We start from the raw sequence: 69,425 nt of genomic DNA, 5'->3' as shown, positions 1-69,425 counted from the left end.
TCCATCCCACGAGTGGTAGCAGAAGTCCCCAGAGCCCAAGAGTAAATGTGCTCAGGTTCAGGTGGGGATGTCCAGCACCTCCCCCAGGGCGGGGAGTTTCCCAATGGATGATTTAACTCTGTGAGTCCCGGGGTATTTTTGGAGCGTGTGATGGTCTGGGTGTGCAGCTGCCTGTTCTGCCAGTCCAAGGCGGCCCATTGGCAGAGATGACCCCTCAGGCTGGGGGTGAAGGTGCTAATGCCTCCCCGAGGGGAGTTCTCCCAGCTGAGTCCTGGGTGTGAAGACAAAGGAACACTCCTTGCACAGTTCTTTCCCAGCCAGCTGGTAGGCTGAGGTGTCAGGTGGTCCCTGGGCAGCTGCTGCAACAGATCCATTGTTAAGAGTCCATCAGAAATGCCACAGAGGGTGTAGAATACACAGTTTTGGTTGTAGCCACCCAGTGATAAACAGGTCCCGGTTCTTGCAACTAGGAGAGATTGCTAGGGTCGGTTACCATGGCAACCATCATACACTCCCATTGCAATAATCAGTTACCATGGCAACCATCAGACATTCCCATTGCTATGGTAAGTTACCATGGGAACCAGCATACATTCTCACTGCCGCGGTCAGTTACCATGGCAACCATCACACATTGCCATTGCTACAAACAGTTACCATGGCAACCATCATACATTCCCGGTGCTATGGTTGGTTACCATGGCAACCCCCATACAGTGCCATTCCTACAGTCAGTTGCCATGGCAAACAGCATAGATTTTCATTGCTATGTCAGTTACCATGCAAACTATCACACATTCCCATTGTTACAGTCTGTTACCATGGCAACCACCATACATTCCCATTGTTACCGTCAATTACCATGCAAACCATCACACATTCTTCTTTGCCACAGTCAGCTACCATGGCAACTATCATGCATTCCCATTGCTACGGTTGGTTACCATGGTAACCAGAATACATTCCCATTGTGTCGGTCAGTTACCATGGCAACCATCAAACATTCCCACTGCTACGGTCAGTTACCACAGCAACCATAACACATGCCAATTGCTACCGTTGATTACCATGGCAACCATCAAACATTCCCATTGCTACAGTTGGTTACCATGGCAACTATTCTACTTCCAACTGCTACAGTCAGTTACCATGGCAAATTATCATCCACTCCCATTGCTACGGTCAATTACCATGGCAACCATCATACATTCTCATTGCTACAGTCAGTTACCATGGCAACCAGCATACATTCTCATTGCTATGGTCAGTTACCATGGCAACTATCATACATTCCCATTGCTATGGTCGGTTACTATGGCAACCACCAGACATTCCTGTCGCTATGGTCAGTTACCATGGCAACCATCAGGCATTCCCATTGCTACGGTCAGTTACCATGGCAACCATCATACATTCCACTCCTACAGTCAGTTACCATGGCAACCATCATACATTCCACTCCTACAGTCAGTTACCACGGCAAACATCATCCACTCCCATTGCTACGGTCAGTTACCATGGCAACCATCAGACATTCCCATTTCTATGGTCGGTTACCATGGCAACCATCAAACATTCCCATTGCTACAGTTGGTTACCATGGCAACTATTCTACTTCCAACTGCTACAGTCAGTTACCATGGCAAATTATCATCCACTCCCATTGCTACGGTCAATTACCATGGCAACCATCATACATTCCCATTGTTACAGTCTGTTACCATGGCAACCACCATACATTCCCATTGTTACCGTCAATTACCATGCAAACCATCACACATTCTTCTTTGCCACAGTCAGCTACCATGGCAACCATCACGCATTCCCATTGCTACGGTTGGTTACCATGGCAACCAGAATACATTCCCATTGTGTCGGTCAGTTACCATGGCAACCATCAAACGTTCCCATTGCTACGGTCAGTTACCATGGCAACCATCAGACAGTCCCATTGCTAGAGGTCAGTTATCATGACAACCATCATACTTCCCACCGGCACAATCGGTTACCATGGCAACCATCAGACAGTCTCATTGCTACGGTCAGTTACCATGGCAACCATCAGACATTCCTGTCACTCCAGTTGTTACCATGGCAACTATCACACTTCCCACTGCTATGGTCAGTTCCATGGCAAACATCAAACAGTCCCATTGCTACCGTCAGTTACCATGGCAACCATCAGACATTCCCATTGCTATGGTCGGTTACCATGGCAACCATCAGACATTCCCATTGCTACGGTCAGTCACCACAGTGTCCTGGTTAGGGAGCAGAGGGGGCAGTTTAGCGCTTTGTGGGTGTCACCAAGTTATTTATCCTGTACCATCCATGCCATCCCTAGGGCTGTGCTTCCAGCAGGAAAAGCCGGGGCTCTGCACCGCAACTGCTCCATCCTACCCCGCTCTCTGCAGGGCAGGGACTGTCAGCATCACTCCTGTGCTCCCCGTCCTCCGTCTCGCTGCTCCCCCTCATGTTTTCCCCGGATTGGGACGATGGACCTTTGGTGCTGAAAGGGGAAACCACGACGGGCCGTGGTGCTGAACCACAGCTCTGAGCAGGACGGGGCGGTTGGGGGGCAGCCTCAGCCCCCTCAACCCTTGGGTTGGGAGGAGAAGAGAGGAGCCAGCGTGGGACTGAGCCCAGGGAGCGGCTGCGCCACACGGCCGGGATGACCCAGCTCCCGGGGCTTGGCTTGTCCTTGGTTCTCCTTGTTGTCGGGCTGAGGGGTTGGACACGTTACCCTTGGGAGCTCCCCCACCGCATTGCCTTTGTCCGGGGGTGCCGCGCGGACACGTCACTCGGGGAGCACCCAACATCTTGTCTGTGTGCCCCATGGTGACCCCCTTTTGGGAGTGAAACACCTTCTCTTTCTGGATACTTTTGCTGGTGATATTGCTGTTGTGACTGTGCGTGTCTTATTCCATTGCTCTGTGCTTTTAGTGAATTGTTATCTCCACCCAGAGTCTCTCATTTTTTGTCCCTCCCTCACCGGAAGGGGCGTGAGAAAGGGAGTGACTTATGTGAATTTTAATTTCCTGATGGTGCTAAAACCACCACACCTGCCATGCACCAGGAAAGATGGAATGATGCAGTGGGTGCTGGGACCTGCCAACATTGGGATGCACATTTAGCAAAGGCCCCCTGGTCACTCAGCACCGGGGGATGTGCCAATCAGGCTGGCCCTGTCCAGTCCAAGTTTTTACGTGCCATGGAAAGGGATAAAGTTCCTGTAGTGCACATTAAAAACATGCTGAGAAGACAGTCTGGGTTATTCCTGCTTCAGGCAAAGGGAAGTGCACCCGTGGGATTCACGTTGCTCAAGGACACGGATGCGCTTGGTGGGGAAGGAGGGAAAGATGGGAAATCCAGTGTGTGCCTCGAAGGGACTGGATTTTGGGTGAGAACAGCCAAGGAATTCAGGTGTATTACGGTGGTAACTCTCTAACACTGCATTCTCACTGCTGTGGCGACTCTTTGCCGTGTCAGGGGTATTACAGTGAAAATCACTGAGAGAAATGAACAATGAGCTTGGAGGAGACCAGACAAGCACAGTGGTGATGGAACAAGAACTGGCTGCAACAGGCAACAATCCCACAGTAGACAGCATTTTTCCTGCCCTGAAAGAGTATTTTGGCAGATGGAGCCTAAAATCCTGGACTAAATGAACTCAACAGACTTTCACAGACTAAGCAATGAGATCTGTGGGTTTATATCAAATGATAGGAAAGGTGATGGTGGAATGTATTGGAAAGTGTGGGATCTGACATGGTGTAAATGGTGTGGAACAAGGGGTGGACACCAGCCTTGTCTTGGCTGTTCTTCCTAGGAGATAGAGTTAATCTTCCTATAGATTAACTACAGATTAATGCTGAGATAGAGTTAATTTTCTTCCTAGTAGCTGGTGCAGGGTTGTGGTTTGGATTCCATGAGAGAACAACGTTGATCACACACTGATGGTTTGGTTGTGCTTACCCTAATCAAGGACTTTCCAGCTTCCTGTGCTCTGCCAGGTGCACAAGAAGCTGGGAGGGAGCAGGGCCAAGACAGCCAACCTGGACATTCCAAAGGGATATTCCACACCACAGAACATCATTCCCAGTGGATACATGAGGAGGGGTTGTGCAGGAGGGGCAGATCACTGCTTGGGGTGTGGGGTACTGGGCAGTGTGTGTGAGCAATCATGCTGAGCATCAGTTGTTCCTCTGGGGTTTTATTCTTCTCTCTCTTTCTTTTGTCTCCCTTTTCAATACAGTTATTATTACAGTTACTACACATACTATTATTTTCATACTTTACTTTGTTTCAGTTATTACATTTTTCTTATCTCAACCCACAGGTTTTGCCTTTTCTTGATTCTCCTCCCCCTGTCAGTGCAGGGGGAGGTCGGGGGACTGAGGGAGCAGTTCTGTGGCACTTGGTTGCTCACTGGGGTTAAACCACACAAAAAGGGAATGCACAGGAGTGGAGACCCTGCTGGGATGTGCTTTTGATATGGTTTGAAGTTGGCTCCCTGTCAAGTCTCCAAACCTTACCACCAGAAGTGTCCCCCCCCCCAAACCTCAGGGAGAAGAGGGAGAAAAAAAAACTAAGAAACGAGAGAGAGACAACCAAAGTGAGATATATAAATATATTTACACTTATACACAATTAAAATATACAATTTTACAAGGGAAAGGGAAGGGGGAAGGGAAAAAAGGAACAAAACTAAAATAAAATATATAGATATCCCAATTAGTGACCCAATATCTAACAACTAAAAGAGTTAGCAAAGAAAATAGCTCACTACTCTCCTGGGACAACCGAGAGTTGCTCCAGAACAATCGCCGGCAACCTCCGTCTCCCAAGGTCGGCAAGGCCTAACCAGGCCTCGCTCCCAACACGGCAGATCAACAGCAGGGAACCTGCACCTCCAAGCCGCCGGAAGGAAAGAGAGCGAAGGTCTCTCCTCCTTTCTTCTTATAGTCTGGCTTACGTAAAAATCGTAGGGAATACTGGGTAAATCTGGACCCTTCCTTGGTTACAAACTGGTCACCAAGGAAGGCCTCGCCCAAACCACCACAGCTTTGTATTCAGGAACTGCCCAGCACCAGCTGGATAGAGAAGGGCCAGACCTTATGTCCCTGCAGGGCTGGGATTCACTCCCTGCCCCAAAGGCACCCAATGTGTCTGAGGAGCCCTGGGTGGTGCCTGTCACACAACTGCTGGGAATGGGGATGGGGTCCCTGCACAGGCCCTGTGCTGTCCATGGCAGCTGCTGCACTTGTGCTGCAGAGCCCTGGCACCTCCCCTGGCACTACAGGTCCCTGTTTGGGTACGAAATTCAGGTTCAGCTGTCCTGAATTATGTTCAGCAATGAAGGGATGTCCATGAGACAACTGCCATTGTACCCTAAGGATGTGTAGAAAATACCCTGATAAAGAACAGGAGAGAGACCTCCCTCCCTGCATTTGGTCAGCTGAGCACCTCTGTGGGCTGCCCTGGACAGAAGGAACAGTGACAGGTTCCCCTGTCATACATGTGGGCACCTTCTGCCACTGAAGTTGGCCAAAGCAATGTCCCAGCAGCCTCCAAGAAGATCCCACAGCTGCTGCCCTGTCCCTAGGAACTGCTCCATTGGAGCCTGCAGTTCCCAGCAGGAATCTCGGTCACCTCTGGCCCCTCAGAAGTGACCAGGGCTTTGTGTCCCAGCAGGTGACTCCTGGCTTTGGTCTTCATTCATTCCCACGGGAGGTGGGACAAGGAGTCTAAGACAGTTTAAATAATTGCACGATCCACTTTGTGGGTACAAAGCTGAATTTGACACAACTCTAGCTATATATAGGGTTCAGGGAAGGGGGGACATACATTGTATTCACATTTGAGGTTGAGGGTCCAGGAAGCACAGGGAGATATTTTTCTTCAAACAGATAAACAGATATTTCTTTATCACAATTACAACAGGAGATGGGGTAAACAAGGTGGTAAAAGGATTTTCGTGGAGACAGCAAGTCTGCTTAATTAAAAGATAGTATAAAAATATCAGGTGGTATATGTAAACAAGCTTTCCTTGTCTGTGTTTCAATTCCATGGTTTCTGGCTAAGATAATTTCTTATCTCTGCAGTGTCATCTGCCCCAACAGGAGTCACCTGCAGGTGCCTGTTTTGGGCCCACTGAACTGGGGCAGGAGGAATCCCACCCCATGGGGGCTGTGGAGGGAGCTGAGTGTCCTTCTGGCCCCAGGTCTGCAGAGCCACAATGAGACACCTCTGTTGACTCAGCTGAGTCCCTTCCCTCAGTGCAGGTGAAGGAGATCCCTCCTGGGCACTGTCTGGGTTTCCTGTCTAATGATGGGACAGGAAAAGAGGAATCTTGAATTTAACTCAGTGTCTGTTTAGAGAAATGACCCTGCTGAAAGAAGTGTCTGTGCCCAGCTGAGAGAAGGATCATCATTATTTCCTTTAGCTGTGTCCCAGCAGAGTCCCCTGGAGCCCCAGGGACACTTGGAGGGATCTCTGAATGGCAGAAGTGCTGCCTGATGAATCCGAAAAATCGGTCCAAGAAACTGCTCAGAGACCTTTTTATCTTTAAGCAGCAAGGTATTTGTTTATTCAACGTTGGGAGCAAGCCAGCTCGCGCTGGACAAACTTGCTCACCGGCTCCTCAGAAAATCAGCACTTTTATACAATTTTCAGATGTGATTAAATGCATATTCAAACGACTACAACATCTATCAATACATATTAATAATAGGTGGAGTATAGGCGGAGCTTGGGGCGGTGCTTCTCTTGGCTCCCCATTTCGAGGGGTCGTTCCTATCTTCATCCATAGGGCAGGGGTCTCTAACTCATCTTCCTCAGCTTGACCCTTCTTCTTTTCCATTGTTCTTGACCCGCTCACTGAAGCTTGGAAAAGGCCCTGGCTCCAAGCCTATTTCTTCTATTCAAATGTCTACCTGATCCTGCTGTATTTCTAATTTATTGCTTCTATTACATGTTCTTGTACTATACTCTTAAGCTTTGGTCCAGTAAGTAGAACAGAACGAGCACAGATCGTTTTGGATGTTGGTAGCTTGTTAGCAGGCCCAAATTTCTTAGTTAACTCTTTTGGGCCTAGCCTCCTGTTTCATTCCCCCCTTTTTGTTTAGAATTTACGAATTCTTTCGTCAAGTTCTAATGGATTTTGATAGGTATTCATCACAGCCCACATTATCTGCATCCTTCTAACCATGATGCTTGATTTGTACCATAGCCAAACAATTAGGACCAGTAGTGGAATCATGCTAGCTCCTAATACCAATATTGGATGTATCAAATAGTGGAACACTTGTGATGCTGTAAGGGAGTATCCTGTAAAGATGTCCCACCAGTCATGCTCTCCCACTTTTTCTACTTTGGTTAAAACGGTTTTTATGTTTTCAGTGTTGTGTTCCACCTGCCAGAGCATTCATTTAGTCGTTCCGTTTACTTCCTGGACCAGTTTTTCTATATCAGGATGTTTAAGCATTGTTTTAAAAGATTAGTGTTCATTCCTATCTGCAATTTCGGCACATCGTGATACGTTGTATAATCAGCTTCAATCAGTTGTCTGGTAGTCACTAGAATGATATAATCAAAGTCACAGCCTATTATTTTAGTAAAACAAAAAAATTAGTACCACTCACTACTTCATGACAAATATCTATGGTAAAATTAAAACAGAAGATTCTAACACATGCATATCCATTTCCTACGTAGTAGACTTGTGATTGGGTTTTAGCATGGGGAAGCATTTCAAAGGTACACACACTATCTTCAGCATCTAAGCATAAATCTTCATTTCTTACGACAGCATTTTCACAGATATATCCTAATTGTCCTTTAGGAATACATGCCTCAGTACTGACTGATTGTCACTTTTTCTTGGTGTGATTATAACTTGCCCAGACATTATGGTCTATGGGTCTGACAATTACATTTTGGTGTATGGCTCCTAATGTCAGGATAGGAAAGATGGTCTTTTCTTTAGCTGCACTGATAGTGAGTACATAAGCTTCAATTTGTTCATGTTGAGGGTTGTAAGTAAAATTTACTAACTGCCACCACGCTTGGTAATCTTTCTCAAATTGTGTAGTGGAACTGTTTCTAGCTATTATTTCTCTTACTTCTTGTGGTAATATTCCTGAGGTTCCTTTCCTTAATATTCTTGCAGCTACAGATTGTACCCACTGTTGAGTTTGGAGACATTGTATTGCAAGTGCAAACCTTTTATGGATGGCACCAGCATAGTCAATAATTTTGGCGAAATCTTTTGCAGTGTGGTTAGCTGCTAATGTTAACAATTTAACTGCCAATGACTGTGTTTCTGCCAAAGTGAGCAAAGATGATCTTAAAGGGACTTTGAATTTTCCTAGATCAGATGTGACAGCACTTAGTTTATTCACTAATACCTTTTGATCTATGGTGTTTAATACACTTAATCCTGTGCCAAACTATCCGGTTACATCTCTTTGAATTCTGGTACGAGGGGATCTGGCCATCATCTATGCATGCCAGCCTTTAAGGCTTTGTTGAATACAGGGCTGACAATTTTTTGTATGTTTGATATGTTTACTTGAAGGTTTATTCGAACCCTCTTCAGTGAATATGTGGGATCTAACAACAGCTTCTGCTCATTTGAGTGTCTAATCATGTAAGGTCCAGCGTAAGTTAAATTGTGGACACTCTCACAGGCTAAAGAAGGAGTTGTAAAACTGGTGGTGTTCTTAGTCAATGGGGTGGTAGGAGATTTGCTGGTTGGAAATCTCCTGGTTATTTTTCCTTCCCTGAATGTCCACTGACACATCACAGAAACTGATTTATCTAGAGTGAAGGTGTGCCAACACTGATCAGCCACTAATTACATTTCACAGTAACGTCAGTTCTGGGTGACCATCTAATCTGTGCCTATTAAAACACTTGCATCGTATGGGGTACCAGGATTTTACCAATTATTCAGTACCCTTGTTCCTTGGAGGACTATAACAGATGCATTGTATTGGTTCAGTTCAGATGAATTCAGAATATCTGTATTTATAGCAAATCATAGACTAGAATTCCCATTATAGGCCTGAGACCATAATAATTTTTGGGCAAGAGTTTGATTTAACACCAATGTACTTATCAGTCCAAAGATCAGCATTGAGGAGGCTTGATAGTAGATGATTCCTCTCCCCAGGTCCATGCTTCCTCTGGAACTCTCTTGACTCGAGAGCAGTGGATCCACGTGGGTTTCTCTTTCACCCAGATCGTGTGGAGGTGGTCATCAGCACCTGCTGGGGTCCATCCCACTTCTCCCGTAGTGGATCTCCTGAAAGATTCTTAACATATACCCGATCACCAGGGTTGAATGGATGTAACTTACAGTCAGGCTGCTTGGGTTGCTGTTCTAACACCACTGTAGCATTTTTCTGCAATTGTTTTCCTACAGCCATAACATGATCATACACATATTGATTACCAATTTGATCTACAGCTTCACTATTCACAGTTTGCATCATATAGGGTCTGCCAAATAGAATTTCAAATTATCTCAGTTTCTTTTTTGATCTTGGTTCGACCCTTAGCCTGATTAAAGCAATAGGTAAAGCTTGATACCAATGAAAATTTGTTTCTTGACATATTTTAGATTCATCTTTTCTACTTGCCCATTTGCTTGGGAGTCTATAGGGCATATGCAGTTGCCAATTGATTTTTAGTGCTTTACTTATTGCTTGTACAATTCATGCACAAAAGTGTGAACCTCTATCTGAAGAGATGCTCTTAGGCATTCCAAACCATGGTATAATCTCATTCAATAAGACTTTAACCACTCCTTTTGATTCATTTTTTTTTCTACATGGGAAAGCTTCAGGCCATCCAGAAAATGTGTCAGTCAAAACTAAGAGATAACAGGACCCCCCCCTTTTCTTGGGAGCTCAGAGAAATTAATTTGCCAGATTTCACCTGGGAAATGCCTTTTGTTTATTGCCCCTTGTTGTATTTTTGTTCCAGTATTTCAGACAAAGTCCACATTGAGATGTGACTTGCTCTATTGTGATAAATAAATTTGGTCCTGCTACTCTAGTCCTTAAATGCTAATAGAGTGAGTCTAAGCCCCAATAAGTTTTATCATGTTTTACTTTTACAAATTACCACACTAATTTCTCTAATAGTATTAACTGACCTGTTTTTAGTTAACCTCACCCATTGTCTAACACCTTACCTTCATTTTCATGTATCCACTTATAATCTGTTTCTTGACATTCTACCTGTTGATCTGTGTCTAGTTCTTCTAGCACTAAAGCGGTTACTGATAGTTCTTTACTTCTTGCAGCAGCTAATTCAGCTTCTGCATCAGCTTTTCTGTTTCTTATTTCCAGGACAGTGTTACCTTTCAGGTGTCCTTGGCAGTGCATAATTGCCACCTGAGAGGGGAGTTGTACTGCTTCTAATAATCATAGAGTTTCTTCAGTATATTCCACAACTTTTCCTTGAAGAGTTAAAAGTCCTCTTTTTTCCAAATTGCTCCATGAGGATGAACTATGTCAAAGGTATATTTGGAGTCAGTCCAGGTGTTAATTTGTTTTCCTTCTGCCAATCCTAAAGCTCGAATGAGAGCCATCAGTTCTGCTTTCTGGACTGAGGTTCCTGCGGGCAAAGGATTTGATTTGATTACCTCAGTAGTGGTGGTCGCAGCATACCCAGCCATCCTCACACCTTGTCTTATGAAACTGCTGCCATCGGTAAACCAGTCTTCTGCATCCAGGGGTGGTTCTTCTTTAAGGTCCAGGCAGCTGGAGTGCACTGTTCAATGGTTTCCAGGCAGTCCTGCATGACAGGTGCAGCCGAGATTCTTCCTCCTAGGAATGAAGCTGGGTTAACAGTGTTAGTCACCTGAATGGTTATGTCATCTGATTCAGCCAGAATTACCTGATATTTCAGAAATTGGGAGGGTGACAGTCAATGATTTCCTTTCTGTTCCAGTACTGTAGATACTGTGTGGGACACTAACACAGTCATTTTCTGTCCCATTGTATATTTCCTGGTTTCTTCTAGATTTATGATCATTGTTCTACTGCCCTTAGGCAGGTGGGCCATCATTTGCTTACTTCATCCAACTGCTTGGAGAAGTAGGCTACTGTTCTTTTGTATGGCCCTTGTTGCTGAGCCAGGACCCCAGAGCCATTCCTTGTCGTTCATGCGAGAACAAACAAAAGGGTTTCGTTACGTCAGGCAATCCCAACGCCGGGGTCCTCATGAGTTCTCATCTCAGTTGTTTGAAGGCTCCACTTGCTTCGGGAGTCCAGATGAGGTTGCCCTTAGTCATTTTCAGCAGGTCATATAAAGGCTTTGCAATTAGCCCATACTGATATATCTATAAACAACACCAACCTGTCATTCCTAGAAAGGCTTGAAGGTTTCTCACCATCTGTGGTTTCGGTGTCTGGTAAACAGTTTCCTTTCTTATTGTCCCCAGTGATCATTGTCCTTCAGATACTTTGTAATCCAGGTACACCACTTGTTTCTGCACCGGAAGTGCTTTCTGTTGAGAGACTTGATACTCAATTAGGTCCATAAAGTTTAAGAGGTTTACTGTCCATTGGGCACATTCTTCTTGTTTTTCAGTAACAATCAATAGGTCATTCACATATTATAAAAGTACACCCTTTCCTGGTGGTGACTGCCATTGTCCCAATTCTTTAGCTAATTAATTCCCAAAATTGTGGGAATATTTTCTAACTCTTAAGGTAACACTGTCCAAATGAGATGAGTTTTCTTTCCTGTGGTGGGATTTTCCCACTTGAAGGCAAATATCCTTTGACTTTCCTGTGTTAAGGGAAGGCAGAAAAAGGCATCTCTTAAGTCTAATACTGTGAACCAAATTATACTTTCTTTTAATATTGTTAATAAGGTATATAGGTTTGCAGCAGCTGCATGTATGTTTTAGCTATTTTATTTACTGCTCTTAAATCCTGAGCCAGCCTATGTGTTCCATTTGTCTTTTTGACTGGTAAAATTGGCGTGTTGCAATCTGATTCACACTCTACAAAACCTTAATTCCAAAAAGTTGTCTATTATTAGCTCAATTCCCCTTCTATCTTCCAGCCTCAGTGCATATTGCTTCCTAACTACTGGGTTTGCTCCTGGCCATAATTCTATTTCAATGGGAGCTGCTCTTTTTGACTTTCCTGGTGTTTCAGTAGCCCAAACTCCTGGGTATACCTGATCTAAAATTTGATTGACATTTGCATTACCCTGGCTTGGCTCCACATAGCTCATTGCTAAACTCAGAGCTGCTATTAATTGTTCTTCCTTTACCTTAAGTTCAATTTTACCTTGTTTGAATTCTATTACAGCTCCCAGATTATCTAGTAAGTCTCTGCCCAATACGAGTTTGGATAAATTTGGTAAATACAAAAACTGATGCACTCCCATTTGTTTTCCAATTTTGAACTTTAGGGGTTTCAAAAGAAAGCTTTTCTGATTGGCCAGTGGCACCCACAACTTAAACATATTTATCACTTTTAGGTATTAATTCAAAACAGAAAATGTAGCCCTGGTATCAATTAGAAAATCTAATTCTTCTTTTTCTTCCCCTAGCTTAATTTTTACCAGCAGGTCCCCCTAGCACTGGTCTGCCGGCCCCCCCTTCACTCAATGCTCTGTAAGCAACAACAGCCTCTCCTGTGCCTGTATTTCCACCTGTTAATTCAGGGCATTCTTGCTTCCAGTGTCCCTCTTTTCTGCAATATGCACACTGGTTCTACCCAACCTTGTCTGTCGGGGAGGCAAACCTTACATCTGTTACACAAGGCTCATACATATAACTAACAGTTGCAAAACTGACAAATCTTAATTCTAGGTCTTATCCAAAGTGATGTGCTTATAGTTAACTCTCCAGCACTACCTCTCATACAGCAACTCTTAGCATGATAATACCTTTAACTATGTGCTCCTGGATGTTTCAAGGTAAGCAAGATATATCAGGTACACAATAACAATATTTGGCCAAATACAAACAAAACCAGACTAGAGGGGATATTCCCCTGGGAGAGCGTCCTCTCCCGTGTTCCCTGGGAGACGGCGTCCCGCCTCGACTCACGGGTACCCAGAACCAGAATAACCAGAACCAGAAACCAGATACAAATACCTTTTATCAATAGGCAGTGTTCTTGTCCAGCCCCCGCAAGAAGCCACCAAAGAAGGGAGCCCCTTCGGGTAAAAAGACTTACCCGAGGGCGCCCAAGGGGGTCCCGTCCTCCGGGGGATTCCGCAGCCGGGTGGAGAAGGTGTCCTGCCGCGGTCGCCAAATGAATCACTGAGGCTGTTGCTGTGCTGCTGAGCCGGGCCGGGCTCCTGGCACACAGGGAGCTCCTGGCAAGCTCTGCCCAGGAGCAGCTCCTCTGCACAGCCCAGCAGGGCTGAGGGCACTGCCTGCAGCACCCAGGGCACAGGAGAGAAGGCAGAGAGATGAGAGGCAGCCTGGGCTGGGAAGTGACTGAGCTCTCACTGTGGGAGAAACCTTCACGGGATTTGAATGAATATTTCTCTGGCTGCAGGAAAGTTCAACTTCCCTTCCTGAAGGCATCTCCTAAAGCTGCCACATCCCGCAGCTTCTAGGATCTTTCAGCAGGACTCTCACAGTTGCTGCAGTGCAGAGGAAGTGGCCATATGGCAGAGCAGAGCAGGAGCTGCAGGCAGTAAGGGCAGACAGGAGAAGTGAGCAGGAGGTTCAAGGGACCCTGGGGTGGGAGGACAGGGGAGAGCTGCTCAGGGGAGGAACCTTGCCAGCCCTTTGCCATGATCAGGCTGTGGCTGCAGAGCAGTGCAGGTGAGTTCCTGCAAGTGCCTCTGCCAGCTGCCAAATGGCAGCAGTGGCAGGAGCTGTCAGGATGGCTCTGCTGGATTTGCTGGGGTGCAGCAGGAGAAGCTGCTGCAGAGCAGGACTTGCTGCTGCCCCCTCAGAGGCCCAGGGCAAGAAGGTTCCCTGTGCCAGGGCTGGCTGTGGGGTGGGAAGGTGGGGGTGCAGCCAGGGGTGCCCAGGGCTGTGGTGCAGAGCAGGGTCCTGCCCCCAGGGCTCTGTGTGCTGGGGCAGGGACTCTGCTGCCTGCCAGGGGCAGCTCTCAGCCCGGCCAAGGAGCTGCCACGGGGCTGGGGGAGAAGGGGTGGGTGGAAGGAGTGACCCCTCAGGGCAGAGCAGGGCAGGGCAGGGCCCTTCAGCTGCAGGGTCAGGGCTCCTCACAGCTTCAGCTCCACCTCCTCCATTTCCAGGGGCCCTTCTCAGGAAGCACATCCCCCCAGAACACCTCCCCCTTCCCAGCCACCGCAGGGGTCTGGGATCTGCTCTGCAGCCCCTGCCCAGGCAGAGCTGCCCCTGGGCACTGGGCTGGGGATGGCTCTGGCAGCACTGGCAGGGAGCTGAGCTGGGCACAGGCAGGGGCTGCTGGCAGGAACAGCTCCTCACCCAGAGACAGGCAGGCAGGGACAGGGAGCTGCTGCCACAAGTGCTGGGCAGGGGGATGTGGGCCCCTCCCTGCTGTCCCTGTGGCACAGACCCCTTCCCTGAGCAGCTCCTCCCTGGGCTCCTTTCCCAGCCTAAGCAGAGCCTGTGCCCTCAGGCCATGGCCCCTGGGCTGTGCATTGCCCTGCAGCAGCCAGAGCCCAGGCAAGGACAAGGCCCCCATTTCCATCTCTCTCTGGGTGTCCCTCCTCCCTTGGCAGCCGCATTGTGGCATTTCCCTGCCATCCCCTGTTGTCTGGGCTGTTCTTCTTCTCACCATTGGCTTTTCTCAGGCAGTGCAGGGGCTTTGGGGTGGCAGGTTCCTGTCCAGACACAAACCCTTTGGGTGCTGCTGTGGGGATGTGTCTGTGGGAGCAAAATGCCCAAGTGCCCTCCAGGCAACTTCAGGACATTCAGCTGCTTCCCCGGGTGTCCTGCAGGGTGTCCTCCAGAAAGGCACAGCTCTGCCATAGTATCTCTGTGCTGTCTGGGATCCCCATGGAGAGGACACCTCGGTGGTAGAGCCATAGAAATGCTCTGGGCAGCTACATTGATCCCTCTGTGTAGCAGTCTGGGAGAAGAAAGAGGAGATCCTAATCAGGCACCCTGAGAAAAGACAAGGAGTCTGTCAATCTGCCCTTTGAGCCCAGATTCCTCTGCTCCCAGAAAGGCCCTGTCTCTTTTTAAGGGAGCTCCTTAGTGTGATCCTCCCTCAGCTCCAAGCTGCCAGCGAGGGGTGGCTGAGAACAGGAGTGATGGCCAGCGTAGTTCTTCTCTCTGCACTGAGACCATCCCTTTGCCTCCCAGGACCCACGAGATTTCACTTGGAGAACATCAGAAATGTCAGGGATTTCACCCATCCAAATTAACTCCTAAATGTGCCAAGTGAAACTGTAACAAAACTACAGCAAATCCCCTCAGCTCTGCTCTGCAGTTGGGCAAACTGTGAACAGCAGGGCTGGAAACGCTTTGATGTGTCACAGGCACATTTAATCTCGGATCACCCCGTGTCCCGAGCTGCCTCTCACAGCAAGGAGGATTCCTCGGGAGCCTGTCACAGGGTCCCTGCTCTCAAAGCCCCCATCAGCCAGCAAAACCCAGAGCTCAGGGGAGGGGGATGCAGAGAGGTCTTGCTAAAAAGAGAGACACATTTTGCCAATAGAGTCTGACCTGACTCAGTCCTGCCTTTTCCTCCTCAACAGAAAACCACACCCTGAGGCAGCCCCAGAGCTGGAGGCAGCACTGCAGGGGGGTCTCAGCTGAGCGGAGCAGAGGGGCAGAACCCCCCTGCCCTGCTGCCCACGCTGTGGGATGAGCCCAGGACACGGGGGGTTGTGGGTTTTGAGCTCCCATTGCTGGCTCCCATCCTGCTTTTCATCCCCCACTATCCCCATGGCCTTGGATGCAGGGCTGCTCTCCATCCCTTCAGCCCCGAGCCTGGCCCTTGAGATCTGGGGGCATTTGACACCCGCTGGCTCCTTTGATCCCCTTTCCCATCCCTCCCAGAGCACAGGGGAGGTCCAGGTGCTCCAGGGGCTGCCCCGTGTGCCCCTTGCCTGTCCCAGCCCCCAGCAGGGACGTTCCACGATGCCCCAACCTGCACTGCTCAGGATGCACATGGAGGGGGTGAAGGGGATCTCGTGTGCAGAGACCCCCAGGAGCCCCCTGAGCCTCTCTGCTCATGGCAGGGGAGCGGCCAGAGAGGCACCGGGTGTGCAGGGGCTGGAGAAGGAGGGGACAGGGACATGGGAATGCAGGCACGGAGATGGGAACACACCCATGGAGATGGGAACACACACATGGAGATGGGAACACACCCATGGAGATGGGAACACACACACAAGATCAAGCAGAGTAGCTTTGCTGAAGGGATTTATTGATCATTCAGGGGAAATGCCCCTGGGCTCTGAGGGAAATCAGGGGCTTCTTCCAGGGATGATCATCTCCTCATGCCACTGGAGGGGGACAGGGCACGGGTGTCATCACCAGTCCTGAAAGACAGAGCCCCAAACGTCACCCCCAAAGTCCACTGCAACATGAGAGGGGCCTTGTCCTGACCCCTCTCCCTGCAGGCACTGCTCACCTCAGCCATCCAGGGATGCAGCCACGCCTTTCTCACCAACAAGACCCACCACCTTCTCAGCCACAGGGGCTGGGGACAAAGACAGGCTCAGAGACACACTGGGTGCAATGGGATGTATTGGGAGTCTGGGGGAAGAAATGGGATCCTTGGGGAAGGTGCACTGGGGTATACTGGGGCAGACTGGGATGGCCGGGAGTGTCATGGCCATGTGAGGGGAGGACCCGACCCAGGCAGAACTCCTGGTACCCACCTGAACCATCTTCAGGATCCCAACGTCCACTAAATGCAGGTGGAGAGAGACCAGGAGCCCTGGCTGGTCACTGGGATGTCCCCGGTGCCAGTGAGGGATGGGGGGACCAAAGTGTCCCCCAGTTCCCAGACTGGATGCCCTCCAGTCCCCCCTGGCCCACTCACCTCCTGCAGATCATTTTGGGTTCCTGCCAAGAGTGCCTGGGGAAGGAGAGCAAAGGGTTGCTCAGGATTGGCCCCTGTGGGGCTGGGGGAGGGACACGGGTGTCCCCAGCCCCCCCAGCCCATGGCTGCCCCCATCTGAGGGTGAAAATCCCTTCTGCTCCCCCCAGTCCCACTCCACCCAGTTTCACCTGGGATCCCTGTTCCTGCAGGGCCCAGGGTGGGGATGGAGACAAGGAGAGCCAGGAGAATTCAGGGCCTGCAGGGAGGGTTGGGGGAGGTTGGGGGGGACCCTAAGATGCTGAACTGGGGGGAACTGGGGAGCCCACGGGACTGGGATTGGGGTGTTGAAGGGGCCCTGTGTGGGATGCAGGGGAGGGGAAAGGAATTCAAGTGTAGGGACATGGGGACTGCAAGGGAGAGGCTTGGTGGGGACAGGAGGAGGAGGATGGAGGAGGACAAAAACGAGGGCACTGGGAGATGGTTGGGAGTGGAGAGGGAGGCAAGGAATGGTCTTGGGAGGTACCAGGGCAGTGGCCTGGGTGAAAGGCAAAGGTCTGAGGGGAAGGATGGAAAGAAAAGCTTTAGGAATGATCAATGGGAGGATGTCTGGGGACCCTGGGTAGGACACAGAGCAGATGCTGGGGAGGAGATGCCTGAGGGAAACAAAAAGGATGGGATGGGAGGCCCAAGAGGGGGGATTTGGGAGCACCATTAAAAGAAACAGTTGGGGGCCCTCCCAGCAATTGACAGTGGACCTCCCTTGTCAGGGATGGCTGAATGGCTTCCTGCCGTTGCATCTTTCATTTCTTATCAAAAATCACCCAAATAGTTTTCAAACAGTGCCTGCCAGTGGAGCTTGAAGGCACTCGTTCCATCAAAGCCATATCTGTAATTCAGAGGCATAAATAGAGAATGTAGATTTGTCTCCTAAGGTGCTGTCTCATTTCTACTAGATGTCAATTAGTATCATGTAAAACATGATCATTAAAATTAAAAACTCTTACCCTTCTATTTCCCTTTGAAAAATAATTCCGGTGTTAAAACTCTCACTTCTGTTTGATTGTTTAAAATCAAAATGAATGTGTGTACTAGTGGACACAGACAGGGCTCCCTCACAGAGAAGCCCATGAAGTATGGGCTGGATGAGCAGACAGCAGGCTGGTTGAAATCTGCTGCCAGTGCAACATCCAGCTGGAGGCCAGTGATCAGCAATTCCTGGTGAACATCTCCATTGATGATCTGGATGATGGGATATAGTGCTCAAGTTTAATGGAGTTGATGAGTTTACATTCCGACTGCAAGGAACATGTTTTCACATCTGAAGCAGGGGATGGGAAACCAGAGACTCACTGTGAACACCAAATGATTTCCAGAGCCTTTCCAGAGCATTTCATTCAAATCTGGGAATTTTGGCTTAAAAAATCACGGTGCTCCTCCATTACTCTGGAAAGGGGATCCTGGTCTGTCAGAAGTGAAGACATTGCTGAATCTGAAAGCTGGAGAAGACAACAAGAAATGTGTGACCCTCCAGAGGATGAAAGCCCTGGATGAAGTTGTCAAGAAGTTCAGACCCAAAGCCTTTCGAGTTTTACGGTTGTGTCTTAACATTTCTTGTAGTTTTTCCCTTGTTTGTCCCCTGAAGTTGTTTGATGAAAAATCCCCTTGATGTCTGTATCCTTAGACCCCGTTCCCCCATTGGCCAAAGTTTGCTGCATTGCAGTATTTCCTTTTTGGCCACCCTTTCCCTAAAATGGATAAACCCTACCCCCTTTTTCCCTTATCTAGTTACACTTTGCATGCTGGGGTCCCATCTGGGGTGCCAAGAAGAGCTGTGCTTTGGTACCAATTACCTCTGAAGCTGCTCCTATGCCTTCATAGGCTGCTAAGATTTCCTTCTCCACAGGGGTGGAATTGGCCTCAGAACCTCTGTAGCTTCGGCTCCAGAAACCCAGTGGTCACCCTCACGTCTCACCAGGCACCTTTGGCCAGAGGCTCCAGGAGGGACCTTTATCTCCAGCTGCAGAGTAGAGCACATTCTTTACATCTGGTCCTGTCCTGACTGCTCCAAGAGCCACGGCATGTGCAATCTCTTGCTTGATCTGCCTGAAAGCTTGTTGTTGTTCAGGACCCCACTGGAAATTGTTCTTTTTACGGGTCACAAAGGAAAGAGGGCTCACCATCTGGCTGTACTCTGGGATGTGCATCCTCCAGAAGCCAATGGCTCCCAGAAAAGCTTGGGTTTCTTTCTTGTTTGTGGGTGGAACCATTGCTACAATCTTGTGGATGACGTCTGTTGGTATCTGGTGTCGTCCATTTGCCATTTCAGCCCTAGGAACTGGATCTCATGGGCAGGGCCCTTGACCTTACTCTTCTTGATGGCAAAACCAGCCCTGAGGAGAATCTGGATGATCTTCTGTCCTTTCTCGAAAACTTCTTCTGCTGTGTCCCCCCACACAATGATGTCATGGATGTACTGGATGTATGGATGGGGGTCACAGCATCTCGGTTCCTCCGATACTGTTGCCTGTGTACAGTTGTCGTGGTCCTTGGCACTTCTTGTCCCCAAAGCTCCAGCGATTCCTTTCGTACAACAAGGGGACCAATGCAGCACCACCTCTCCAATTTTAAGTAGCATTTTCGCTGCCTTCACCACTAGGATCATTGTCACTGAGCAATGTAGGGGTGGGTTAGAGCTGATCTTGGAGTCTTTGCTACCAAACCTTGAAGGCCACCATTAAGGAAACTGGCTACTAGGTCGTGGATGTCCAAATTAAGGAAAGGAAGCAATTTGTTCCATCCATCTGAACGGTCCCTTACAGGATGTCCTAGGACAGGCACAAAAACAGCAAGAATCAGGAAAAAAATTAGTAAAAAGACCATTGTTATTATTTTTCTTTCTCCTTGTTCCTAAACAAAGCTATGTTTAGATAAACACAATCCTTCTTGGCAGCTCTCCCAGGAGTGTCCCAAAACAATGGTGGATGTTTACAAACAAACCTGCTCTTGGCAGCTTTCCCAGACAACGTTCCCACAACAAAACCAAAGGAACCAAAACAATCCCACTTCTGACACCAAAACCATCTGTAGCCAGTTGGAGTTGGCTTCCTGCCAAACCCCACAGACTACAGAAGATTACTACGTGTAAATTTAGAGTAGAAGTTAGGTGGGAGGTTCCTGTGCCACAGAGCTCTTGCCCACAGTTTCTCTTGGGAAAGAATGGAGTTCCACAGCTCATTGCTTCCATTTCAATCTTTTTTGACCACTCTGGAAAATCTGGACAAACCTGATGAGCAGAAGTCTTGGACTTTACCACAGGTGTCTGGGTGGTGTTCTGAGAGCCAGACTTCTGCTCAGTCCCAAACTGATGCCAAGATGTCCCAGGCCAGGTGAATCCAGAAGTGGACTTGCAGCCAGAAGTCCGCTGACAGCGCTGCTTGGGACTGCAGATCTGCTTCTCTGGCGCTCCAAAAAGAGCTTGGTGTTGGCCACTGCAAGTCTCTCAGTAGCTCTGAAACATTCACAAGCACACACAGAGTCATCTTTGGCAGGAAGGCTTTCGCAAAGTTACCCTCCACAGCCTTGGCTACTACTCGACTTCTAAAAGCCAAGGGCATGAAGAGCGTCCAAAACCAGCACATCCTTTGATCTGAGCTTGTTCACAGGGTCTGTTTCTAAGAAATCACACCAAGTGCAAGGAGTAGGCAGTGTCACCTCCAGAAGAACTCTGGCCTACCCTGGCCTTCTCAAGGAAAGCTCAACCCTCAGACCCGCTGCCAAAACAGAAGCCAAGAAAGAGCCGCCTTATTTTGGATTCACAGAATCCAACTCACTTCTCCCAGAGGCCTCTCCTTATTCAAACAGGAAAGGGCACAAGATTCATCTTTTCTGTCACCCACGGGATGAGGAGAGTAGAGACTGGCAGAAAGACTGCCTGCTAAAACAACCTCAACTTGAAAAGACACCAATAATGCCATAGTGGTGGTGCTGTGGGTTAATGCTGGAACTCTAAAGAGAAAGGAAGACAGGTCTGAGGAAGGGAAGGGTCTGAAGGAACTTTCCCCACAAAGATGCCACGTTCTGCTTTCACACCTGACGCTGGCCAGATGTAGAAAAGGGATTTCCGAGGAAAATGCAGGAGGAAAAAGGAGTCTGTTCTTACCAGTCCAAAAAAGCACGGACTTACCTTTCCAGTCTCTTGGCGAAGCTTTTTCTTCTTTGGGCTTCCACCAGATACAGCTCTTTGTACTTGTCCACTTCTGCCTGGGTGGATTCCTTTTGAAAAGGTCTTTCTGCTTGGTTGCTTTTTGTCCTTCCCAGTGCACGTTCCAGATCTCTAATTCTGTCTTCCAGCTGCTTTTTCAGTGAGTCCACATGACTGGTTCTGATTTCTTCTAAGGTGTCCTGGTGGGCTGCCTGTGCCTGAAGGAGACAGTGCACCTTCAACCACCACAAGAAAAAGAGAGCTCTGCCCAGCACAAAATTGCACACACCCACTTTCAAGGGCCCAGCCTTACTCAGAGAGGCGGCTCTGCCTCCTCACTCCCAGCAGCAACCAAGGCAGAACCCAGGAGCTGCCAGGGCAAACAATTCTTTTCATTGGGAAAGAAGCCCAAATGAGCACTCTGCTTCAAAGCTACTAATGAAGAGACACTGGGTCTGTAGGGCAGGGCATGTCCAAAGGGATTCTTCAAAGACAAGAAGAGCTTCCACCTCCACCTCCACCCCCTCCCTCCCATCCCTGGAATTTCAGTGACTCCTTTTCTGAGCACTTTCACCCCCTACAAGGACAAAGCAGCACCTGTAGGTCTGGCAATGACAGCTGCAAGTTGCCAAACCCATTCAAGGATGAGCAGTGAGAAGCAGAGCAGTGCACAGAGATCCCCCCAAGCACTGCAAAGTGGGAATCTGCCTTGGGCAGCCTTTGCATTCAGGGACCTGCCGGCACATTCCACACCCATGACAGCACTCCTGCCCAACCAGATTGCCTTCTGCCACTGCCTTCAGCAAAGACAGAAGCTAACCCACAGAATACAGGAGCAAAAGAAAAAGACCAAACACCATGGCCACAAGAGAAGTTTAGGAAGTGCCTGTGGACACTGGGGAGAAATTCACTTACTTGCAAAAACTCATTGACTTCTTGGAGTTTTTGTCTTATTTCCTGGTCTGCTTCTTCTTCCACCTCTCTTTTACACTGTTCGAGTTGGCTGCGATCCACCACGTTGGTCTCCAAATGATGGTGGAGTTTTGCCAGCTCTTCTTGCAGCTGGCATTTGTCCATGGCCAGGTTCTTGCACTCCCCACGCAGGGTAGACAGCTCTTCTTGCAAAGCCTGATTTTTGGCCTCCAGCTGCGTGCACTGTTCACGTTCCCTGTCCAACTGCTGGGAAAGTTCAGCAACCTGCAGACAGAAAATAAAAAAAGGAGCTCAGCGTGGTGTAAAGGCAGTGAATTCTGGGAAAATCCAAAACTGGCTGCCCAGGGAGACTTTATTCAACATCTGCTGGCTCAGGACTAGACACAAAGTGCAACCAGGCTTTTCTTTTCCAGCAAGAACAGCTTTCCCATCATTTGCCATAGGATTCCTCAGCTTCCCAGCCTTTTGGAGTTCCTCATGCAAAAATGCTCCACGCTTCTGGACTCCAAAGGAATCACTGCAAAGGCAGGAAGCCATTCTACAGGGATGCCTTCAAACCCAGGCGTGACTCTGACAGACGCCGCTTTAGCAACGGATCCGAGTGACGAGCGGAGAAGGGATGAGAGGTTCTGTGCCACTGCTGCACAGGCAGAGCAGCCTCAAAAGACCTGCTGGGAACAGCCCTTCTGGCTCCCCACCACAGGATGGGCTGAAACAGCTCCCCGTGAGCAAGAAGAGACAGATTTTCCCCTGGGAGGCCCCTGTCCTCCTTGGGCCCTGGGCAGCAACAACACTGTGGAGAAAAGCAAAGCCTCAAGTGCCTCCTGCTCAGCTCGTGCCTGAGACAGGGCTCAGGGGCTGATGGTGCCCTGCCAGTGACAGTGCTGTTCCTCCCCTCTCTGCCAGGGCAGCAATTCATCTGTCACACCCAGAGGACGCTGTCACAGCCTCCCTCCAGCTGCAGCCAGGCCTCAGCTGGGCCCCACTGCTCTCAGCCCATGGACGTGATGTCCTGCCAGGACGGCAGACCTGCCCATCCCTAGGGCCCAGCCGAGGGATCTGCACTCTTGGCTGACCCCGCTCACTGTCAGGGGGCCTGTTCTGCTCTTCTTGCTCAGGGCCTGTGGGACGGCTCCCTGGCCCGGGAGCTCACGCACCCTGCCAGGCTGGCTGCCACTCCTGGCTTGCCCCTCCTCTGCAGGACAGCCTGGCCTCCATCAGCCCTTACACCTACTGCTTTGCCCTCAACATTTGCATCTTTCCCCAGAAGGAGAACTACCTCTGGATTAGTTCGAGTCATCTCCCACTGGAACAGCAGGAGGAGCATTAAGAAAAGCCCATCACATCCAAAATGCAGCCAAGGGAATAAAAACATCCACATGACAAGAAATAGAGGGAAAGCATCTCCCAGTTTTCAAAAGAAGGAACACCACAACCAAAGAGCCCCACCCAGAGCACAGCTCACCTCTCTTTGGAATCTATCAGCTTCCTTGACCTTTTCAGAATATCTCTTCTTCATTTCTTCCAGCTGGGACTGACTTCCTTTCTCTTCATTAACCCGGAGTTTCCTCCTCTCTATCCTCAGAAGCTTTTCCAGCCTGCACAGCAAATTAGTCAAGAAAACCATGAAACAGAGGAAGAACCAGCCTTTCCCCCACAGTCTCACAGAAACAGCACAGACAGCATCCAAGCCTAGAATGACTTGGCTTGGCAGGAGTCTTAAAGATCATCCAGTTCCAAGCCTCCTGCTGTGGGCAGGGACACCTTCCACCAGACCAGCTTGTTCACAAACCCATCCAACCTGGCCTTGAACACTTCCAGCCATGGGGCATCCACAGCTTCTCTGGGCAACCTGTTGCAGTTCCTCACCACCCCCACAGCAACCAATTTCTTCCGAGGATCAAATCTAAACCTATTCTCTTTCCATTTGAAGCCATTCCCCCTTGTCCTCTCACTACCTGCTCTTTTAAATGCACTCTCTTCATCTTTCTTGTGGGCTCCCTTCACACCCCAAAAGGCCACAATTAGGTCACTCCAAAGCCTTCTCTTTTCCAGGCTGAAGTGTTGCAATTGTCCCAGCCTTTCCTCCTAGCAGAGGTGCTCCATCTTTCCAAGCACCTTGGTGGCCTCCTCTGGACTCTGTCCAACAGCTGGAGGTCCTTGCTGTGCTGAGGAGCCCAGAGCTGGATGCAGCACTCCAGCTGGGCTCTCCCAAGGGCAGAGCAGAGAGGCAGAATGCCCTCCCTCCACCCGCTGGCCACGCTGCCTTGGACACAGCCCAGGACACAATTGGCTTTCTGGGCTGCGAGCGCACATTGCCGGCTCATGTCCGGCCTCTCCTCCAGCCCAAGGGCTTCTCGGCAGGGCTGCTCTGCCCCTCTTCATCCCCCAGCCTGCACTGATACAGGGGCTGCCCTGAGCCACGGCCAGCATCTTGCACTGGCTCTTGGTAAACCATCAGCAGATTGCCATGGGCCCACTTCTCCAGCTTGTCCAGGGCCCTCTGGATGGCATCAGCTGTGTCAACCACACCCCTCAGCTTGGTGTCAGCTGCAAATTTGCTGAGGGTGCACTCCATCCCTTCCTCTGGATCATTAGTGAAGACATTAAAGAACACTGGGCCCAGTCCAGACCCCTGAGGGACACCACTCGGCACTGATGGCCCTCAGCACTCTGAGCCATTGATCACCACCTCTGCATGGCACTGTTCACCCAATTTCTTCTCCATCTAACAGTCCACGCATCCAATCCATCTCTCTCCACTTTGGAGAGAAGGATGTTGTGGGGGACTGTGTCAAAGGCTTCCCAGAATGACAGGGAGATGACATGGGTAGCCCTTGTCCACTGAGGCAGTCGCTCCATCTTAGAAGGCCACCAGGTCGGTCAAGCAGGACTTGCCCTTGGGGAAGCTGTGCTGGTGCTTCCAATCACCTCCCTGCCGTCCATGTGCCTTGACAGAGCTTCTAGAAGGATCTTTTCCATCACCTCCCCAGGCACAGAGGGCAGGCTGACACGTTGGCAGTTCCCAGGGCCCTCTTTTCTACCCCTTTCAAAGATGGGCACAGTGGGTTTCCCTTTTTCCCCTCACCTGGGACTTCCCCTGACTGCCACGACTTTTCAAATATCAAGGAGAGGGTCTTGGCAACTCCATCAGACCCTGTTGGCCAATGGAGGGCAATAATGCTGGCCAGATGTAGAAGATGGATTTCCAAGGAAAATGCAGGAAGAAAAGGACTCTCTTATTACCACTCCAAACAAGCACGGACGTACCTTTCCAGTTTCTTGTCAAGGCATCTTCTGGTTTTCACTTCCTCCAGATACAGCTCTTTGTACCTTTCCATCTCTCCCTGCGTTGTTTCTTTACGAGAAGCACTCTCTTGTTGGGTGTTTTTGATCCTGTCCAATTCACTTTCCAGATTTCTAATCCTTTCTTCCAACTGGATTCTCATGGATTCACAATGAATGTCTCCAGTTTGTCCTAGTGGGGCCTGGTGGGCTGCCTGTGCCTGAAGGAGACAGTGCACCTTCAACCACCACAAGAAAAAGAGAGCTCTGCCCAGCACAAAATTGCACACACCCACTTTCAAGGGCCCAGCCTTACTCAGAGAGGCGGCTCTGCCTCCTCACTCCCAGCAGCAACCAAGGCAGAACCCAGGAGCTGCCAGGGCAAACAATTCTTTTCATTGGGAAAGAAGCCCAAATGAGCACTCTGCTTCCAAGCTCCTAATGAAGAGCCTGTGGACACTGGGGAGAAATTCACTTACTTGCAAAACGAGGCTGACCTCTTGTAGCTTTGCACTTCTTTCCTGGTCAGCTCCTTCTGCCACCTCTCTTGTACACTGTTCTCTTTGGCTGCCATCCAGCACCAAAGTCTCCAAATGATGGTGGTGTTTTGTCACCTCTTCTTGCAGCTGACATTTGCTCTTCTCCAGTTGTTCACACTTCCCAAGCAGAGTGGACAGCTCTTCTTGCAAAGCCTGGTTTAGGGCCTCGAGCTGCATGCCTGTTCCAGGCTCCATGTCCAGCTGCTGGGAAAGTTCACCACCCTGTGCACAGAAAAATAAAAGAAAAGGAAACTCAGCATGATCTAAAGGCAGTGAATTCTGGGACAATCTCTCAAGGGGGTGGCCATGGCAACTGTATTTATCATCTACTGGAAATGAGCCTAGGAAACACTTGAAAGATTCCCCGACAGAAAGAAGAAACTTTAGACCTACTTAAGAATTTGGGAGACACTTCTGGCAACAACACTTCTGGGTCCCTTGGAGCTCATGATGAAACTCCTCATTTAGAATCTAAGAATTCCTCCAGTGTCCAGCACACCAAATACCCTCAGGGCTTTTGTAGCAGCTGGGGAAAGGACCAGGCTGCTTTCTGAGCAGCCTCTGCTGAGGAGAAGGCAGAAACTGAGCTCCCCAGGCTCTCCAGGAAAACTTCATCTGATAATTGCCCCTTATAAGCAACTGGGCTCCAGAGTCACAAAAAGGCAAATTTAGGACCAGCTTACTGAGGCAGAGGCTTGCAGGGCTCTCGGAAGGGCTTCAACGCTCTCGCTTGGCTGCTGGACAGTGGCTTCCAATCTGCTGTTCTCACTTGCAAAGTTGAAGAAGAAATACAGCTTTATTACCAGAAAAGCCAATGCCAGACAAACTGTGCTAAGGAACAGAAGCCACAGCAGAAGCGTCCTTCAAAATCCCACTGACTCTCCCCCTGTTTCCACCCAATCCCCAAAGCCACAGACCCCTCGCTTCACTGGGTTCCTCTCTTACTCTTGTGCGTCTTCTTCCAGTTGGTTCACAGTCGGATTGGTCTCGCAAGATGCCAACAGGAAGTCCTGCAGTTTCTGGGAGGAAGTTATTGCCTCTCTTTTCTTGGCATCCAAGGCAGTCTTCAAGTCAGGAACACAATGCTCAGACTGAAGATGCTTTTCTTCCTCCTCCCTCAGCTGTAAAATCACGGGAAGAATCCACAGTTGTCAGGGGAGCTTTTCCAGAGAGGAGCCAGCTGCTGCTGAAGAACTCAGGTGCTGCATGTCTGTGTGCATCCCCTCTGCCCAAAGAACTGCAATCCATTCAAGTCCCTTCAAAGCTTCACTTCTGCTCCCCAACAAACACACTGAACACTGTTTTGTCCGTTTTCAGGATGGATAGGAAGCAACAGGCACCCCCAGGTTTCTCCCTGTGGGGACAGGCTTTCCATACCTCTGCGCCAGCCCTGTCCAGCTCCTCCTGCAAGCGCAGATTATCTTCCTCCAGGTGAGCCTCATGGCTTCCAGGAACCACAAGAGCAGTCCTAAAGCATGCAAAATTTCATCGGAAACATGTCTGATCCTGCATCAGTTTTCCCCTGCTTGCTCCCAAAACAGCTCTTCCCCCCTTTCCTACAAGCTCCGGGAAAGCAAAGCCAAGTCCATGGAAGCATTGGAGAATTTCTCTTACAAGGGGCCTCCCTAAAGCAGCCTCAGCTACCAGCTCAGGCCATGCTGTTCAGGGCTCCTTGCACTGCTCTTCAAAGTCCCCCCAGATGCGGCTGCACAAACTCCCAGGGCAAGCCCTTCGACCCCCTGACCATCTCCATGGCAGGAAGTTTTCTCCTTCTGTGTGCTCGGAGCCCCTCGTGTCCCCTGGGACAGTGTTGGTTCTCTTTCCCCCAACGCTTCCCTTCAGAGCACTGAACGCACCGACTCTGCCGTGCCTTAAACCCCCCTGGCCTGCAGAGCAGCCACGCTGCTGAGCTACTGGCAAGTTTCCCCGGGGCTCTGGCTCTGGGTGGGGAGAGGGCACCACAGACAAGGCTTTCTTGCAGACCTCAGCGGGCAAAGGACGAGAGCCCCTGAGGTAGGAGAGCAGCCAAGGGCAGACCTGCATTTACCAGTCCCACGGGGAACTGCTTCCACGGGGCTGCTCCTTCTTTTTCCCAGCTCATTGCCACGTCCCTCGTCTGGGTCACACTTGCAGACTACCCAGAACACCCGGGTGCTGTTTTGACAAAGCCCTCACCTTTCCCCCTGGGCTTGAGCAGGCCTGTCAGCTGCTTTGTTCACAAGGCACTCCAGAATCTCCTCGTGCTGTTGCAAGGCTGCAAGTTTGAAGGGGGTAAATCCCCACTAAAAGGAGAGAGAATCCCCATTAGAAAGACACAGACAAGCTCTGCAGCTGTTGGAAAGAGCAGCTTTAGCCACGTGCCAAGGTTACCTGGTTCTGAGCATCACTGTTGGCATGATGCTCCAGTAACAGCCCTGCTACAGCTGTGTTTTTAGAGAGGACAGCCAGGTGAAGGGCAGTGTTGCCGTCAGCGTCTGCCAGATTGGGGTCGGCACCGTGTTCCAGCAGAACAGCAACACATTCTTCCTGCTCCTGCTGGACTGCCTGGCAACAACACACCAAAAGGGAAAGGCTGCCAACTTTTCATCCCCCTCTGTCACAACTCCCTCAGCTCCTGAGTGCTGCCATAGAAGACCATCTTCAAAGATCAGCTAACAGAGGCTGTGCCGTGCCCATTGCAATAGGCGTCTTTCTATGGCCCTGCCCTGCAAGGAATCCTGCCAGACACCTCCCCTTTAACACCCCAGCACTAAGCCCCACCTCCAAGCTCAGAAGGCATTGCACACACCTTCATCAGGGCCGTTCTCTTGAAGCTGTCAGCGAGGTTGGGCTGGCTGTTCTTCCTTAGCAGATATCTGACGACATCTGCATGGCCATTGGCCGAAGCCAGATGCAGAGGTGTCCTAAAAATTAAACAGACTCTCTTAACCCAGACAGACAAAGGATGAGCCCAAGCTGTGTCTGTACCCAACACCCTGGGGACCCTGCCCGGACTCTGCTCCTGCTGCTGCTGCTGCTGCTGCTGCTGCTGCAACCCTGCCCTGATGAGCCAGAGGGCAGAAGAGAACAGGTGAGGGCTGAGCAGCTGCAGAACAGCCCTGCAGAGAGAGCACGGCCAAGGGGCAGGTGGGCAACACGCGTTTGCAGCAGCGCTGGAGCCCGGGCGGCAGCTGCAAGCAGTGAAAAGCTCAAGAGTTCCCTGTCCCAGCTGACAGGGCAAATGTCACTTTTCAAGCCTTGTCCCTAAGAGAGGGCTGCCGAGGACTACTGCAGCTTGGCTCAGGAGCAGGCAAGGTGTGCCATCAGCGTGGCCCAGAACTCACCGCATCTCCTGGTCTGGCCTGTCGATGCCGACTACCTTGACGTACCAGCGCCAGCGCCTCAGCCAGCCCAGGTCACCGCGGGCGGCCGCGCGGTGCAGCCTGCCCAGCCCCTGCTCCCGGAGCTGGGAGGCGCTGCTGGAGCTGGTGGCAGCCCAGGGCTGCCCACTGGGGCTGCTGGAGGGCGACTGCCGTCGCTTCTTGCTCAGAAGCCACGGCATGGCCCTGCTTGGAGCTCCCAGCAGCAGGAAGGGCAAGAAGGCCCCGGCGGGCTGCCGGGAGCCAAGTGGGGATGAGGAATGGGACGGGGCGAGGTTTAGGGGGAGGGTGACAAAGGGGCGAGAATAAGGACGGGCACAGGGTATGAAGCACAAGGCAGACGAGGTCGCCCTGCGCAGTGGTCGTGGCCTGCAGCTGCCAAGACGGCGATGCAGGCGCGCAACGCTCCCCGAGCGGGATGTGCTGCTGCTCCCCGAGAGGCTACAGCAGCTCTGAGCGCCGGCTGCGGGCACCAACAAAGCCGTGCCCGACTGGCGCCTGTGGCGTCACAATGGCTGGTGGAAGGCTCAGCACGTCAGCGTGGGGTGTGACAGAGGCCACGGGGCAGGGTGGGGCCGGGCGGGACAGCGCAGGGCGGGGCAGGTGTGAGGGCGGCCCTGCTGGGCCTTGTGGCAAGGAGGCGGCCTGGGCCTTGTGAGGGCGGCCGGCGGGAGTGGGCACTGCCCCGCCTCAGGGCGCCCGGGGCAGGGCCCGGGACGCTCCCACCGGGCCGGAGGCTGCGGTAGGCGCTGGAGCAGCTCCCGCATCACCCGCTCTGGCTTTTTGCTTCAGCCTGGAGCCGGGCTGCCTCTGGACACACTGCCATCAAATGAGGCTCAGGAGGAAGTGGGGCCACCACAGCTCTCAAGAAATGCCCACCCAGTGCTCGAAGCCTGCCAGGCCAGAGTTCCAGGACAATTCCCCAACTCCTTTGTCTTGTCCCTCTTGAAGAGCAGACACCTCACCCCCCTTCCCCTCACAACTGCTCTCTCCTGCTGCTTTGCCAGATGCCAACAGTGAATTTCTGCTCTGCTCCTCCACCAGCCAACGGGCAGCACACAGCAGGGCAGGAAGAAACTTTCAAACACATCTTGTCCCACTTTGTCTCGATGACAACACCAACTGAAAGATCAGAGGTTCTGCACCAGCTTTCTCAGCGGAGGGACACTACAATGGACCACAAACAGGCTGAAGAAATTTCCCTTTTTCTTTATGGGCTACAAACTGATCTGCTTCCCACGGGATCAGGGATTTGCCTGTGTTTTAAGGCTACCAGGAGCTTACTCACTATCTTCTGCCCAGAACACAAAGAGGAGGGCTCGAAAGCACTGCAAGAGTCTGGCAACTGAGTAGTAGCAATAGCTCACCTGGAGGCCATGATCTTAACACCACTGTGCTTCAAGCCTTCCCAGAGGAAGGGCACACATTTGCCTGGCCTCTGGGACAGGCTGAAGATGCAGCTGTGAGCAGAGCTGAAGGGAGCAGAGGGCAGCTCTGGCTCGGCCTTCAGGCCTGGCTTCTCTTTCGGCCTTGAAGATGTCTGCTGGACTGATTTGCACTCAGATGGAGGTCACTGCAGGGCACTTGATTTTCTTGAAATACACAGGGATCGTGGCACCTCAGTGTGTCTGTACACAGCAATGGTAGGTACTGGTGTAGCAATGGAATGACATTAGACAGTCCTTTATGGAAAACAGTAACACAAGTGAAGAAAAAAAAGGAATGCAAATATAAAACACACCAATACAACAACAACAAAATGGACAACAACAAAATGGTACAAAGCAGTCTGACATCCTGGATGCTGTGAAGAAGAAAAAAGGCACTTCATTGCTTCTGAAAAGCATCCAGTCATTTTCCTCCAGGCACCCTTGAGGTCCTGGTTCCTCCTGGGGGGGTTCAGTGCTGGAGGCACCACCGAGTCCAGAACTGACCTCAGCAGTTCCAGCAGCGGGGAGGAGATGGAGGGGGGCTTCAGGTGGGCAAACCTGACAGTGCTGACAAACAGGGAGACCACAGCAGGGTGAGGGAGGCCCATGGAAAAGGCTCTAAAAAACCCTCCCCGAAGTTCACGCTCTCTGCACTTTGGGGTTCTGGGGGTCCCCCCGTTCAGGCTCTTGGAGGTCCCTCGTGTTTTGGGGGCCCCCTCTCCAGGTTCTGCCTTTTCCAGGCTGCTGCAGATGCCGGGAATCCCAGGGGTCCCCCCTCTCGGAGCCCCCTCTTCCAGGGGCCGGGGGTCCCCGGCCCCCCCACCCCTCTGGGCTCCCCCTCTCCGCGCTTCCCCTCCCGCCCCCCCAGGCTGCCGGGGGTCCCCCAGCTCCGCTGTCGCCCCTCTCTGCTCTCCCCACTCCGGGGACCCTAAAAAAGGGGCTCGTCGCGTCCCCCCCCGCCGGCACCGGGCTGACAATGGGGGCGGCGGGGCCTGACCCCGCAACACCGACCCCCACCGCGGGGGGTCCCCGCATCCCCCCGGCCACCTCCCACCTCTGCCGGGAACCCACCCCGGGATCCCCCCCAACAAAACACCAACGGACCCACCAGTAAGGGAAGCCCTGCAAGTGCCTCGACTGCGGGAAGAGCTTCATCTGCTGCTCCAACTCCATCACCTGTCGGAGGACTCACCTTGGGAACAGGTGACCCACATTCCCAGTGACCCACCTTGGGAACAGGTTTGGTGACCCACATTCCCAGTGACCCACCTTGGGAACAGGTGACCCACATTCCCAGTGACCCACCTTGGGAACAGGTGACCCACATTCCCAGTGACCCACGTTGGAAACGGGCTTGGTGACCCACATTCCCAGTGACCCACATTGGGAACAGGTTTGGTGACCCACATTCCAAGTGACCCACCTTGGGAACAGGCTTGGTGACCCACATTCCCAGTGACCCACATTGGGGAGCCCCCTGGCTGGTGGACTGTGGCAGGATAGTCCCATGTGTGATTTGTGTGGGCACGGACCCAGTTACACACAGGGCATGCGGTTGAATCAAATTTATTAAGAACAGCATGAGCTGATACAGACAGTCCAAACTGTGACACGTCATGACGTGACCTCTCAGCCAGTGACATTCGAGCACTCTCTTGTGCATGTGCAGCAGAGCACCGAAGGAACTACAAGTCCCAGAATGCCTTGTGGTACTTCCTATAATATAAATCGCTACATTTCCCCTTTATTATAATTAGAACGAGTTACAGAACAATTTTTAAACCTTTTTCCTAAACATTTCTTAACATAAACAAACTTATCTTAAGCATTTATAAAAACCAGGGCCTAATGCGGTAAGGCCTTTATTAAAACTGGTCACAACCTTATTAACTGTGTCACTTTCAATTATTCAGGGTTTGTAAATATGGTTTGTGTAAGACGTTTTATCTGAGGGTATTTGTGTAACTGGGAGAGAAGCATCAATTTTATCTCAAAGGGAAGTGTGTCAGGTTATGGGTGTTGTGTTCAATTGTATTTGCTGGGGTTGAGGTAGTGTTATTGTAGGACTGTATTTTATTTAAGGCATCTCTGGCATAAAGTGGGTTTGAATTCACTCTCATACGTACGTCCACACAACGTTCCTCATTCATACGTAGGTGGCCACTTCTCAGTCTCTCCTCACACATGCACACTTAAGCCTTTTATTATGTCTCTGTACTTCAGTCACGTAGTTCAGGTCTGGTAGTGGTCATTAGTTATGTGTTTCTTCGATTCCAGTTTCTTCATCTGTCACTTCTGTTGATTGCTCTTGCTCTGAAGAAGGGCTAATATAAGGCCTGACACATCTGGAAGGGATCCATTGTAATTTACCTGTGGATACACAGGCATCTCCCCTCCCCCACGTTACGAGGTCCACTGGTCCTGACCATTGCCCTGATATTAAATATTTATCATGACTGGTGGTTTGGGAGAGGAAAGTACCTGAGATTCGTGTTGATGTTGGTACCTGCCGTGATCTGTGTCATCACAGTTTAAGAAATTTAGGACATATGACACTTTCCACAGGTGTTCCTGGGACTATAGATAGATTCCCCCCTTTTTTGTTTTTGCAGCATTCCCTTCCATGTCCAGTGTGCTCTCTCCACCATAGCTTGTCCCGTGGGTGAATGTGGTCTGCCTGTGGAATGAAATATCCCCCAATCCATGAGAAATATTTTGACTTTGAGGAACAATAGGCAGGAGCATTGTCTGTCTTTGTGGTTTTTGGAATTCTCAAAGTTGCGAAGCAACTAAGCCAGTGTCGGAAAACATCCCTTGCCTTTTCCCCAGGGTGTGCAGTGGCATTTATGTGTTTGGAATGTGTGTCTGCTGTGACATGGACATACTTTAGCCGACCAAGTTCAGCTCTGTGAGTAACGTCCGTTTGCCAAATTCCATTGGCTGCTGTGCCTCGGGGATCAACCCCTTCCTCAGATGGCACTGGGGCAATTTGCTGCCAGTCAGGACATGACATGCTGATACCTCGAGCTTGATTCACTGTGAGTTGGAACTGCCTCTTTAACGAGCGTGCATTTTGCTGAAAGAATAGGTGGGAGAGTTTGGCCTGCTCAGAGTTTTGGGAACTGCAGCAACCACAGCAGCAGCATCTGCTCTTTGATTGCCCTCTGCTCTGGGCCCTGGCAGTTCTGTGTGGGAGTGGGCATGCATTATGTAAAAGTCAAATTTTCTGTGGTTGACAAGGGACCATATAGTACGTATCTCTGTGAACAAATAAGGATTAGTGACATCTCAAAGGAAAGAGGCTTCGAGACGTGAAACCAACCCCGCAGCATAACACGAATCAGTAATGATATTCAGTGGCTGCTCACAAAACAACTCAAAGGCTATGCAGATAGCAGCAAGCTCTAAAACCTGTACAGAGCCTTGGTCTATGGTCTGTACTTGATTGTCCCAGTGTCCTGTGACAGGATTTATCCATGTCACTGCGGCCTTTTTTGACGTCCAGACGTGTCAGTAAAAACAGTGATGCCTGATACGGGTTATGGCCGGCAGCGACACGTGGCCATTAGAGGTAGATTCCCCATTTGTGCCCAGAGTCTGTGCTTTGGGAAGTGAATGGAAATGTCACCACTGTAGTCTGCCAACGCAGCGTGAAATCCAGCGTCCTCTGCGAGAAGCCAGTCCAAGTTGTCTTTGGTTGCTGGAACGTAGATGCCAAGTCTCTGAGCAGTTCTGTTATTCCAAGGTTTTTCGGCATCAGTTCATATCCCCCCTTGGAGTCTGTTTTGCCCGTGAAGGTGATCAGGAAGTGACCTCTGCCAGCTCTTGGCTCATGAATCCTTGGCTGGTTTTTTCCTCTGTTCTGTCCAGTTGCAGAGGGGAGTGAGAGAGTGGCTTTAGGGGGACCCTGGTGTCCAGCCAGGGCCAACCCACTACACCTGCTGTCTGTGCCCAGTGACTGGACCTGGTGACAGTGATGGAACGGAGCACGATGATCCTCCCTCCCTTCCCTGGGTGCTGCTGGACAGACCTGGTGTCTGAGCCCAGCGGGAACATCTGATCCCTGTCTGTGCACTTGTCCCTTGAGGGGACAGGCATCCCTCTCGTGCCCAGTCCTTCAGCCCCTCTGCCACCCACCACCACAGCAATAATTCCTCCCGTCAGACCCCAAAGCCAAACCCCAAAGCCGCCGAGCGCCGGCAGCGCCGGGAGCCAGACCCGGCAAAGGGCTCCTGCCCCTGCGCTCTCCCGGCGGGCGGGAGAAGCCGTGCCTGGAGCCGCTCGCTTTGCGCTGGGCTCTGCTGCCTCTGCCCCTTCCCACCACCCCACCTGCTTTTGGACAAACCTATTTCTTGATCCTGAAATGCGGGGCCGGGGCGGGATGGTGTTGTCAGGTCTTCCTGGCTCCTTTTGTTTCTCAACTCTGCCTGGCTCCGGGGCACGGCTCGGCCTTCGGCTCTGCCCGGCTCTTTTTGGCCTTCGGGTCTCCCTGGTTCCTTCCAGCCCTCAAGAGTTCACAGCGACATCGCTTTTGGGTCCTTTGATATCGGCCCAATGCTGCTCCTCTGTGGCACAGCGGGGCCTCCTGGAGCCATGGGGACATTGGGACACTCCAGGGACACATGGAATCAAGGCTGCCCCTTGACCTACGGGACCTCCTGGTGCCCTGGGGCACCTCGGACACTTCCTGGCCTCCTGATGGCAAGGAGAAGCCTGTGACAATGCAGGGCCTCAGGGACCCAAAGGCACCCCGTGACACTGGGGCACCTCGTGGTTATCGGTCTCTTCTGACAGTTCTGTGCAACCACAGAGAGACAAAACAGTGGAGCCTGAGCGTGTTGATCCAAACTATTCCCATCTCACCTGAAGATGTCCCTGCTAACAGAGGTCCTGTGTGTTCCCTCTGCTCTCTGGGCACTTGCATCCTTTGAGAGCTGCCCATCACTCTGGTAGCCAAGAGCACAGGGCGGGGAATCCCCTGGAGGGGGAGCAGAGACATCTTTCCTAGATCACCTTGCTCAGAGCCCCATCCAACCAGACCTTGAATGTTTGCAGGGATGGGGCATCCACCACCTCCCTGCAAATGTGTTCCTGTGTTTCAGCATTCTCACTAGAAAATAGTTCTTCTTTATCTCTGGTCTGGACTTGCACTTTTTTAGTTTAACTCCCTCACACCCTGTCCTATTAGGACAGGCCCTACTGAACCCTTTGCCCACATGTCTCTAAAAAGCTGCCTTGAAGTACTGGAAGGCCCCAAGGAGGTCTCCCCACAGGTTTTTCTTCTGCAGGCTGAAGAGCCCCCACTCTCTCAGCCTGTCTCCATGCGAGAGGTGCTGCAGCCCTGGGATCCCCTTGGTGGCCTCCTCTGGAAGTGCCCCAAGAGGTGCGTGTCTGTGCTGTGCTGAGGAGCCCATGGAGCTGCAGGAGATGCCAGGGCTGGCAGGGGAATCCCCCCAAGCCATTGCCATTGCGGGTGGGTGCGTTGCAGACAGCCAGAGGAGCCCAGAGCTGGAGGCAGCACTGCAGGGGGGTCTCAGCTGAGCGGAGCAGAGGGGCAGAACCCCCCTCCCCTGCTGCCCACGCTGTGGGATGAGCCCAGGACACGGGGGGGTTGTGGGCTGTGAACTCCCATTGCTGGCTCCCATCCTGCTTTTCATCCCCCACTATCCCCACGGCCTTGGATGCAGGGCTGCTCTCCATCCCTTCAGCCCCGAGCCTGGCCCTTGAGATCTGGGGGCATTTGACACCCGCTGGCTCCTTTGATCCCCTTTCCCATTCCTCCCAGAGCCCAGGGAAGGACTGAGGGGCCTTGGCTGATTGTCCCTGACCCTCCCCTGCCCCGACACCAAGCTGTGCTCCTTGGGGAGGGTGCTTGGACAGCCCCAGTCAGACCCTGTTTCCCGCTGCGCCCCCAAACCACCGGGTGCCCCAGGGGACGTGGGAACACACATGGACACGGGAAGGCACCCGTGGAGGTGGGAACACACACACCCAGACAGACACAGAGCATTTGTTTTGCTGTAGGGGTTTATTGATTCTTGCAGGGAAATTGCCAGGGCACCCAGGGGATCAGGGGGGTCCTCCAGGGATGATCATCTCCTCATGCCGCTGGAGGGGGCCAGGACACGGGTGTCACCACCACTTCCAGTCCTGAAAGACAGAGCCCCAAACGTCACCCCCGGTGTCCACAGGGACATGGCAGGGGCCTTGTCCCCACCCTGTCTGTCTGCAGGGAGCTGGGGCAGGAGAAGGGAATTGGATGCTGAGATCCATGTGGCCCCCAGAGCCCCCCAGCCCGGGATGCTCTGACACCTCCCCGAGCCCCTCCCTGCCCTCCCGGTGAGCCTGGGGGTCTGCAGAGCCCCCAGTGCAAGGCCAGGCTTGGGGGCAGCTCTGTCCAGCTGCCCCGGGACACGGAGCAGGGACAGCCCCCTGCGTGTCCCTCTGCTGTCCCCAAGCTCTGCCCACTGCAGAGGGCTCAGGGACCCCCCAGGGCCCTGCCAGGCTCCTTTGGGGGGCTGAGGAGCCTCCCATATTTCTCACCTGGACATGCAGAGAGGCAGCCGAGCGTCACTGGCGCATCAGCTCCACCTGGTCAGCCACGGGGGGCTGGGGACAGAGGCAGGGTTAGAGACACACTGGGCTGGTTCTGGGACAAACTGGGTAGGACTGGGACACACTGGGCTGGACTGGGACACACTAGGCTTGACTGGGACACACTGGGCTGTACTGGGGCACACTGGGATTCTGGGGAGGGTGGTGGCCATGAGAGGGGAGGGTCTGTGCCCAGCAGAACTTGGGGTACCCACCTCAGACCTCTTCACTCGACCGATATCCATGCCTCCCTGGAGAGAGAGCATGAGGTGTCACTGGTCACTGGGGTGTTCCCAGGCCCAGGAGGGATGGGGGGACTACATTTCCCCCCATTTCCCACACTGGGGACATCTCAACTCCAGGACTTACCCCAACACATCCACCTCCTCCTTGTCCCGAGATTGGCTGGGGAAGGAGAACAAAGGTTTAAGCAGGATTGGCCCCTGTGGGGCTGGGGGAGAGACACGGGTGTCCCCAGACCCCCCAGCCCATGGTTGGCCCCTGGTCTGAGGGGGAAAATCCCTTCTGCTTCCCCCAGCCCCACTGCACCCAGTTTCCCCCGGGATCCCTGTTCCTGCAGGGCCCAGGGTGGGGATGGAGACAAGGAGAGCCAGGGGAATTCAGGGCCTGCAGGAGGGTGGGGGAAGGAGGAGGGGACCCAAAGAGGGTGAAGTTGGGGGAATTGGGGATCCCACAGGATGGGCATTGGGGTGTGCAAGGGATGGGACTGTGGGGGATGCAGGTGAGGAGGAAGGGATTGCAGTGGAGGGGACCCAGGGAATGAAGCAGGGCAGGGGTGGGGGCAGGAGAAATGGGGAAGGGGAGAAAACTGGAAGGGACTGGGAGGGTCTTTGGGACTGAGGGGTCAAGGAAGGGGATTTCTGGACACGAGTGTCATGGGCAATGGGAAAGGGAAAGGATTAGAGGAGAAAGAAGGGAAGAAATGGTGTGGGAATGATGCCCTGTGTGTGTGGTGGTGGGGTGGACTGGGGTGTGTGGGAATAGAGTGGGGGCCCTGTGGAAGGGCCTCCCCAGTGCACACTGGGGTGGACTGGGGAGCACTGGGATGGCCTGGAGGATGGTGGCCACCAGAGGGGAGGGTCTGGGCCCAGCACAAGCCCTGGTACCCACCGGGCCGCCGATGACGCCTCCCTGTAGAGAGACAAGGAGACATCACTGGTCACTGGGGTGTCCCCAGTGCCAGGAAGGGATGGGGGGCCCAAAGTGCCCCCACTTCCCACACTGGGTGCTCCCCAACTCCCAGACTTACCTCCCCACATTGGACGCTGTCGACCTCAATGGACTGCAGGAGGAGAGCAAAGGCTTGGTTGGGGTTGGCCTTGTGGGGCTGGGGGGGACACGGGTGTCCCCACCCCCTCCAGCCCCGGCTGCCCCCCGGGCTGAGCGGGGCTCTTTGGGATTGCGGCTCCCAGGCAAGTTGGGGACACCAGTGCAGGGGGAAAGGCAAGGCATTGAGGGCAAAGCCTGGAGGAAAGGCCCTGGGAAGGGGCCATGGCAGGGCATTTCTCAGTTAGTGCCAGTTCAGCCTGGCCAGGCCTTGTCCCACTTGAGCCCAGGGTGGAGCTTGGGCCTGTTTGTCCTCCTTGGACTCCAGTGGGGCTTGGCCCAGTTCCACCCAGTTTGGGTTGGGCCTTTGCCTTGGCTGGGAAAGAGAGGAGATGGTGGGGAGATGCCCCAGGAGACCAAGAGGATGGGATGGGGAGGCCCAAGAAGGTGAGATTTGGGGTCAGAAAGAGCAGGAAGCGTTGGGACTGTGCCAGGACGGAGCCGGGTGCAAGCATCCCGTGAGGAAGTGGAGCTGCAGCAGCAGGAGTTGAATTGTGGGAAGGGGAAGGAGAGAGGGAATTGTGGCCAGAAGAAAGTGGCCTGGCCCGGGGCTGGGGGTGATGGGGAGTGCTGGGGAGCCCCTGGATTGGGAAGGGGCCCATCCCTGAGCCCATGGCCGTGGCATGGGGGCCTCACCTTGGCATCTGCCGGGGGGCTCAGCAGGATGGTGAAGAGCAGGGCCACGCTGAGCACAGCGACCTTCATCTTCCTCTGGGCCTGGGCAGCGCTGGCTGAGGCTGCACAAGGGCAGGAGCACATTTATCCCTGCCGGGACTCCTCCCTGCCCCCTCCCCGAGAGCCCCCGGGGCAAAGCCCGGCTGGGCACAGCCCCCAGCCCTGGCCACAAGCCCAGCCCTGGCACAGAGTCCATCCCGCCTGCGGCACCCATCCAGCCACCTTCCCCGGCATCCCTCCAGCTTCCTGCACGGGGCAGCTGCCCCTGGAAGGGCCCAGGCCCCTGGGGGTGCCAAGGGGGTGGGCAGGGAGCTGAAAGCAGCTGCATACCCTGTGGGGACAATCCCACACAACACAATCCATCCTCCAACAGCCCCCAAAGCCTGATCCCCCCATGTCCTCCTGCCCATCCCTTCCCAGAGCTTTCCCTCTGGGACACCCCAGAGCTCAGCCCAGCCCCAAACCCGGCGTGTCTGAGCACAATTGTCCCTGTACCCACTCCAACCCCTTGGCTGAACGCAGGGCTGGCACTGACCCCCTTCTTGGGGCACCAGGAGCCCGGGATCAGGGAAACAGGGAGCTGGGAGATAAAGGGGCTGACGGGCAATGGGCACAGGCGGGTGACTGGGATCTCCAGTCTGGGCAGGCCCTGGGGAGCACTGGGCAATGCTGGCCCTGGCACACAAGGGCTGGGCCCAGGGAAGTGCTGGGGTGGTGGCAGTGCCCGGCTCCAGCCCATTTGCGGGCACTGCAGCCCCCAAGTGGTGCATGCCCAGCCACGGCCTCCCCGAGCAGAGCCCAGAGGGGCAGATGCCCTTTGCTGGCCCTGCCCCTGTCCCAGCTGGGCACACCGTGTCCTCCCGCATCAGCCGGGCCCCGCTCTGCTGAGCTGGCCCAGGCAGGGGGGGCCAGGCACTGGCAGCCCAGCAGGGCTCTGGCTCCACACTGGGCTGGCCCTGGCACACAGCTGCCCCAGTGCCCCTGTCCCCAGGGATGGCCCTGCCCTGCCCTGGGCCCAGCGCTGGCCCTCAGCAGGATGGTACCTTCCCGCCCCACTCTCCCTCCCTCCCCACCCGCCTCACAGGCCCCTCTGGGCTGGGACCCCCGTGGGCACAGATCAAGGACAGCCACTGAGCGGGGGCTCCCGGCACCTGCCACAGCCTCAATTCTCCACTCACCTTTGGCCACGTTTCCGCAACACCTTCCATCCTTACGGGCCCCTGACCAGAAACCAGACACCATTGTGGGGCAGCTGAGAAAACATCTCAGCTGAATGACTTGACTGTTTGCCTTGCATTTTCCCCAGGAGCCGGCAGTGACCTGGAAGATTTTCCTTTTGCACTTTTCTGCTTCGTGCCTCGTTTGTTGGATAATTGAGGAACGTTGACTGAGGAGGGGCCAAGGGGAGGTGAAGTTGCTCAGGGGGGACATTTACAGCGTACTCTTCACCATCCATTCCTCACGGGATGCTTGCACCCGGCTCCGTCCTGGCACAGTCCCAACGCTTCCTGCTCTTTCTGACCCCCAATCCCACCTTTTTGGGCCTCCCCATCCCATCCTCTTGGTCCCCTTGGGCATCTCCCCACCATCTCCTCTCTTTCCCAGTCAAGGCAAAGGCCCAACCCAAACTGGGTGGAACTGGGTCAAGACCCACTTGAGTCCAGGGAGGACAAACAGGCCCAAGCTCCACCCTGGGCTCAAGTGGGACAAGGCCTGGCCAGGCTGAACTGGCACCAACTGGGAAATGCCCTGCCATGGCCCCTTCCCAGGGCCTTTCCTCCAGGCTTTGCCCTCAATGCCTTGCCTTTCCCCCTGCACTGGTGTCCCCAACTTGCCTGGGAGCCGCAATCCCAAAGAGCCCCGCTCAGCCCGGGGGGCAGCCGGGGCTGGAGGGGGTGGGGACAGCCGTGTCCCCCCCAGCCCCACAAGGCCAACCCCAACCAAGCCTTTGCTCTCCTCCTGCAGCCCATTGAGGCCAGTGGCGTCCAATGTGGGGAGGTAAGTCTGGGAGTTGGGGGGCACCCAGTGTGGGAAGTGGGGGGCACTTTGGGCCCCCCATCCCTTCCTGGCACTGGGGACACCCCAGTGACCAGTGATGTCTCCTTGTCTCTCTACAGGCAGGCGTCATCGGTGGCCCGGTGGGTACCAGGGATTGTGCTGGGCCCAGACCCTCCCCTCTGGTGGCCACCACCCTCCAGGCCATCCCAGTGCTCCCCAGTACACCCCAGTGTGCACCGGGGAGGTCCTTTCTCAGGGCCCCCACTCTATTCTCACACACCCCAGTCCACCCCACCACACACACACAGGGCATCATTCCCACACCATTTCGTCCCTTCTTTCCCCTCTAATCCTTTCCCTTTCCCATTGCCCATGACACTCGTGTCCAGAAATCCCCTTCCTTGAAACCTCAGTCCCAAAGACCCTCCCAGTCCCTTCCAGTTTTCTCCCCTTCCCCATTTCTCCTGCCCCCACCCCTGCCCTGCTTCATTCCCTGGGTCCTCTCCACTGCAATCCCTTCCTCCTCACCCGCATCCCCCACAGTCCCATCCCTTGCACACCCCAATGCCCATCCTGTGGGATCCCCAATTCCACCCACTTCACCCTCTTTGGGTCCCCTCCTCCTCCCCCCCACCCTCCTGCAGGCCCTGAATTCCCCTGGCTCTCCTTGTCTCCATCCCCACCCTGGGCCCTTCAGGAACAGGGATCCCGGGGGAAACTGGGTGCAGTGGGGCTGGGGGGAGCAGAAGGGATTTTCCCCCTCAGACCAGGGGCCAACCATGGGCTGGGGGGTCTGGGGACACCCGTGTCCCTCCCACAACCCCACAGGGGCTAATCCTGCTTAAACCTTTGCTCTCCTTCCCCAGCCAATTGGGGAAATAGAAGCAGGTGGATGTGTTGGGGTAAGTCCTGGAGTTGGGATGTCCCCAGTGTGGGAAATGGGGGGAAATGTAATCCCCCCATCCCTCCTGGGCCTGGGAACACCCCAGTGACCAGTGACACCTCATGCTCTCTCTCCAGGGAGGCATGGATATCGGTCGAGTGAAGAGGTCTGAGGTGGGTACCCCGAGTTCTGCTGGGCCCAGACCCTCCCCTCTCATGGCCACCACCCTCCCCAGAATCCCAGTGTGTCCCAGTCCTGCCCAGTGTTCCCCAGTCCATCTCAGTATGCCCCAGTCAAGCCCAGTGTGCCCCAGTACATCCCAGTGTGTCCCAGTCCACCCCAGTGTGTCTCTAACCCTGCCTTTGTCCCCAGCCCCCCATAGTTGACCTGGTGGAGCTGATGCGCGAATGAGCCTCTCTGCATGTCCAGGTGAGAAATATGGGAGGCTCCTCAGCCCCCCAAAGGAGCCTGGCAGGGCCCTGGGGGGTCCCTGAGCCCTCTGCAGTGGGCAGAGCTTGGGGACAGCAGAGGGACACGCAGGGGGCTGTCCCTGCTCCGTGTCCCGGGGCAGCTGGACAGAGCTGCCCCCAAGCCTGGCCTTGCACTGGGGGCTCTGCAGACCCCCAGGCTCACCGGGAGGGCAGGGAGGGGCTCGGGGAGGTGTCAGAGCATCCCGGGCTCAGGGGCTCTGGGGCCACATGGATCTCAGCATCCAATTCCCTTCTCCTGTCCCAGCTCCCTGCAGACAGACAGGGTGGGGACAAGGCCCCTGCCATGTCCCTGTGGACACCGGGGGTGACGTTTGGGGCTCTGTCTTTCAGGACTGGAAGTGGTGGTGACACCCGTGTCCTGGCCCCCTCCAGCGGCATGAGGAGATGATCATCCCTGGAGGACCCCCCTGATCCCCTGGGTGCCCTGGCAATTTCCCTGCAAGAATCAATAAACCCCTACAGCAAAACAAATGCTCTGTGTCTGTCTGGGTGTGTGTGTTCCCACCTCCACGGGTGCCTTCCCGTGTCCATGTGTGTTCCCACGTCTCCTGGGGCACCCGGCGGTTTGGGGGCGCAGCGGGAAACAGGGTCTGACTGGGGCTGTCCAAGCACCGTCCCCAAGGAGCACAGCTTGGTGTCGGGGCAGGGGAGGGTCAGGGACAATCAGCCAAGGCCCCTCAGTCCTTCCCTGGGCTCTGGGAGGAATGGGAAAGGGGATCAAAGGAGCCAGCGGGTGTCAAATGCCCCCAGATCTCAAGGGCCAGGCTCGGGGCTGAAGGGATGGAGAGCAGCCCTGCATCCAAGGCCGTGGGGATAGTGGGGGATGAAAAGCAGGATGGGAGCCAGCAATGGGAGTTCACAGCCCACAACCCCCCCGTGTCCTGGGCTCATCCCACAGCGTGGGCAGCAGGGGAGGGGGGTTCTGCCCCTCTGCTCCGCTCAGCTGAGACCCCCCTGCAGTGCTGCCTCCAGCTCTGGGCTCCTCTGGCTGTCTGCAACGCACCCACCCGCAATGGCAATGGCTTGGGGGGATTCCCCTGCCAGCCCTGGCATCTCCTGCAGCTCCATGGGCTCCTCAGCACAGCACAGACACGCACCTCTTGGGGCACTTCCAGAGGAGGCCACCAAGGGGATCCCAGGGCTGCAGCACCTCTCGCATGGAGACAGGCTGAGAGAGTGGGGGCTCTTCAGCCTGCAGAAGAAAAGCCTGTGGGGAGACCTCCTTGGGGCCTTCCAGTACTTCAAGGCAGCTTTTTAGAAACAGGTGGGCAAAGGGTTCAGTAGGGCCTGTCCTAATAGGACAGGGTGTGAGGGAGTTAAACTAAAAAAGTGCAAGTCCAGACCAGAGATAAAGAAGAACTATTTTCTAGTGAGAATGCTGAAACACAGGAACACATTTGCAGGGAGGTGGTGGATGCCCCATCCCTGCAAACATTCAAGGTCTGGTTGGATGGGGCTCTGAGCAAGGTGATCTAGGAAAGATGTCTCTGCTCCCCCTCCAGGGGATTCCCCGCCCTGTGCTCTTGGCTACCAGAGTGATGGGCAGCTCTCAAAGGATGCAAGTGCCCAGAGAGCAGAGGGAACACACAGGACCTCTGTTAGCAGGGACATCTTCAGGTGAGATGGGAATAGTTTGGATCAACACGCTCAGGCTCCACTGTTTTGTCTCTCTGTGGTTGCACAGAACTGTCAGAAGAGACCGATAACCACGAGGTGCCCCAGTGTCACGGGGTGCCTTTGGGTCCCTGAGGCCCTGCATTGTCACAGGCTTCTCCTTGCCATCAGGAGGCCAGGAAGTGTCCGAGGTGCCCCAGGGCACCAGGAGGTCCCGTAGGTCAAGGGGCAGCCTTGATTCCATGTGTCCCTGGAGTGTCCCAATGTCCCCATGGCTCCAGGAGGCCCCGCTGTGCCACAGAGGAGCAGCATTGGGCCGATATCAAAGGACCCAAAAGCGATGTCGCTGTGAACTCTTGAGGGCTGGAAGGAACCAGGGAGACCCGAAGGCCAAAAAGAGCCGGGCAGAGCCGAAGGCCGAGCCGTGCCCCGGAGCCAGGCAGAGTTGAGAAACAAAAGGAGCCAGGAAGACCTGACAACACCATCCCGCCCCGGCCCCGCATTTCAGGATCAAGAAATAGGTTTGTCCAAAAGCAGGTGGGGTGGTGGGAAGGGGCAGAGGCAGCAGAGCCCAGCGCAAAGCGAGCGGCTCCAGGCACGGCTTCTCCCGCCCGCCGGGAGAGCGCAGGGGCAGGAGCCCTTTGCCGGGTCTGGCTCCCGGCGCTGCCGGCGCTCGGCGGCTTTGGGGTTTGGCTTTGGGGTCTGACGGGAGGAATTATTGCTGTGGTGGTGGGTGGCAGAGGGGCTGAAGGACTGGGCACGAGAGGGATGCCTGTCCCCTCAAGGGACAAGTGCACAGACAGGGATCAGGTGTTCCCGCTGGGCTCAGACACCAGGTCTGTCCAGCAGCACCCAGGGAAGGGAGGGAGGATCATCGTGCTCCGTTCCATCACTGTCACCAGGTCCAGTCACTGGGCACAGACAGCAGGTGTAGTGGGTTGGCCCTGGCTGGACACCAGGGTCCCCCTAAAGCCACTCTCTCACTCCCCTCTGCAACTGGACAGAACAGAGGAAAAAACCAGCCAAGGATTCATGAGCCAAGAGCTGGCAGAGGTCACTTCCTGATCACCTTCACGGGCAAAACAGACTCCAAGGGGGGATATGAACTGATGCCGAAAAACCTTGGAATAACAGAACTGCTCAGAGACTTGGCATCTACGTTCCAGCAACCAAAGACAACTTGGACTGGCTTCTCGCAGAGGACGCTGGATTTCACGCTGCGTTGGCAGACTACAGTGGTGACATTTCCATTCACTTCCCAAAGCACAGACTCTGGGCACAAATGGGGAATCTACCTCTAATGGCCACGTGTCGCTGCCGGCCATAACCCGTATCAGGCATCACTGTTTTTACTGACACGTCTGGACGTCAAAAAAGGCCGCAGTGACATGGATAAATCCTGTCACAGGACACTGGGACAATCAAGTACAGACCATAGACCAAGGCTCTGTACAGGTTTTAGAGCTTGCTGCTATCTGCATAGCCTTTGAGTTGTTTTGTGAGCAGCCACTGAATATCATTACTGATTCGTGTTATGCTGCGGGGTTGGTTTCACGTCTCGAAGCCTCTTTCCTTTGAGATGTCACTAATCCTTATTTGTTCACAGAGATACGTACTATATGGTCCCTTGTCAACCACAGAAAATTTGACTTTTACATAATGCATGCCCACTCCCACACAGAACTGCCAGGGCCCAGAGCAGAGGGCAATCAAAGAGCAGATGCTGCTGCTGTGGTTGCTGCAGTTCCCAAAACTCTCGAGCAGGCCAAACTCTCCCACCTATTCTTTCAGCAAAATGCACGCTCGTTAAAGAGGCAGTTCCAACTCACAGTGAATCAAGCTCGAGGTATCAGCATGTCATGTCCTGACTGGCAGCAAATTGCCCCAGTGCCATCTGAGGAAGGGGTTGATCCCCGAGGCACAGCAGCCAATGGAATTTGGCAAACGGACGTTACTCACAGAGCTGAACTTGGTCGGCTAAAGTATGTCCATGTCACAGCAGACACACATTCCAAACACATAAATGCCACTGCACACCCTGGGGAAAAGGCAAGGGATGTTTTCCGACACTGGCTTAGTTGCTTCGCAACTTTGAGAATTCCAAAAACCACAAAGACAGACAATGCTCCTGCCTATTGTTCCTCAAAGTCAAAATATTTCTCATGGATTGGGGGATATTTCATTCCACAGGCAGACCACACTCACCCACGGGACAAGCTATGGTGGAGAGAGCACACTGCACATGGAAGGGAATGCTGCAAAAACAAAAAAGGGGGGAATCTATCTATAGTCCCAGGAACACCTGTGGAAAGTGTCATATGTCCTAAATTTCTTAAACTGTGATGACACAGATCACGGCAGGTACCAACATCAACACGAATCTCAGGTACTTTCCTCTCCCAAACCACCAGTCATGATAAATATTTAATATCAGGGCAATGGTCAGGACCAGTGGACCTCGTAACGTGGGGGAGGGGAGATGCCTGTGTATCCACAGGTAAATTACAATGGATCCCTTCCAGATGTGTCAGGCCTTATATTAGCCCTTCTTCAGAGCAAGAGCAATCAACAGAAGTGACAGATGAAGAAACTGGAATCGAAGAAACACATAACTAATGACCACTACCAGACCTGAACTACGTGACTGAAGTACAGAGACATAATAAAAGGCTTAAGTGTGCATGTGTGAGGAGAGACTGAGAAGTGGCCACCTACGTATGAATGAGGAACGTTGTGTGGACGTACGTATGAGAGTGAATTCAAACCCACTTTATGCCAGAGATGCCTTAAATAAAATACAGTCCTACAATAACACTACCTCAACCCCAGCAAATACAATTGAACACAACACCCATAACCTGACACACTTCCCTTTGAGATAAAATTGATGCTTCTCTCCCAGTTACACAAATACCCTCAGATAAAACGTCTTACACAAACCATATTTACAAACCCTGAATAATTGAAAGTGACACAGTTAATAAGGTTGTGACCAGTTTTAATAAAGGCCTTACCGCATTAGGCCCTGGTTTTTATAAATGCTTAAGATAAGTTTGTTTATGTTAAGAAATGTTTAGGAAAAAGGTTTAAAAATTGTTCTGTAACTCGTTCTAATTATAATAAAGGGGAAATGTAGCGATTTATATTATAGGAAGTACCACAAGGCATTCTGGGACTTGTAGTTCCTTCGGTGCTCTGCTGCACATGCACAAGAGAGTGCTCGAATGTCACTGGCTGAGAGGTCACGTCATGACGTGTCACAGTTTGGACTGTCTGTATCAGCTCATGCTGTTCTTAATAAATTTGATTCAACCGCATGCCCTGTGTGTAACTGGGTCCGTGCCCACACAAATCACACATGGGACTATCCTGCCACAGTCCACCAGCCAGGGGGCTCCCCAATGTGGGTCACTGGGAATGTGGGTCACCAAGCCTGTTCCCAAGGTGGGTCACTTGGAATGTGGGTCACCAAACCTGTTCCCAATGTGGGTCACTGGGAATGTGGGTCACCAAGCCCGTTTCCAACGTGGGTCACTGGGAATGTGGGTCACCTGTTCCCAAGGTGGGTCACTGGGAATGTGGGTCACCTGTTCCCAAGGTGGGTCACTGGGAATGTGGGTCACCAAACCTGTTCCCAAGGTGGGTCACTGGGAATGTGGGTCACCTGTTCCCAAGGTGAGTCCTCCGACAGGTGATGGAGTTGGAGCAGCAGATGAAGCTCTTCCCGCAGTCGAGGCACTTGCAGGGCTTCCCTTACTGGTGGGTCCGTTGGTGTTTTGTTGGGGGGGATCCCGGGGTGGGTTCCCGGCAGAGGCGGGAGGTGGCCGGGGGGATGCGGGGACCCCCCGCGGTGGGGGTCGGTGTTGCGGGGTCAGGCCCCGCCGCCCCCATTGTCAGCCCGGTGCCGGCGGGGGGGGACGCGACGAGCCCCTTTTTTAGGGTCCCCGGAGTGGGGAGAGCAGAGAGGGGCGACAGCGGAGCTGGGGGACCCCCGGCAGCCTGGGGGGGCGGGAGGGGAAGCGCGGAGAGGGGGAGCCCAGAGGGGTGGGGGGGCCGGGGACCCCCGGCCCCTGGAAGAGGGGGCTCCGAGAGGGGGGACCCCTGGGATTCCCGGCATCTGCAGCAGCCTGGAAAAGGCAGAACCTGGAGAGGGGGCCCCCAAAACACGAGGGACCTCCAAGAGCCTGAACGGGGGGACCCCCAGAACCCCAAAGTGCAGAGAGCGTGAACTTCGGGGAGGGTTTTTTAGAGCCTTTTCCATGGGCCTCCCTCACCCTGCTGTGGTCTCCCTGTTTGTCAGCACTGTCAGGTTTGCCCACCTGAAGCCCCCCTCCATCTCCTCCCCGCTGCTGGAACTGCTGAGGTCAGTTCTGGACTCGGTGGTGCCTCCAGCACTGAACCCCCCCAGGAGGAACCAGGACCTCAAGGGTGCCTGGAGGAAAATGACTGGATGCTTTTCAGAAGCAATGAAGTGCCTTTTTTCTTCTTCACAGCATCCAGGATGTCAGACTGCTTTGTACCATTTTGTTGTTGTCCATTTTGTTGTTGTTGTATTGGTGTGTTTTATATTTGCATTCCTTTTTTTTCTTCACTTGTGTTACTGTTTTCCATAAAGGACTGTCTAATGTCATTCCATTGCTACACCAGTACCTACCATTGCTGTGTACAGACACACTGAGGTGCCACGATCCCTGTGTATTTCAAGAAAATCAAGTGCCCTGCAGTGACCTCCATCTGAGTGCAAATCAGTCCAGCAGACATCTTCAAGGCCGAAAGAGAAGCCAGGCCTGAAGGCCGAGCCAGAGCTGCCCTCTGCTCCCTTCAGCTCTGCTCACAGCTGCATCTTCAGCCTGTCCCAGAGGCCAGGCAAATGTGTGCCCTTCCTCTGGGAAGGCTTGAAGCACAGTGGTGTTAAGATCATGGCCTCCAGGTGAGCTATTGCTACTACTCAGTTGCCAGACTCTTGCAGTGCTTTCGAGCCCTCCTCTTTGTGTTCTGGGCAGAAGATAGTGAGTAAGCTCCTGGTAGCCTTAAAACACAGGCAAATCCCTGATCCCGTGGGAAGCAGATCAGTTTGTAGCCCATAAAGAAAAAGGGAAATTTCTTCAGCCTGTTTGTGGTCCATTGTAGTGTCCCTCCGCTGAGAAAGCTGGTGCAGAACCTCTGATCTTTCAGTTGGTGTTGTCATCGAGACAAAGTGGGACAAGATGTGTTTGAAAGTTTCTTCCTGCCCTGCTGTGTGCTGCCCGTTGGCTGGTGGAGGAGCAGAGCAGAAATTCACTGTTGGCATCTGGCAAAGCAGCAGGAGAGAGCAGTTGTGAGGGGAAGGGGGGTGAGGTGTCTGCTCTTCAAGAGGGACAAGACAAAGGAGTTGGGGAATTGTCCTGGAACTCTGGCCTGGCAGGCTTCGAGCACTGGGTGGGCATTTCTTGAGAGCTGTGGTGGCCCCACTTCCTCCTGAGCCTCATTTGATGGCAGTGTGTCCAGAGGCAGCCCGGCTCCAGGCTGAAGCAAAAAGCCAGAGCGGGTGATGCGGGAGCTGCTCCAGCGCCTACCGCAGCCTCCGGCCCGGTGGGAGCGTCCCGGGCCCTGCCCCGGGCGCCCTGAGGCGGGGCAGTGCCCACTCCCGCCGGCCGCCCTCACAAGGCCCAGGCCGCCTCCTTGCCACAAGGCCCAGCAGGGCCGCCCTCACACCTGCCCCGCCCTGCGCTGTCCCGCCCGGCCCCACCCTGCCCCGTGGCCTCTGTCACACCCCACGCTGACGTGCTGAGCCTTCCACCAGCCATTGTGACGCCACAGGCGCCAGTCGGGCACGGCTTTGTTGGTGCCCGCAGCCGGCGCTCAGAGCTGCTGTAGCCTCTCGGGGAGCAGCAGCACATCCCGCTCGGGGAGCGTTGCGCGCCTGCATCGCCGTCTTGGCAGCTGCAGGCCACGACCACTGCGCAGGGCGACCTCGTCTGCCTTGTGCTTCATACCCTGTGCCCGTCCTTATTCTCGCCCCTTTGTCACCCTCCCCCTAAACCTCGCCCCGTCCCATTCCTCATCCCCACTTGGCTCCCGGCAGCCCGCCGGGGCCTTCTTGCCCTTCCTGCTGCTGGGAGCTCCAAGCAGGGCCATGCCGTGGCTTCTGAGCAAGAAGCGACGGCAGTCGCCCTCCAGCAGCCCCAGTGGGCAGCCCTGGGCTGCCACCAGCTCCAGCAGCGCCTCCCAGCTCCGGGAGCAGGGGCTGGGCAGGCTGCACCGCGCGGCCGCCCGCGGTGACCTGGGCTGGCTGAGGCGCTGGCGCTGGTACGTCAAGGTAGTCGGCATCGACAGGCCAGACCAGGAGATGCGGTGAGTTCTGGGCCACGCTGATGGCACACCTTGCCTGCTCCTGAGCCAAGCTGCAGTAGTCCTCGGCAGCCCTCTCTTAGGGACAAGGCTTGAAAAGTGACATTTGCCCTGTCAGCTGGGACAGGGAACTCTTGAGCTTTTCACTGCTTGCAGCTGCCGCCCGGGCTCCAGCGCTGCTGCAAACGCGTGTTGCCCACCTGCCCCTTGGCCGTGCTCTCTCTGCAGGGCTGTTCTGCAGCTGCTCAGCCCTCACCTGTTCTCTTCTGCCCTCTGGCTCATCAGGGCAGGGTTGCAGCAGCAGCAGCAGCAGCAGCAGCAGCAGGAGCAGAGTCCGGGCAGGGTCCCCAGGGTGTTGGGTACAGACACAGCTTGGGCTCATCCTTTGTCTGTCTGGGTTAAGAGAGTCTGTTTAATTTTTAGGACACCTCTGCATCTGGCTTCGGCCAATGGCCATGCAGATGTCGTCAGATATCTGCTAAGGAAGAACAGCCAGCCCAACCTCGCTGACAGCTTCAAGAGAACGGCCCTGATGAAGGTGTGTGCAATGCCTTCTGAGCTTGGAGGTGGGGCTTAGTGCTGGGGTGTTAAAGGGGAGGTGTCTGGCAGGATTCCTTGCAGGGCAGGGCCATAGAAAGACGCCTATTGCAATGGGCACGGCACAGCCTCTGTTAGCTGATCTTTGAAGATGGTCTTCTATGGCAGCACTCAGGAGCTGAGGGAGTTGTGACAGAGGGGGATGAAAAGTTGGCAGCCTTTCCCTTTTGGTGTGTTGTTGCCAGGCAGTCCAGCAGGAGCAGGAAGAATGTGTTGCTGTTCTGCTGGAACACGGTGCCGACCCCAATCTGGCAGACGCTGACGGCAACACTGCCCTTCACCTGGCTGTCCTCTCTAAAAACACAGCTGTAGCAGGGCTGTTACTGGAGCATCATGCCAACAGTGATGCTCAGAACCAGGTAACCTTGGCACGTGGCTAAAGCTGCTCTTTCCAACAGCTGCAGAGCTTGTCTGTGTCTTTCTAATGGGGATTCTCTCTCCTTTTAGTGGGGATTTACCCCCTTCAAACTTGCAGCCTTGCAACAGCACGAGGAGATTCTGGAGTGCCTTGTGAACAAAGCAGCTGACAGGCCTGCTCAAGCCCAGGGGGAAAGGTGAGGGCTTTGTCAAAACAGCACCCGGGTGTTCTGGGTAGTCTGCAAGTGTGACCCAGACGAGGGACGTGGCAATGAGCTGGGAAAAAGAAGGAGCAGCCCCGTGGAAGCAGTTCCCCGTGGGACTGGTAAATGCAGGTCTGCCCTTGGCTGCTCTCCTACCTCAGGGGCTCTCGTCCTTTGCCCGCTGAGGTCTGCAAGAAAGCCTTGTCTGTGGTGCCCTCTCCCCACCCAGAGCCAGAGCCCCGGGGAAACTTGCCAGTAGCTCAGCAGCGTGGCTGCTCTGCAGGCCAGGGGGGTTTAAGGCACGGCAGAGTCGGTGCGTTCAGTGCTCTGAAGGGAAGCGTTGGGGGAAAGAGAACCAACACTGTCCCAGGGGACACGAGGGGCTCCGAGCACACAGAAGGAGAAAACTTCCTGCCATGGAGATGGTCAGGGGGTCGAAGGGCTTGCCCTGGGAGTTTGTGCAGCCGCATCTGGGGGGACTTTGAAGAGCAGTGCAAGGAGCCCTGAACAGCATGGCCTGAGCTGGTAGCTGAGGCTGCTTTAGGGAGGCCCCTTGTAAGAGAAATTCTCCAATGCTTCCATGGACTTGGCTTTGCTTTCCCGGAGCTTGTAGGAAAGGGGGGAAGAGCTGTTTTGGGAGCAAGCAGGGGAAAACTGATGCAGGATCAGACATGTTTCCGATGAAATTTTGCATGCTTTAGGACTGCTCTTGTGGTTCCTGGAAGCCATGAGGCTCACCTGGAGGAAGATAATCTGCGCTTGCAGGAGGAGCTGGACAGGGCTGGCGCAGAGGTATGGAAAGCCTGTCCCCACAGGGAGAAACCTGGGGGTGCCTGTTGCTTCCTATCCATCCTGAAAACGGACAAAACAGTGTTCAGTGTGTTTGTTGGGGAGCAGAAGTGAAGCTTTGAAGGGACTTGAATGGATTGCAGTTCTTTGGGCAGAGGGGATGCACACAGACATGCAGCACCTGAGTTCTTCAGCAGCAGCTGGCTCCTCTCTGGAAAAGCTCCCCTGACAACTGTGGATTCTTCCCGTGATTTTACAGCTGAGGGAGGAGGAAGAAAAGCATCTTCAGTCTGAGCATTGTGTTCCTGACTTGAAGACTGCCTTGGATGCCAAGAAAAGAGAGGCAATAACTTCCTCCCAGAAACTGCAGGACTTCCTGTTGGCATCTTGCGAGACCAATCCGACTGTGAACCAACTGGAAGAAGACGCACAAGAGTAAGAGAGGAACCCAGTGAAGCGAGGGGTCTGTGGCTTTGGGGATTGGGTGGAAACAGGGGGAGAGTCAGTGGGATTTTGAAGGACGCTTCTGCTGTGGCTTCTGTTCCTTAGCACAGTTTGTCTGGCATTGGCTTTTCTGGTAATAAAGCTGTATTTCTTCTTCAACTTTGCAAGTGAGAACAGCAGATTGGAAGCCACTGTCCAGCAGCCAAGCGAGAGCGTTGAAGCCCTTCCGAGAGCCCTGCAAGCCTCTGCCTCAGTAAGCTGGTCCTAAATTTGCCTTTTTGTGACTCTGGAGCCCAGTTGCTTATAAGGGGCAATTATCAGATGAAGTTTTCCTGGAGAGCCTGGGGAGCTCAGTTTCTGCCTTCTCCTCAGCAGAGGCTGCTCAGAAAGCAGCCTGGTCCTTTCCCCAGCTGCTACAAAAGCCCTGAGGGTATTTGGTGTGCTGGACACTGGAGGAATTCTTAGATTCTAAATGAGGAGTTTCATCATGAGCTCCAAGGGACCCAGAAGTGTTGTTGCCAGAAGTGTCTCCCAAATTCTTAAGTAGGTCTAAAGTTTCTTCTTTCTGTCGGGGAATCTTTCAAGTGTTTCCTAGGCTCATTTCCAGTAGATGATAAATACAGTTGCCATGGCCACCCCCTTGAGAGATTGTCCCAGAATTCACTGCCTTTAGATCATGCTGAGTTTCCTTTTCTTTTATTTTTCTGTGCACAGGGTGGTGAACTTTCCCAGCAGCTGGACATGGAGCCTGGAACAGGCATGCAGCTCGAGGCCCTAAACCAGGCTTTGCAAGAAGAGCTGTCCACTCTGCTTGGGAAGTGTGAACAACTGGAGAAGAGCAAATGTCAGCTGCAAGAAGAGGTGACAAAACACCACCATCATTTGGAGACTTTGGTGCTGGATGGCAGCCAAAGAGAACAGTGTACAAGAGAGGTGGCAGAAGGAGCTGACCAGGAAAGAAGTGCAAAGCTACAAGAGGTCAACCTCGTTTTGCAAGTAAGTGAATTTCTCCCCAGTGTCCACAGGCTCTTCATTAGGAGCTTGGAAGCAGAGTGCTCATTTGGGCTTCTTTCCCAATGAAAAGAATTGTTTGCCCTGGCAGCTCCTGGGTTCTGCCTTGGTTGCTGCTGGGAGTGAGGAGGCAGAGCCGCCTCTCTGAGTAAGGCTGGGCCCTTGAAAGTGGGTGTGTGCAATTTTGTGCTGGGCAGAGCTCTCTTTTTCTTGTGGTGGTTGAAGGTGCACTGTCTCCTTCAGGCACAGGCAGCCCACCAGGCCCCACTAGGACAAACTGGAGACATTCATTGTGAATCCATGAGAATCCAGTTGGAAGAAAGGATTAGAAATCTGGAAAGTGAATTGGACAGGATCAAAAACACCCAACAAGAGAGTGCTTCTCGTAAAGAAACAACGCAGGGAGAGATGGAAAGGTACAAAGAGCTGTATCTGGAGGAAGTGAAAACCAGAAGATGCCTTGACAAGAAACTGGAAAGGTACGTCCGTGCTTGTTTGGAGTGGTAATAAGAGAGTCCTTTTCTTCCTGCATTTTCCTTGGAAATCCATCTTCTACATCTGGCCAGCATTATTGCCCTCCATTGGCCAACAGGGTCTGATGGAGTTGCCAAGACCCTCTCCTTGATATTTGAAAAGTCGTGGCAGTCAGGGGAAGTCCCAGGTGAGGGGAAAAAGGGAAACCCACTGTGCCCATCTTTGAAAGGGGTAGAAAAGAGGGCCCTGGGAACTGCCAACGTGTCAGCCTGCCCTCTGTGCCTGGGGAGGTGATGGAAAAGATCCTTCTAGAAGCTCTGTCAAGGCACATGGACAGCAGGGAGGTGATTGGAAGCACCAGCACAGCTTCCCCAAGGGCAAGTCCTGCTTGACCGACCTGGTGGCCTTCTAAGATGGAGCGACTGCCTCAGTGGACAAGGGCTACCCATGTCATCTCCCTGTCATTCTGGGAAGCCTTTGACACAGTCCCCCACAACATCCTTCTCTCCAAAGTGGAGAGAGATGGATTGGATGCGTGGACTGTTAGATGGAGAAGAAATTGGGTGAACAGTGCCATGCAGAGGTGGTGACCAATGGCTCAGAGTGCTGAGGGCCATCAGTGCCGAGTGGTGTCCCTCAGGGGTCTGGACTGGGCCCAGTGTTCTTTAATGTCTTCACTAATGATCCAGAGGAAGGGATGGAGTGCACCCTCAGCAAATTTGCAGCTGACACCAAGCTGAGGGGTGTGGTTGACACAGCTGATGCCATCCAGAGGGCCCTGGACAAGCTGGAGAAGTGGGCCCATGGCAATCTGCTGATGGTTTACCAAGAGCCAGTGCAAGATGCTGGCCGTGGCTCAGGGCAGCCCCTGTATCAGTGCAGGCTGGGGGATGAAGAGGGGCAGAGCAGCCCTGCCGAGAAGCCCTTGGGCTGGAGGAGAGGCCGGACATGAGCCGGCAATGTGCGCTCGCAGCCCAGAAAGCCAATTGTGTCCTGGGCTGTGTCCAAGGCAGCGTGGCCAGCGGGTGGAGGGAGGGCATTCTGCCTCTCTGCTCTGCCCTTGGGAGAGCCCAGCTGGAGTGCTGCATCCAGCTCTGGGCTCCTCAGCACAGCAAGGACCTCCAGCTGTTGGACAGAGTCCAGAGGAGGCCACCAAGGTGCTTGGAAAGATGGAGCACCTCTGCTAGGAGGAAAGGCTGGGACAATTGCAACACTTCAGCCTGGAAAAGAGAAGGCTTTGGAGTGACCTAATTGTGGCCTTTTGGGGTGTGAAGGGAGCCCACAAGAAAGATGAAGAGAGTGCATTTAAAAGAGCAGGTAGTGAGAGGACAAGGGGGAATGGCTTCAAATGGAAAGAGAATAGGTTTAGATTTGATCCTCGGAAGAAATTGGTTGCTGTGGGGGTGGTGAGGAACTGCAACAGGTTGCCCAGAGAAGCTGTGGATGCCCCATGGCTGGAAGTGTTCAAGGCCAGGTTGGATGGGTTTGTGAACAAGCTGGTCTGGTGGAAGGTGTCCCTGCCCACAGCAGGAGGCTTGGAACTGGATGATCTTTAAGACTCCTGCCAAGCCAAGTCATTCTAGGCTTGGATGCTGTCTGTGCTGTTTCTGTGAGACTGTGGGGGAAAGGCTGGTTCTTCCTCTGTTTCATGGTTTTCTTGACTAATTTGCTGTGCAGGCTGGAAAAGCTTCTGAGGATAGAGAGGAGGAAACTCCGGGTTAATGAAGAGAAAGGAAGTCAGTCCCAGCTGGAAGAAATGAAGAAGAGATATTCTGAAAAGGTCAAGGAAGTTGATAGATTCCAAAGAGAGGTGAGCTGTGCTCTGGGTGGGGCTCTTTGGTTGTGGTGTTCCTTCTTTTGAAAACTGGGAGATGCTTTCCCTCTATTTCTTGTCATGTGGATGTTTTTATTCCCTTGGCTGCATTTTGGATGTGATGGGCTTTTCTTAATGCTCCTCCTGCTGTTCCAGTGGGAGATGACTCGAACTAATCCAGAGGTAGTTCTCCTTCTGGGGAAAGATGCAAATGTTGAGGGCAAAGCAGTAGGTGTAAGGGCTGATGGAGGCCAGGCTGTCCTGCAGAGGAGGGGCAAGCCAGGAGTGGCAGCCAGCCTGGCAGGGTGCGTGAGCTCCCGGGCCAGGGAGCCGTCCCACAGGCCCTGAGCAAGAAGAGCAGAACAGGCCCCCTGACAGTGAGCGGGGTCAGCCAAGAGTGCAGATCCCTCGGCTGGGCCCTAGGGATGGGCAGGTCTGCCGTCCTGGCAGGACATCACGTCCATGGGCTGAGAGCAGTGGGGCCCAGCTGAGGCCTGGCTGCAGCTGGAGGGAGGCTGTGACAGCGTCCTCTGGGTGTGACAGATGAATTGCTGCCCTGGCAGAGAGCGGAGGAACAGCACTGTCACTGGCAGGGCACCATCAGCCCCTGAGCCCTGTCTCAGGCACGAGCTGAGCAGGAGGCACTTGAGGCTTTGCTTTTCTCCACAGTGTTGTTGCTGCCCAGGGCCCAAGGAGGACAGGGGCCTCCCAGGGGAAAATCTGTCTCTTCTTGCTCACGGGGAGCTGTTTCAGCCCATCCTGTGGTGGGGAGCCAGAAGGGCTGTTCCCAGCAGGTCTTTTGAGGCTGCTCTGCCTGTGCAGCAGTGGCACAGAACCTCTCATCCCTTCTCCACTCGTCACTCGGATCCGTTGCTAAAGCGGCGTCTGTCAGAGTCACGCCTGGGTTTGAAGGCATCCCTGTAGAATGGCTTCCTGCCTTTGCAGTGATTCCTTTGGAGTCCAGAAGCGTGGAGCATTTTTGCATGAGGAACTCCAAAAGGCTGGGAAGCTGAGGAATCCTATGGCAAATGATGGGAAAGCTGTTCTTGCTGGAAAAGAAAAGCCTGGTTGCACTTTGTGTCTAGTCCTGAGCCAGCAGATGTTGAATAAAGTCTCCCTGGGCAGCCAGTTTTGGATTTTCCCAGAATTCACTGCCTTTACACCACGCTGAGCTCCTTTTTTTATTTTCTGTCTGCAGGTTGCTGAACTTTCCCAGCAGTTGGACAGGGAACGTGAACAGTGCACGCAGCTGGAGGCCAAAAATCAGGCTTTGCAAGAAGAGCTGTCTACCCTGCGTGGGGAGTGCAAGAACCTGGCCATGGACAAATGCCAGCTGCAAGAAGAGCTGGCAAAACTCCACCATCATTTGGAGACCAACGTGGTGGATCGCAGCCAACTCGAACAGTGTAAAAGAGAGGTGGAAGAAGAAGCAGACCAGGAAATAAGACAAAAACTCCAAGAAGTCAATGAGTTTTTGCAAGTAAGTGAATTTCTCCCCAGTGTCCACAGGCACTTCCTAAACTTCTCTTGTGGCCATGGTGTTTGGTCTTTTTCTTTTGCTCCTGTATTCTGTGGGTTAGCTTCTGTCTTTGCTGAAGGCAGTGGCAGAAGGCAATCTGGTTGGGCAGGAGTGCTGTCATGGGTGTGGAATGTGCCGGCAGGTCCCTGAATGCAAAGGCTGCCCAAGGCAGATTCCCACTTTGCAGTGCTTGGGGGGATCTCTGTGCACTGCTCTGCTTCTCACTGCTCATCCTTGAATGGGTTTGGCAACTTGCAGCTGTCATTGCCAGACCTACAGGTGCTGCTTTGTCCTTGTAGGGGGTGAAAGTGCTCAGAAAAGGAGTCACTGAAATTCCAGGGATGGGAGGGAGGGGGTGGAGGTGGAGGTGGAAGCTCTTCTTGTCTTTGAAGAATCCCTTTGGACATGCCCTGCCCTACAGACCCAGTGTCTCTTCATTAGTAGCTTTGAAGCAGAGTGCTCATTTGGGCTTCTTTCCCAATGAAAAGAATTGTTTGCCCTGGCAGCTCCTGGGTTCTGCCTTGGTTGCTGCTGGGAGTGAGGAGGCAGAGCCGCCTCTCTGAGTAAGGCTGGGCCCTTGAAAGTGGGTGTGTGCAATTTTGTGCTGGGCAGAGCTCTCTTTTTCTTGTGGTGGTTGAAGGTGCACTGTCTCCTTCAGGCACAGGCAGCCCACCAGGACACCTTAGAAGAAATCAGAACCAGTCATGTGGACTCACTGAAAAAGCAGCTGGAAGACAGAATTAGAGATCTGGAACGTGCACTGGGAAGGACAAAAAGCAACCAAGCAGAAAGACCTTTTCAAAAGGAATCCACCCAGGCAGAAGTGGACAAGTACAAAGAGCTGTATCTGGTGGAAGCCCAAAGAAGAAAAAGCTTCGCCAAGAGACTGGAAAGGTAAGTCCCTGCTTTTTTGGACTGGTAAGAACAGACTCCTTTTTCCTCCTGCATTTTCCTCGGAAATCCCTTTTCTACATCTGACCAGCGTCAGGTGTGAAAGCAGAACGTGGCATCTTTGTGGGGAAAGTTCCTTCAGACCCTTCCCTTCCTCAGACCTGTCTTCCTTTCTCTTTAGAGTTCCAGCAGTAACCCCACAGCACCACCACTATGGCATTATTGGTGTCTTTTCAAGTTGAGGTTGTTTTAGCAGGCAGTCTTTCTGCCAGTCTCTACTCTCCTCATCCCGTGGGTGACAGAGAAGATGAATCTTGTGCCCTTTCCTGTTTGAATAAGGAGAGGCCTCTGGGAGAAGAGAGTTGGATTCTGTGAATCCAAAATAAGGCGGCTCTTTCTTGGCTTCTGTTTTGGCAGCGGGTCTGAGGGTTGAGCTTTCCTTGAGAAGGCCAGGGTAGGCCAGAGTTCTTCTGGAGGTGACACTGCCTACTCCTTGCACTTGGTGTGATTTCTTAGAAACAGGCCCTGTGAACAAGCTCAGATCAAAGGATGTGCTGGTTTTGGATGCTCTTCATGCCCTTGGCTTTTAGAAGTCGAGTAGTAGCCAAGGCTGTGGAGGGTAACTTTGCGAAAGCCTTCCTGCCAAAGATGACTCTGTGTGTGCTTGTGAATGTTTCAGAGCTACTGAGAGACTTGCAGTGGCCAACACCAAGCTCTTTTTGGAGCGCCACAGAAGCAGATCTGCAGTCCCAAGCAGCGCTGTCAGCGGACTTCTGGCTGCAAGTCCACTTCAGGATTCACCTGGCCTGGGACATCTTGGCATCAGTTTGGGACTGAGCAGAAGTCTGGCTCTCAGAACACCACCCAGACACCTGTGGTAAAGCCCAAGACTTCTGCTCATCAGGTTTGTCCAGATTTTCCAGAGTGGTCAAAAAAGATTGAAATGGAAGCAATGAGCTGTGGAACTCCATTCTTTCCCAAGAGAAACTGTGGGCAAGAGCACTGTGGCACAGGAACCTCCCACCTAAGTTCTACCCTAAATTTACACGTAGTAATCTTCTGTAGTCTGTGGGGTTTGGCAGGAAGCCAACTCCAACTGGCTACAGATGGTTTTGGTGTCAGAAGTGGGATTGTTTTGGTTCCTTTGGTTTTGTTGTGGGAACGTTGTCTGGGAAAGCTGCCAAGAGCAGGTTTGTTTGTAAACATCCACCATTGTTTTGGGACACTCCTGGGAGAGCTGCCAAGAAGGATTGTGTTTATCTAAACATAGCTTTGTTTAGGAACAAGGAGAAAGAAAAATAATAACAATGGTCTTTTTACTAATTTTTTTCCTGATTCTTGCTGTTTTTGTGCCTGTCCTAGGACATCCTGTAAGGGACCATTCAGATGGATGGAACAAATTGCTTCCTTTCCTTAATTTCAACATCCACGGCCTAGTAGCCAGTTTCCTTAATGGTGGCCTTCAAGGTTTGGTAGCAAAGACTCCAAGATCAGCTCTAACCCACCCCTACATTGCTCAGTGACAATGATCCTAGTGGTGAAGGCAGCGAAAATGCTACTTAAAATTGGAGAGGTGGTGCTGCATTGGTCCCCTTGTTGTACGAAAGGAATCGCTGGAGCTCTGGGGACAAGAAGTGCCAAGGGCCACGACAACTGTACACAGGCAACAGTATCGGAGGAACCGAGATGCTGTGACCCCCATCCATACATCCAGTACATCCATGACATCATTGTGTGGGGGGACACAGCAGAAGAAGTTTTCGAGAAAGGACAGAAGATCATCCAGATTCTCCTCAGGGCTGGTTTTGCCATCAAGAAGAGTAAGGTCAAGGGCCCTGCCCAAGAGATCCAGTTCCTAGGGCTGAAATGGCAACTGGACGACACCAGATACCAACAGACGTCATCCACAAGATTGTAGCAATGGCTCCACCCACAAAGAAGAAAGAAACCCAAGCTTTTCTGGGAGCCATTGGCTTCTGGAGGATGCACATCCCAGAGTACAGCCAGATGGTGAGCCCTCTTTCCTTTGTGACCCGTAAAAAGAACAATTTCCAGTGGGGTCCTGAACAACAACAAGCTTTCAGGCAGATCAAGCAAGAGATTGCACATGCCGTGGCTCTTGGAGCAGTCAGGACAGGACCAGATGTAAAGAATGTGCTCTACTCTGCAGCTGGAGATAAAGGTCCCTCCTGGAGCCTCTGGCCAAAGGTGCCTGGTGAGACGTGAGGGCGACCACTGGGTTTCTGGAGCCGAAGCTACAGAGGTTCTGAGGCCAATTCCACCCCTGTGGAGAAGGAAATCTTAGCAGCCTATGAAGGCATAGGAGCAGCTTCAGAGGAAATTGGTACCAAAGCACAGCTCTTCTTGGCACCCCAGATGGGACCCCAGCATGCAAAGTGTAACTAGATAAGGGAAAAAGGGGGTAGGGTTTATCCATTTTAGGGAAAGGGTGGCCAAAAAAGGAAATACTGCAATGCAGCAAACTTTGGCCAATCGGGGAGCGGGGTCTAAGGATACAGACATCAAGGGGATTTTTCATCAAACAACTTCAGGGGACAAACAAGGGAAAAACTACAAGAAATGTTAAGACACAACCGTAAAACTCGAAAGGCTTTGGGTCTGAACTTCTTGACAACTTCATCCAGGGCTTTCATCCTCTGGAGGGTCACACATTTCTTGTTGTCTTCTCCAGCTTTCAGATTCAGCAATGTCCTCACTCCCGACAGACCAGGGTCCCCTTTCCAGAGTAATGGAGGAGCACCGTGATTTTTTAATCCAAAATTCCCAGATTTGAATGAAATGCTCTGGAAAGGCTCTGGAAATCATTTGGTGTTCACAGTGAGTCTCTGGTTTCCCATCCCCTGCTTCAGATGTGAAAACATGTTCCTTGCAGTCGGAATGTAAACTCATCAACTCCATTAAACTTGAGCACTATATCCCATCATCCAGATCATCAATGGAGATGTTCACCAGGAATTGCTGATCACTGGCCTCCAGCTGGATGTTACACTCCTGATCACCACCCTGGCCAGCAGATTTCAACCAGCCTGCTGTCTGCTCATCCAGCCCATACTTCATGGGCTTCTCTGTGAGGGAGCCCTGTCTGTGTCCACTAGTACACACATTCATTTTGATTTTAAACAATCAAACAGAAGTGAGTGTTTTAACAGCAGAATTATTTTTCAAAGGGAAATAGAAGGGTAAGAGTTTTTAATTTTAATGATCATGTTTTACATGATACTAATTGACATCTAGTAGAAATGAGACAGCACCTTAGGAGACAAATCTACATTCTCTATTTATGCCTCTGAATTACAGGTATGGCTTTGATGGAACGAGTGCCTTCAAGCTCCACTGGCAGGCACTGTTTGAAAACTATTTGGGTGATTTTTGATAAGAAATGAAAGATGCAACGGCAGGAAGCCATTCAGCCATCCCTGACAAGGGAGGTCCACTGTCAATTGCTGGGAGGGCCCCCACCTGTTTCTTTTAATGGTGCTCCCAAATCCCACCCCTTGGGCCTCCCATCCCATCCTTTTTGGTCCCCTCAGGCATCACCTCCCCAGCATCTGCTCTGTGTCCTACCCAGGGTCCCCAAACATCCTCCCATTGATCATTCCCAAAGCTTTTCTTTCCAGACCTTTGCCTTTCACCCAGGCCACTGCCCTGGTACCTCCCAAGACCATTCCTTGCCTCCCTCTCCACTCCCAACCATCTCCCAGTCCCCTCATTTTTGTCCTCCTCCATCCTCCTCCTCCTGTCCCCACCAAGCCTCTCCCTTGCAGTCCCCATGTCCCTACACTTGAATTCCTTTCCCCTCCCCTGCATCCCACACAGGGCCCCTTCAACACCCCAATCCCAGTCCCGTGGGCTCCCCAGTTCCCCCCAGTTCAGCATCTTTGGGTCCCCCCCAACCTCCCCCCACCCTCCCTGCAGGCCCTGAATTCCCCTGGCTCTCCTTGTCTCCATCCCCACCCTGGGCCCTGCAGGCACAGGGGTTGGAGGTGAAACTGGGTGGAGTGGGACTGGGGGGAGCAGAAGGGATTTTCCCCCTCAGATGGGGGCAGCCATGGGCTGGGGGGGCTGGGGACACCCGTGTCCCTCCCCCAGCCCCACAGGGACCAATCCTGAGCAACCCTTTGCTCTCCTTGCCCAGGCACTCTTGGCAGGAACCCAAAATGATCTGCGGGAGGTGAGTGGGCCGGGGGGACTGGAGGGCATCCAGTCTGGGAACTGGGGGACACTTTGGTCCCCCCATCCCTCGCTGGCACCAGGGGCATCCCAGAGACCAGCCAGGGCTCCTGGTCTCTCTCCAGCTGAATTTAGTGGACTTTGGGATCCTGAAGACGGCTCAGGTGGGTACCAGGATTTCTGCCTGGGTCGGGTCCTCCCCTCACATGGCCATGACACTCCCGGCCATCCCAGTCTGCCCCAGTATACCCCAGTGCACCTTCCCCAAGGATCCCATTTCTTCCCCCAGACTCCCAATACATCCCACTGCACCCAGTGTGTCTCTGAGCCTGTCTTTGTCCCCAGCCCCTGTGGCTGAGAAGGTGGTGGGTCCTGTTGGTGAGAAAGGCGTGGCTGCATCCCTGGATGGCTGAGGTGAGCAGTGCCTGCAGGGAGAGGGGTCAGGACAAGGCCCCTCTCGTGTTGCAGTGGACTTTGGGGGTGACGATTTGGGCTCTGTCTTTCAGGACTGGTGGTGACACCCGTGCCCTGTCCCCCTCCAGTGGCATGAGGAGATGATCATCCCTGGAAGAACCCCCTGATTTCCCTCAGAGCCCAGGGCCATTTCCCCTGAATGATCAATAAATCCCTTCAGCAAAGCTACTCTGTTTGATCTTGTGTGTGTGTGTGTTCCCATCTCCATGGGTGTGTTCCCATCTCCATGTGTGTGTTCCCATCTCCATGTGTGTGTTCCCATCTCCATGGGTGTGTTCCCATCTCCATGTGTGTGTTCCCATCTCCATGGGTGTGTTCCCATCTCTGTACCTGCATTCCCATGTCCCTGTCCCCTCCTTCTCCAGCCCCTGCACACCCGGTGCCTCTCTGGCCGCTCCCCTGCCATGAGCAGAGAGGCTCAGGGGGCTCCTGGGGGTCTCTGCACACGAGATCCCCTTCACCCCCTCCATGTGCATCCTGAGCAGTGCAGGTTGGGGCATCATGGAATGTCCCTGCTGGGGGCTGGGACAGGCAAGGGGCACACGGGGCAGCCCCTGGAGCACCTGGACCTCCCCTGTGCTCTGGGAGGGATGGGAAAGGGGATCAAAGGAGCCAGCGGGTGTCAAATGCCCCCAGATCTCAAGGGCCAGGCTCGGGGCTGAAGGGATGGAGAGCAGCCCTGCATCCAAGGCCATGGGGATAGTGGGGGATGAAAAGCAGGATGGGAGCCAGCAATGGGAGCTCACAGCCCACAACCCCCCGTGTCCTGGGCTCATCCCACAGCGTGGGCAGCAGGGCAGGGGGGTTCTGCCCCTCTGCTCCGCTCAGCTGAGACCCCCCTGCAGTGCTGCCTCCAGCTCTGGGGTGCCTCAGGGTGTGGTTTTCTGTTGAGGAGGAAAAGGCAGGACTGAGTCAGGTCAGACTCTATTGGCAAAATGTGTCTCTCTTTTTAGGAAGACCTCTCTGCATCCCCCTCCCCTGAGCTCTGGGTTTTGCTGGCTGATGGGGGCTTTGAGAGCAGGGACCCTGTGACAGGCTCCCGAGGAATCCTCCTTGCTGTGAGAGGCAGCTCGGGACACGGGGTGATCCGAGATTAAATGTGCCTGTGACACATCAAAGCGTTTCCAGCCCTGCTGTTCACAGTTTGCCCAACTGCAGAGCAGAGCTGAGGGGATTTGCTGTAGTTTTGTTACAGTTTCACTTGGCACATTTAGGAGTTAATTTGGATGGGTGAAATCCCTGACGTTTCTGATGTTCTCCAAGTGAAATCTCGTGGGTCCTGGGAGGCAAAGGGATGGTCTCAGTGCAGAGAGAAGAACTACGCTGGCCATCACTCCTGTTCTCAGCCACCCCTCGCTGGCAGCTTGGAGCTGAGGGAGGATCACACTAAGGAGCTCCCTTAAAAAGAGACAGGGCCTTTCTGGGAGCAGAGGAATCTGGGCTCAAAGGGCAGATTGACAGACTCCTTGTCTTTTCTCAGGGTGCCTGATTAGGATCTCCTCTTTCTTCTCCCAGACTGCTACACAGAGGGATCAATGCAGCTGCCCAGAGCATTTCTATGGCTCTACCACCGAGGTGTCCTCTCCATGGGGATCCCAGACAGCACAGAGATACTATGGCAGAGCTGTGCCTTTCTGGAGGACACCCTGCAGGGCACCCGGGGAAGCAGCTGAATGTCCTGAAGTTGCCTGGAGGGCACTTGGGCATTTTGCTCCCACAGACACATCCCCACAGCAGCACCCAAAGGGTTTGTGTCTGGACAGGAACCTGCCACCCCAAAGCCCCTGCACTGCCTGAGAAAAGCCAATGGTGAGAAGAAGAACAGCCCAGACAACAGGGGATGGCAGGGAAATGCCACAATGCGGCTGCCAAGGGAGGAGGGACACACAGAGAGAGATGGAAATGGGGGCCTTGTCCTTGCCTGGGCTCTGGCTGCTGCAGGGCAATGCACAGCCCAGGGGCCATGGCCTGAGGGCACAGGCTCTGCTTAGGCTGGGAAAGGAGCCCAGGGAGGAGCTGCTCAGGGAAGGGGTCTGTGCCACAGGGACAGCAGGGAGGGGCCCACATCCCCCTGCCCAGCCCTTGTGGCAGCAGCTCCCTGTCCCTGCCTGCCTGTCTCTGGGTGAGGAGCTGTTCCTGCCAGCAGCCCCTCCCTGTGCCCAGCTCAGCTCCCTGCCAGTGCTGCCAGAGCCATCCCCAGCCCAGTGCCCAGGGGCAGCTCTGCCTGGGCAGGGGCTGCAGAGCAGATCCCAGACCCCTGCGGTGGCTGGGAAGGGGGAGGTGTTCTGGGGGGATGTGCTTCCTGAGAAGGGCCCCTGGAAATGGAGGAGGTGGAGCTGAAGCTGTGAGGAGCCCTGACCCTGCAGCTGAAGGGCCCTGCCCTGCCCTGCCCTGCCCTGAGGGGTCACTCCTTCCACCCACCCCTTCTCCCCCAGCCCCGTGGCAGCTCCTTGGCCGGGCTGAGAGCTGCCCCTGGCAGGCAGCAGAGTCCCTGCCCCAGCACACAGAGCCCTGGGGGCAGGACCCTGCTCTGCCCCACAGCCCTGGGCACCCCTGGCTGCACCCCCACCTTCCCACCCCACAGCCAGCCCTGGCACAGGGAACCTTCTTGCCCTGGGCCTCTGATGGGGCAGCAGCAAGTCCTGCTCTGCAGCAGCTTCTCCTGTTGCACCCCAGCAAATCCAGCAGAGCCATCCTGACAGCTCCTGCCACTGCTGCCATTTGGCAGCTGGGAGAGGCACTTGCAGGAACTCACCTGCACTGCTCTGCAGCCACAGCCTGATCATGGCAAAGGGCTGGCAAGGTTCCTCCCCTGAGCAGCTCTCCCCTGTCCTCCCACCCCCGGGTCCCTTGAACCTCCTGCTCACTTCTCCTGTCTGCCCTTACTGCCTGCAGCTCCTGCTCTGCTCTGCCATGTGGCCACTTCCTCTGCACTGCAGCAACTGTGAGAGTCCTGCTGAAAGATCCTAGAAGCTGTGGGATGTGGCAGCTTTAGGAGATGCCTTCAGGAAGGGAAGTTGAACTTTCCTGTAGCCAGAGAAATATTCATTCAAACCCCCTGAAGGTTTCTCCCACAGTGAGAGCTCAGTCACTTGCCAACCCAGGCTGCCTCTCATCTCTCTGCCTTCTCTCCTGTGCCCTGGGTGCTGCAGGCAGTGCCCTCAGCCCTGCTGGGCTGTGCAGAGGAGCTGCTCCTGGGCAGAGCTTGCCAGGAGCTCCCTGTGTGCCAGGAGCCCGGCCCGGCTCAGCAGCACAGCAACAGCCTCAGTGATTCATTTGGCGACCGCGGCAGGACACCTTCTCCACCCGGCTGCGGAATCCCCCGGAGGACGGGACCCCCTTGGGCGCCCTCGGGTAAGTCTTTTTACCCGAAGGGGCTCCCTTCTTTGGTGGCTTCTTGCGGGGGCTGGACAAGAACACTGCCTATTGATAAAAGGTATTTGTATCTGGTTTCTGGTTCTGGTTATTCTGGTTCTGGGTACCCGTGAGTCGAGGCGGGACGCCGTCTCGCAGGGGACACGGGAGAGGACGCTCTCCCAGGGGAATATCCCCTCTAGTCTGGTTTTGTTTGTATTTGGCCAAATATTGTTATTGTGTACCTGATATATCTTGCTTACCTTGAAACATCCAGGAGCACATAGTTAAAGGTATTATCATGCTAAGAGTTGCTATATGAGAGGTAGTGCTGGAGAGTTAACTATAAGCACATCACTTTGGATAAGACCTAGAATTAAGATTTGTCAGTTTTGCAACTGTTAGTTATATGTATGAGCCTTGTGTAACAGATGTAAGGTTTGCCTCCCCGACAGACAAGGTTGGGTAGAACCAGTGTGCATATTGCAGAAAAGAGGGACACTGGAAGCAAGAATGCCCTGAATTAACAGGTGGAAATACAGGCACAGGAGAGGCTGTTGTTGCTTACAGAGTATTGAGTGAAGGGGGGCCCGGCAGGCCAGTGCTAGGGGACCTGCTGGTAAAAATTAAGCTAGGGGAAGAAAAAGAAGAATTAGATTTTCTAATTGATACCAGGGCTACATTTTCTGTTTTGAATTAATACCTAAAAGTGATAAATATGTTTAAGTTGTGGGTGCCACTGGCCAATCAGAAAAGCTTTCTTTTGAAACCCCTAAAGTTCAAAATTGGAAAACAAATGGGAGTGCATCAGTTTTTGTATTTACCAAATTTATCCAAACTCGTATTGGGCAGAGACTTACTAGATAATCTGGGAGCTGTAATAGAATTCAAACAAGGTAAAATTGAACTTAAGGTAAAGGAAGAACAATTAATAGCAGCTCTGAGTTTAGCAATGAGCTATGTGGAGCCAAGCCAGGGTAATGCAAATGTCAATCAAATTTTAGATCAGGTATACCCCGGAGTTTGAGCTATTGAAACACCAGGAAAGCCAAAACAGGGCAGCTCCCATTGAAATAGAATTATGGCCAGGAGCAAACCCAGTAGTTAGGAAGCAATATGCACTGAGGCTGGAAGATAGAAGGGGAATTGAGCTAATAATAGACAACTTTTTGGAATTAAGGTTTTGTAGAGTGTGAATCAGATTGCAACACGCCAATTTTACCAGTCAAAAAGACAAATGGAACACATAGGCTGGCTCAGGATTTAAGAGCAGTAAATAAAATAGCTAAAACATACATGCAGCTGCTGCAAACCTATATACCTTATTAACAATATTAAAAGAAAGTATAATTTGGTTCACAGTATTAGACTTAAGAGATGCCTTTTTCTGCCTTCCCTTAACACAGGAAAGTCAAAGGATATTTGCCTTCAAGTGGGAAAATCCCACCACAGGAAAGAAAACTCATCTCATTTGGACAGTGTTACCTTAAGAATTAGAAAATATTCCCACAATTTTGGGAATTAATTAGCTAAAGAATTGGGACAATGGCAGTCACCACCAGGAAAGGGTGTACTTTTGTAATATGTGAATGACCTATTGATTGTTACTGAAAAACAAGAAGAATGTGTCCAATGGACAGTAAACCTCTTAAACTTTATGGACCTAATTGAGTATCAAGTCTCTCAACAGAAAGCACTTCCGGTGCAGAAACAAGTGGTGTACCTGGATTGCAAAGTATCTGAAGGACAATGATCACTGGGGACAACAAGCAAGGAAACTGTCTGCCAGACACCGAAACCACAGAGAGTGAGAAACCTTCAAGCCTTTCTAGGAATGACAGGTTGGTGTTGTTTATAGATATATCAGTATGGGCTAATTGCAAAGCCTTTACATGACCTGCTGAAAATGACTAAGGGCAACCTCATCTGGACTCCCGAAGCAAGTGGAGCCTTCAAACAACTGAGATGAGAACTCATGAGGACCCCGGCGTTGGGATTGCCTGACGTAACGAAACCCTTTTGTTTGTTCTCGCATGAACGACAAGGAATGGCTCTGGGGGTCCTGGCTCAGCAACAAGGGCCATACAAAAGAACAGTAGTCTACTTCTCCAAGCAATTGGATGAAGTAAGCAAATGATGACCCACCTGCCTAAGGGCAGTAGAACAATGATCATAAATCTAGAAGAAGCCAGGAAATATACAATGGGACAGAAAATGACTGTGTTAGTGTCCCACACAGTATCTATGGTACTGGAACAGAAAGGAAATCATTGACTGTCACCCTCCCAATTTCTGAAATATCAGGTAATTCTGGCTGAATCAGATGACATAACCATTCAGGTGACTAACATTGTTAACCCAGCTTCATTCCTAGGAGGAAGAATCTCGGCTGCACCTGTCATGCAGGACTGCCTGGAAACCATTGAACAGTGCACTCCAGCTGCCTGGACCTTAAAGAAGAACCACCCCTGGATGCAGAAGACTGGTTTACTGATGGCAGCAGTTTCATAAGACAAGGTGTGAGGATGGCTGGGTATGCTGCGACCACCACTACTGAGGTAATCAAATCAAATCCTTTGCCCGCAGGAACCTCAGTCCAGAAAGCAGAACTGATGGCTCTCATTCGAGCTTTAGGATTGGCAGAAGGAAAACA

At 53.1% G+C, this 69,425-nt stretch overlaps 2 protein-coding genes across 2 annotated transcripts; one reads left to right on the top strand and one right to left on the bottom strand.

Annotated features, from left to right (window-relative positions):
- Positions 1-18,940: 18,940 nt before the first annotated feature.
- LOC127462013 (ankyrin repeat domain-containing protein 18A-like) lies at positions 18,941-30,726 on the bottom strand. Its single transcript, XM_051770270.1, has 14 exons — positions 29,258-30,726; positions 28,723-28,837; positions 28,305-28,478; positions 28,110-28,216; positions 27,312-27,402; positions 26,880-27,055; positions 26,618-26,765; positions 25,875-26,156; positions 25,381-25,616; positions 23,576-23,708; positions 22,093-22,374; positions 21,160-21,395; positions 20,260-20,484; positions 18,941-19,801 (listed from the first exon to the last, which is right to left on the bottom strand). The coding sequence occupies exons 1-13, from the start codon at positions 29,473-29,475 to the stop codon at positions 20,283-20,285; spliced, it is 2,400 nt and encodes a 799-aa protein (XP_051626230.1). The 5' UTR covers positions 29,476-30,726; the 3' UTR covers positions 18,941-19,801; positions 20,260-20,282.
- An 18,463-nt stretch (positions 30,727-49,189) lies between these two features.
- LOC127462012 (ankyrin repeat domain-containing protein 18A-like) lies at positions 49,190-60,267 on the top strand. Its single transcript, XM_051770269.1, has 14 exons — positions 49,190-50,658; positions 51,079-51,193; positions 51,438-51,611; positions 51,700-51,806; positions 52,514-52,604; positions 52,861-53,036; positions 53,151-53,298; positions 53,760-54,041; positions 54,300-54,535; positions 56,208-56,340; positions 57,542-57,823; positions 58,521-58,756; positions 59,433-59,657; positions 60,116-60,267. Exons 1-13 carry the CDS (start codon positions 50,441-50,443, stop codon positions 59,632-59,634), a joined length of 2,400 nt encoding a protein of 799 aa, XP_051626229.1. The 5' UTR covers positions 49,190-50,440; the 3' UTR covers positions 59,635-59,657; positions 60,116-60,267.
- Positions 60,268-69,425: the final 9,158 nt, after the last annotated feature.

This window comes from Manacus candei, unplaced genomic scaffold, assembly GCF_025592945.1.
Source record: "Manacus candei isolate 608988 ecotype Guabito, Panama unplaced genomic scaffold, ASM2559294v1 h1tg000118l, whole genome shotgun sequence".
Lineage (NCBI taxonomy): Eukaryota > Metazoa > Chordata > Aves > Passeriformes > Pipridae > Manacus > Manacus candei.
The sequence above is the reverse complement of the archived record's forward strand: the minus strand, read 5'-3'. Positions and strand labels throughout refer to the sequence as shown.

What these genes read in the sequence shown, in the direction of transcription:
- LOC127462013 (XM_051770270.1), bottom strand. Translation starts at nt 29,475, where the DNA reads ATGCCGTGGCTTCTGAGCAAGAAGCGACGGCAGTCGCCCTCCAGCAGC. An exon ending in AGGCCAGACCAGGAGATGCG is followed by an intron (nt 28,838 to 29,257) that starts GTGAGTTCTGGG and finishes TTTAATTTTTAG; the next exon opens with GACACCTCTGCATCTGGCTT. An exon ending in TTCGCCAAGAGACTGGAAAG is followed by an intron (nt 20,485 to 21,159) that starts GTAAGTCCGTGC and finishes TGAATGTTTCAG; the next exon opens with AGCTACTGAGAGACTTGCAG.
- LOC127462012 (XM_051770269.1), top strand. Translation starts at nt 50,441, where the DNA reads ATGCCGTGGCTTCTGAGCAAGAAGCGACGGCAGTCGCCCTCCAGCAGC. An exon ending in GCTCAAGCCCAGGGGGAAAG is followed by an intron (nt 51,807 to 52,513) that starts GTGAGGGCTTTG and finishes TGCATGCTTTAG; the next exon opens with GACTGCTCTTGTGGTTCCTG. An exon ending in TTCGCCAAGAGACTGGAAAG is followed by an intron (nt 58,757 to 59,432) that starts GTAAGTCCCTGC and finishes TGAATGTTTCAG; the next exon opens with AGCTACTGAGAGACTTGCAG.